The sequence below is a fragment of the Triticum aestivum genome, chromosome 3B, assembly GCF_018294505.1.
Source record: "Triticum aestivum cultivar Chinese Spring chromosome 3B, IWGSC CS RefSeq v2.1, whole genome shotgun sequence".
NCBI lineage: Eukaryota > Viridiplantae > Streptophyta > Magnoliopsida > Poales > Poaceae > Triticum > Triticum aestivum.
Window position 1 is genome coordinate 479,702,271 of NC_057801.1, and position 70,465 is coordinate 479,772,735.

The 70,465-nt window shown below is 46.8% G+C and overlaps 3 protein-coding genes and 2 long non-coding RNA genes across 8 annotated transcripts; 2 read left to right on the top strand and 3 right to left on the bottom strand.

The window, feature by feature from the left end:
- Positions 1 to 15,639: 15,639 nt before the first annotated feature.
- On the top strand, positions 15,640 to 22,022 carry LOC123065559 (ABC transporter B family member 4-like). 2 transcript variants are annotated; one of them, XM_044488815.1, is made up of 12 exons: positions 15,640 to 15,961; positions 16,055 to 16,109; positions 16,899 to 17,074; positions 17,264 to 17,485; positions 17,581 to 17,819; positions 18,527 to 19,052; positions 19,127 to 19,400; positions 19,502 to 20,120; positions 20,207 to 20,435; positions 20,515 to 20,781; positions 20,888 to 21,151; positions 21,378 to 22,022. In XM_044488815.1, exons 1-12 carry the CDS (start codon positions 15,725 to 15,727, stop codon positions 22,020 to 22,022), a joined length of 3,753 nt encoding a protein of 1,250 aa, XP_044344750.1. In that variant the 5' UTR covers positions 15,640 to 15,724. The 2 variants fall into 2 exon arrangements, with proteins under 2 accessions (XP_044344750.1, XP_044344751.1); XM_044488816.1 differs by having other exon boundaries at positions 16,923 to 17,074.
- LOC123065560 (uncharacterized) lies at positions 16,424 to 23,382 on the bottom strand. Its single transcript, XR_006431064.1, has 3 exons — positions 23,269 to 23,382; positions 16,882 to 17,827; positions 16,424 to 16,729 (listed from the first exon to the last, which is right to left on the bottom strand). It is a non-coding gene; the product is annotated as an uncharacterized lncRNA (long non-coding RNA).
- Positions 23,383 to 23,870: 488 nt separating this feature from the next.
- Positions 23,871 to 31,358, bottom strand: LOC123070476 (ABC transporter B family member 4). Of its 2 annotated transcripts, XM_044493711.1 has the most exons (12): positions 31,029 to 31,354; positions 30,044 to 30,098; positions 29,286 to 29,461; positions 28,963 to 29,184; positions 28,494 to 28,732; positions 27,585 to 28,110; positions 27,224 to 27,497; positions 26,512 to 27,136; positions 26,195 to 26,423; positions 25,708 to 25,974; positions 25,373 to 25,636; positions 23,871 to 24,668 (listed from the first exon to the last, which is right to left on the bottom strand). In XM_044493711.1, exons 1-12 carry the CDS (start codon positions 31,281 to 31,283, stop codon positions 24,024 to 24,026), a joined length of 3,777 nt encoding a protein of 1,258 aa, XP_044349646.1. In that variant the 5' UTR covers positions 31,284 to 31,354; the 3' UTR covers positions 23,871 to 24,023. The 2 variants fall into 2 exon arrangements, with proteins under 2 accessions (XP_044349646.1, XP_044349645.1); XM_044493710.1 differs by having other exon boundaries at positions 26,512 to 27,497; positions 31,029 to 31,358.
- Positions 24,664 to 29,855, top strand: LOC123070477 (uncharacterized). Its single transcript, XR_006433743.1, has 2 exons — positions 24,664 to 25,283; positions 29,298 to 29,855. It is a non-coding gene; the product is annotated as an uncharacterized lncRNA (long non-coding RNA).
- Positions 31,359 to 35,300: 3,942 nt separating the features above from the next.
- On the bottom strand, positions 35,301 to 42,850 carry LOC123070475 (ABC transporter B family member 4). Of its 2 annotated transcripts, XM_044493708.1 has the most exons (12): positions 42,539 to 42,844; positions 41,209 to 41,263; positions 40,542 to 40,717; positions 40,219 to 40,440; positions 39,898 to 40,136; positions 38,890 to 39,415; positions 38,531 to 38,804; positions 37,807 to 38,434; positions 37,496 to 37,724; positions 37,005 to 37,271; positions 36,669 to 36,932; positions 35,301 to 36,217 (listed from the first exon to the last, which is right to left on the bottom strand). In XM_044493708.1, the coding sequence occupies exons 1-12, from the start codon at positions 42,800 to 42,802 to the stop codon at positions 35,567 to 35,569; spliced, it is 3,795 nt and encodes a 1,264-aa protein (XP_044349643.1). In that variant the 5' UTR covers positions 42,803 to 42,844; the 3' UTR covers positions 35,301 to 35,566. The 2 variants fall into 2 exon arrangements, with proteins under 2 accessions (XP_044349643.1, XP_044349642.1); XM_044493707.1 differs by having other exon boundaries at positions 36,669 to 37,271; positions 42,539 to 42,850.
- Between the last annotated feature and the right edge of the window lie 27,615 nt (positions 42,851 to 70,465).

Here is a 70,465-nt window from a genome sequence, read left to right on the forward strand (position 1 = left end):
TCCTCCTCCGACAGCCATATTCCCTGTACCAGTCGGTCATCGCGTCGTCGTCTCACTCCGCTCGCCGCCGCCGCAAGCGGTCTGGGCGTTCACGGCTCCAGTGGTGGGTGAGACACACGATGGCTCGTCAGGCCTTCACCCCCCAGGTCGCGGCGATCGAGCCCGACCTGTTCTCTCGTGGATCAGTCGACCCGTCAACTGATTTTGCAGATACCTTTTCCGAGAGCGGGAGTTGTCACCCCGTGGCGGAGGTCCTCATGGTTGACTCCCATCGCGGTCCGCCTGGCTTTCATCGCAGTGGCGACGGTGGCAGAAGCGCTGGCCCGTCACTCGACCATGAAGAGTACCATCCCCAACCTCTTAGCTCACAGCAGAGGGAGGAGTTGCATCGCTGCAACATGGAGGCTCTCCAGACCCCCATCATAGGGGAAACCGCTGAGGCCCGGGCCTTGGAGGAGGTGCGCCTGGCCACTCTGGCTGAGCGCACTCGTCTGGAGAATCTCCAACATTCTCTCGACGAGCGTGCCCGTTGACTGATCCCCGAGTCCAGTCGATGTCCACGACAATTGTTTCCACCGGAAACTCAAGTATTCCGTTCACCAATTTAGAATTTGGCAGCCGCTGCACGTATTGCAGAGTCCATTCAGTCGTCCCGTTCGGAGGCTGGAAGAGGCTTGGAACAGATCAGAACGCTGCTTCGAGCAGCGGGAGACCAGATCTCCGCTGTGTCCCAGTCGCGGAACAGAATCTGCAGCAGATTAGTGAGAGCAGATACCGTTTAGTCAGCTCACAGTCCTAGGTCCCCTTTGCGCCATGGAGGTTGTGATCACCGCCGGGATTGGTACCTGGGAAAAGCTAATGGAGAATATGATCGTGAATACGCCCGTGACAACTACCGTGGAGTGCCTTTGCCCCTTTCGAGTGACGGGTCGTACGTGCCCCAGCGCAATGTCGACAGGCGTCGTATGGGAACGACTGCAGAGTTCCAGTCGACCCTAGAGAACCCGGCTTTGATGCAAGGTCCATCCTTGTGCAGGGTTTGGTCGACCGGAACAGAGCATAAAGAGAAGGGCTGGATCAGGACAGACCCAATGGAGGTAGAGTCCACATTTCCAGCCCAGAGTGTTTTGGAAGAGCCATCAGAGCCGCTGAGATTCCCCATAACTTCAGACTGGCGACTAGCGTCAGTAAGTTCACAGGCGAGTCGAAGCCCGATACTTGGCTCGAAGACTACCGAGTGGCAGTGCACATTGGTGGCGTCAGCAATGAGGTGGCCATGAAGCACCTCCCTCTGATGCTTGAAGGTTCTGCCAGAGCTTGGCTGAATCAGTTGGCCCCTGGGAGTATTTTGAGTTGGGATGAGTTAGCCCGAGTGTTCACCGGAATGTTTGAGGGCACTTGCAAGAGACCTGCTGGTCTACGGAAGCTGCAGCATTGCGTGCAGAAACTGAATGAAACCCTAAGAGACTATATCCTGAGATGGATCACTCTGCACCACACAGTGGAGAATGTGTCAGATCACCAAGCAGTTTGTGCCTTCAAGGAAATCGTTCGCTACAGAGAGCTCAATCTGAAGTTCGATCGGACTGGAGATATGTCTTTGACTCGGATGATGGAGATTGCCACAAAATACGCTAACGACAAAGAGGAAGACCGACTCAGGAGTGGCAAGCAAAAAACAGTCGCCCAGGACACCGGAGGAGGAAATTCTAGTCGGAAGCAGGAGCGAAAGGCTGAGGCAGCAGGTCCTGCCGAGGCAGCAGTGTTGAATCAAGGAAAGTTCAAAGGGAAACCTAAAGGGCCCTGGACCCCCAAGAAGGTGAAGGACCAGGAAGGAAATGATGTGATGGATTTGCCGTGTCACATTCACACCAAGAAAGATGAGGAGGGGAACCTGATTCTCCCCAAGCATACCACTCGACGATGTTGACTCCTAATCCAAAGCTTCCGAGAAAGTAAACCCAGTAATAAGGACAAAGAGCCTGAGAGGGAAGAAGAGGAGAAGGATGATGACGACGGTTACCCCAATGTCAATGCCACCTTGGTGATTTTTGCAGATACTGAGAGCAAAAGTCGACTGAAGGTCATTAACAGAGAGGTGAACATGGTTGCTCCGGCAACACCAAGGTATCTGAAGTGGTCAAAAAAACCAATACATTCGACCAGTCTAACCACCCGGCACGCGTAGCTACCCCTGGGCGGCAGGCACTAGTGGTCGACCCAGTCATGGGGGGCACCTGACTGACTAAGGTCCTGATGGATGGTGGCAGTGGCCTGAATATTCTGTATGTTGAGGCCCTCAAAGGAATGGGCATTCCGATGTCCAAACTCGGCAAGAGCAACATGCGGTTCCATGGAATCATCCCAGGAAAGAAAGCCGAATCACTTGACCAGATCACTCTCGATGTGGTTTTCGGCGATGAGAAGAATTTCCGCAAGGAGAAGTTGACGTTTGAGGTAGTGGATTTCCAAAGTGCATATCATGTCATTCTGGGTAGACCTGCTTATGCTAGCTTTATGGCTCGACCGTGCTATGTTTATCTCAAGATGAAGATGCCTGGCCCCAGAGGCGTAATAACGGTTTCTAGTAACCGTCAGAGAGCAGAAGATTGTCTACAATATGGGGCAAAGATAGCAGATGAGCAGATGGCAGCAATAGAGTTTCAAGAATACAAGAAGATTGCGGATCCGAGTGATTTTCTACGTGCTAAGAGGCCTGCCTCGGAGTCCGCATTTCAGTCGACTGGCGAGACCAAGCCAGTCCATGTTCACCCGACCGATCCCAATGCCGCTCCGACCCATATCTCGATGACACTCAACAACAAATAGGAAGAAGCGCTCATCCAGTTCCTCTATGAGAACTGGGACATCTTTGCATGGAAACCATCTGACATGCCAGGTGTACCCAGGGAGCTGGCTGAGCACCGTTGGCGAGTCGATCCAAAAGTAAAACCCATCAAAGAGCACCTCCGTTGGTCTGCCACAGAGAAGAGAAAAGCCATTGGCCAGGAAGTGGCTTGGCTCCTGGCTGCTGAGTTCATCCGCGAGATATACCACTCCAAGTGGCTCTCCAATGTTGTTATGGTTCCCAAGAAAGACAAATCACTTCGAATGTGTATTGACTTCAAGCACATCAACCGGGCCTGCCCGAAAGATCATTTTCCTTTCCCCTGCATCGACTAGATTGTTGACTCAACTGCGGGATGTGAGCGACTGTCCTTCCTGGACGCTTATTTTGGGTACCATCAGATCCGACTGTATGGACCCGATGAGATAAAAACGGCTTTCATCACCCCGTTTAGGTGTTTTTGCAATGTTACTATGCCCTTCGGCCTCAAGAATGCTGGTGCCACATTCATGTGCATGATTCAGAAGTGCCTGCTCACTCAAATTAGTCGGAATGTGGAAGCATACATGGATGACATAGTGGTTAAGTCACGCAAAGGTTCCAACCTGCTGACTGACCTTGCTGAAAGCTTTGCCAACCTGAGAAGGTATGATATCAAGCTTAATCCATCAAAGTGCACATTTGGAGTCCCAGGCGGAAAGTTACTCGGTTTCTCATTTCCAAACGAGGGATCGACGCAAACTCAGCGAAGATTGGCACAATCCTCCGAATGAAATGCCCAGTGCATGTGCATGATGTTCAGAAGCTTACTGGTTGTTTGGCTTCTTTGAGCAGATTCATCTTACGAAACGGTGAAAAGGCACTGCCTCTTTACCGACTGATGAAGAAATCTGACAAGTTCGAGTGGAATGACGAAGCTGAAGCAGCGTTTGAGGAGCACAAAGCCCTGCTTTCCATCCAGCCGGTGCTTGCTACTCCGGTTAGCAAGGAGCCTCTACTGCTTTACATCGCAGCCACAGGACAAGTTGTTAGCACAGTGCTCATGGTCGAGCGGGAAGAAGGCAAGGCCTTCAAAGTTCAGCGCCCCGTGTATTACATTTCAGAAGTCTTAACCCCATCCAAGCAGAGATATCCTCACTATCAGAAGCTTGTTTATGGGATTTACCTGACCACGAAGAAGGTTGCACATTATTTCTCTGATCACTCAATTTTAGTCGTCAGCAACGCTCCATTGTCAGAGATTCTGAATAACAGAGATGCAACTGGTCACGTGGCAAAGTGGGCGATTGAACTTCTTCCTTTGGATATCAAGTTTGAGGCAAAGAAGGCCATTAAGTCTCAAGTAATTGCAGATTTCCTCACAGAGTGGACAGAATAGCAACAACCGATTCAAATTCAGTCGGAACATTGGACCATGTTCTTTGATGGATCCAAGATGTTAAATGGCTATGGTGCAGGAGTGGTCTTAGTGTCCCCACGAGGAGACAGGCTCAGTTATGTCCTCCAGATTCACTTTGATTCTTCAAATAATGAAGCTCAGTATGAGGCACTTTTGTATGGGTTGTGTATGGCCATTTCACTCGGCGTCCGGCGCTTGATGGTTTATGGCGACTCGGACTTAGTGGTTAACCAGGTAATGAAGGAATGGGACGTCAGGAGTCCCGCAATGACAGGCTATTGTAATGCAGTGAGAAAGCTAGAAAAGAAGTTTGAGGGGTTAGAACTCCACCACATCCCACGAATCAAGAATCAAGCTGCTGATGATCTAGCGAAGATAGGTTCCACTCGGAAGCCTATTCCCAACAATGTGTTCTTAGAGCATCCCCATACCCTGTCAGTACAAGAAGATCCCTTCAAGGAAGAGCCCCCGCAGCCAATAAGTTCAACCAACCAGACTGAGATCGAGGTTCTAGTCATGGTTGACCTGATCATGGAAGTCTTGGTGGTCACAGACGATTGGACAGTATCGTACATCGCGTACATTCTCAGAAAAGAGCTCCCAGAGGATGAATAGGAGGCTCGCCAGATAGTCCGTCGATCGAAGGCTTTCATAGTGATGAAAGGACAGCTTTACAGAGAAAGTGTCACAGGAGTGGCCCAACGCTGCATCACCCCGGAAGAAGGTCAAATGATCCTAAACGATATCCACTTGGGGACCTGTGGTCACCATGCATCCTCTCGGACCATCATGGCCAAAGCATACCGAGCGGGATTCTATTGGCCTCGAGCAAATGAGATGGCGAAAGATATAGTCGACAAGTGCGCAGGTTGCCAATTCTACTCCAACATGTCTCACAAGCATGCATCTGCCCTGAAGACTATTCCACTCGTCTGGCCGTTTGCAGTCTGGGGATTGGATATGGTTGGACCCTTCAAGACCAGCGCGAGTGGTTTCACCCATTTACTCGTGGCAGTCGACAAGTTCACCAAGTGGATTGAACCCAAGCCCATCAAAAACCTTGGAGCAAGCACTGCCGTCAGTTTCATCAGAGAGCTGATATCCACATATGGAGTTCCTCACAGCATCATCACAGGTAACGGCTCCAACTTTGATTCTGATGAGTTCAAGGAATTCTACGCTTCCCAGGGTACTCGGGTCAATTATGCGTCCGTCGCACACCCGCAGTCGAATGGACAGGCAGAAAGGGCAAATGATTTGGTCCTTCAAGGGTTAAAGCCTCGACTGATGCACGATCTTAAACATGCTGCTGGAGCTTGGGTGACTGAATTGTCGTCGGTCCTATGGGGGCTGAGAACAACGCCCAACCGGTCGACTGATCGAACCCCTTTCTTCCTGGTGTACGGTGCTGAAGCTGTGCTTCCGAGTGACTTGCTGGACAATGCTCCCCGAGTGGAACTGTTCTCAGAAGTTGAAGCAGAGCAAGCACGCGAAGACGCGGTCGATCTCCTGGAGGAAGAGCGTGAGATGGCTTTGGTTCGGTCGACCATCTATCAGCAAGATCTGCGTCGATTCCATGCTCGCAACGTCAGAGGTCGAGCATTTCAGGAAGGAGACCATGTGCTCCGAGTGGTTCAGAAGCGACCTCACAAACTCGCTCTAGCCTGGGAAGGTCCCTTCATCATCACCAAGGTGCTTCAAAATGGAGTGTATCACATTTACAACGTTGCCAAGAAGATGGACGAGCCACGCGCATGGAACGCAGAGCTGCTTCGTCCTTTCTATACCTAAAATCACTCGACCCGATGAACTGTAATAAGAGCACTTTCGTTTGTTTTCCAAAGACAAGATTTTTTTACAGTATCTTAATGATTGGTTTCTCATAATCACTTGTGTCCAAATCCCCCAGTGGGTGGCTTAGCCGCGAACCTGATTCGCCTAAGTTAAAAAACACTCCGAGTGGAGAGCAATCCTCCCACTCGGGGCCTTAGCTGCGACCCTGTAATCGCCTAAGTTAAAAACGCTCCGAGTGGAGAGCAATCCTCCCACTCAGGGGCTTAGCTGCAACCCTGTAATCGCCTAAGTTAAAACATTCCGAGTGGAGAGCAATCCTCCCACTGGGGGGCTTAGCTGCGACCCCGTAATTGCCTAAGTTAAAAACATTCCGAGTGGAGAGCAATCCTCCCACTCAGGGGCTTAGCTGCAACCCTGTAATCGCCTAAGTTAAAACATTCCGAGTGGAGAGCGATCCTCCCACTCAGGGGCTTAGCTGCGACCCCGTACTCGCCTAGGTCACAAATATCCTCTGAGCTACGCCACAAATACAATGTATGCTCCATCCTTATCCGCAAGGACGATGAGGTGTCGATTGAACACCGCGTCTGAGCTACGTCACAAGTACAATGTACCATCCCTATCCACAAGGACGACAAGGTGTCGATTGAACACCACATCTGAGCTGCGCCACAAGTACAATGTACTATTCGGATCCGCAAGGACGATGAGTCGACTGAACATGGTGTTTGAACTCCGTCACAAGTACAATGTACTTTTCATTAGATAAAAGGTGAGAAGATCAAGTCCACTCGAAACCGAAAGACAGTCAGAAATAGTTCAGAAATAGAACAAAAGCCATGACATTCAAAGGAATTCAAGTTTAGATAAACCCTGCAAAAGTTCAGAACTACAATAGGCAGAAGTACTCAGGCATCAAGCCTGAAAGAGTTTAACAATTACATAATCACTCGGCATTCCGAGGCAAATAAAGGTGGGGCATAATGTTTTTGATCACTTGTCAGGAGAAGGACTTGCTGGATTGCAGGAACTGTCAAGGTCAATGTTGTCTGCGATGCGAGTGGCGGCATCAAGGAAAGTGTCCATGAAGGACTGGAAAGTGTGCTTTTTGGTGTTCACAACCTTGAGTTCCGCCAGGTTGTCTTCTCTGACGTCCTTGCAGTGCACTCGGACTAATGACATGGCGACGTCAGCGCTGCAGCAAGCGGATGATTTCTTCCATTCTTGCACCCGGTCAGGTATCTGATTCAGTCAAGCCATCAGAGACTCAAGGTCTTGTGAGAGTTCTGCCTGAGGCCAGAGTTCAGCATCAACCCGAGTCATTGCCACCTTCAGTTGGGCAAGATAAGCAACAACGATGTCCATGCGTGATTCCAACCGCAGCACGTTCATCGCAACATCGTCTTTGGCGGGAAAATTGATGGGGTCGAGACCCGTCTTGACCTGCCCAGTTTCTGCTTCAAAGTCTTGACAAAGTTCAGCACAATTGGAGAAAATAGTGAATCGACGGTTTAACAAAGCATGTCAGTCGACATCAGTAAATCAGTCGAACAAGAATACCTTCGAGCTTCAAGACCAGTTTTGCGGCAAGTTGTCCCAGATAAGACTCTAGCTCGCCCTTCTTGGCCTTGAGGTTGACAACTTGATCGGTCAGGCTGTCCTTGTCTTTCTTCAGTTGCTCGACCTCCCGATTGGCCTCAGAGACGACAGTCTTCAGCTTAGAGTTCTCCTCCTCTAACTTGCTGACTGAAGCCAGCTTCTTGTCCGCAAGCGTTGTTTTCTCTCGCGCCTCCTTCTGGGCAGCAGCAAGATCCTAATCCTTCTTCTCTAGAGACTGCTTCATTTTCTCTAAAGAAATAATATTCTTCAGACGAGCTTGAAGTTGACGGTTTTCACTACGCACATCTGTTCGAGTGAAATCACTCGGTTCAAAGAGACTAAAAGGAAAAACACAGAGAAGTGCGAGTCACAAGGTGGACAATCGACGATTGGTTACCTCCCATGATAGCTGCTTTGTCCTGAGCAGTCTTGAGGTTCTTCTTGGCCAGTTCCAGGTCAAGGCTGAGGCTGATTTGCTTCTTGTTCAGTTCAGAAAGTTGAGCCCCAAGATCACAAGACCTCTATAGTCAGCAAATATGATATATCAGTCAACAGAAACAAAAGACAATCACAGTGAAAGTTGCTCTAAGACTACTGCCGAATCAAACATTCAACAGTAGTCTCAGGGACTACACCTAGTGGGTGCACTTAGCGTGCCCCCACTGGTTTGGTTTAACACTCGGCATGGTCTGCCCAACATGAGTTAAAAAAAAGGAGATTCTCAAACCCCAGCCGACTGCCAATAGTCGATCGTGGTCTCGGGGACTACACCCAGTGGGTGCACTCTGTGTGCCCCCACTGATTCGAAAAAAACACTCGATTCAACCTAAGTAGACTCAAGTGGAAGACCTATACAACTTTAAGACAGACACATCCCAGTGGGTGATTGGATGTGAAACACAGACCCATGATAGTAGATGCACATAACAGGTTCCAAAGTGCTCATCTAAGAGCACCATATGGGCAGCGAAGCAACAGTGGCAGTTATCATTATTCAAAAGATCAGTCGGGAATAAACTAACCTTGACGTTGGTTTGCAGAGTAGTGCTGGCATTATAAGCCACCTGACTGGCCTCGTGCACCACCTTCATCTATTCCGTCACAAGATTTACCTGGAGAAGAGCCTCCCTGGCAGCACTCGGCGAGTCGTCTGGAGTTTGGTACACAGTGAAGAGCAATGATGGCAAGGCAGTCGAAGCAAACACTGGGTCAGATGCATGTAGTTGTACTAGAGCAGCAGAGGTCTGAGCAGTCGACCCTGATGGGCGATCAGTCGACAGCGGGTTGGCGAAAGTGACGTTGGTCCGAGCCGGATCTCCGGATCGCTCGACCACCGTCTCAACCACCAGTGTCGGCCGAGGGACCTGAACCTCGGTCACTTTCCCGCTTGATCCCTTGCCCTTCCTCCTCCTCTCCCTCAGAAGCACTTCTTCTTCATCATCATCTGGAAGCACGACAACGTCTCATGGAGCTGCAATGAAAAGAAACCTCAGAAATTCAACCGACTAACAATTCAATCAACAGAATAAATTCGAGTCGAGTGGACTTACTAGCTCTGGAGGTGGCCGCGTCATCGGCTCCATCGTCACCTGGGGCCTTGTCAACGTCCATGTCAGTCGCGGCGGAGGCTGGACTGGAAAAGTTTACAATCCATTCGGTCAGAACAGAAGAGTCAGTCGGTAGAAGAAAACACAGAAAGAAAGAACACTCACCCGGAGGCAACAGGAACATCCATCTTAATCTTGGGCAAAGTCTTCCGAGCTTTTGAGGGGACGACCTTGGGCTTCTTGGCGACTTTCTACGTCGGCTCCGGAGTCAAAGTCCGAGTACGCTTCTGCGTTTGGGTGCTCGAGGCCACGGTCTTGCCGCGCCCACCCGCTGGGTCATGGAGTAGCTTGGATCGACGTTCCAAACGAGGCGGTGAGTCTACCATCTCCTCGTCGTCCGACTCATCGCTCTCCTCTTCGTCCTCGTCGTCTGGAGATTGCCAATTGCCACTTTCCTCCGCGCTATCCTATCCCTCCTGGTCTTGCTCCAGAGCTTGTTCGCCGTTGGGCATCGAGTACATCTCAGTATAAACCTACAAGACAAGAAGTCGAGTAACATTCAGTCGGATTCAAAGACAGTTGCAAGACGTACCCAAATACAGTCGGTGGCAGAAACCGAACCTTGTCTAGCTGGTTGCTGTCGCTGAAGGGGTCAACTCTCCTGGCGCCTCTGGGGTTGTCCTTATTTCCTATGATACTCCTCAACCACTGGGCCACTGTCTTGGTCGATACTTTCTCTGGGTGAACCCGAGCGGTGTCGTTGGCTCCAGAATACATCCACATCGAGTGGTCACGAGCCTGGAGCGTCTGGATGCATCGACTGAGGAATACCTCCAACAAATCCATGCCAATGACACCCTGATTGATCAACTAGACCACCCTCTCAACCAGCATGTTTGTTTCCACCCTCTCCGCAGTGGTCACTTTCAGCGAGGAAGGGGTCTGGACACGATCTAAAGTAAAAGGGGGAAGTCCAGTCGACTGGCCTGGAGTTGCAATGTCCTGGCAGTAGAACCAGATTGCCAGCCCCTGACCGACTTAGGAAGGGTCATGGAAGGGAAAGAGCTCCTCTTCCTCTTCTGGATACCCAAAACCCCACACATCTGGATAACGTGTGTTTTCTCGTCACTCGTGTTTTGCTTTCTTCACCGACTGAGAGCGGATAGTGAAAATGTGCTTGAAAAGACCCCAATGCGGTCGAAAACCCAGAAAATTCTCGCACATAGACACGAACGTGACAAGGTATGTGATGGTGTTGGGAGAAAAGTGATGGAGTTGGGCTCCGAAGAAGTTCAAGAAACCCCGAAAAAAGGGTGCAGAGGAAGCGAGGAACCGTGGTCGACATGGGTGGCGAGCAGAATGCACTCACCCGATCGAGGCTGTGGCTCCGTCTCCCCCTCCGGCAACCGCGCAGCCCCATTGGCAATCAGTCCGGACTCAGTCAGCTCCTCCAAATCTTCCTGCTAGAGCGAGGATCGGATCCAGTCGCCCAAGATCCAACTCGGCGGCAACGCCGACCGCGACGACGACCCCTGATTCGTCTTCTTGCCTTTCGCCGCCCCCGTCGCCTTCTTCGCGTGTTCCAGCGCTGCCGTCTTGTCCTTCACCATGGTGGCGGAGCGGCGGCGTCGAGAGAGGAGGATCCGGATGCGATGGAGAAGCAGAGGAGAAGGAGGGAGAATGGACGCGCACAGTGCAGGCACCTCGGCCCCGTCGCCTTTTAAGGACCCACTTCTGAGTGGCTGACGCGTGGGCCAGGGCGATCCTGTCAAATCCCGCAACAGTCGCGTGTTGGGTACGTGGCGAAAAAGGTGGCGTGGGGAAGGCGCTCCTATCTATCCATCCCGCTTACCACGGCACGCTCCGCCCCACGCGCTTCCCCGAAATTTCGAATCCCGTGAAATCTGGGATACGCCGTAACCAATCACGCCAAAGATTATGCGTCAAAAAAAATACTCAACGGATGACGTTGTAAATTCACTCGGCAACTTCTAAATCGATCAAGGCGACTGAAAAGAAGCCGAAGTTCCAACATGAGCCTCCCGTTTAACATGAGTACTTGTGAAGCACAAGGGTCGAAACAAGATCAACTTCAACCTTCTTTTCACTCGGACCTCAATCCATTCGGGGGGCTAATGATGGTGATATAGACCTGGGGTAGGGTCATGGGCCTAACCTATACGCCCTACCCAAGGTCACTACCCTAGAAGCAAATAAGCTCAAGAGACAACAGGGAGTGCCCAATAAAGGCGTCGAGTGCAATCTACTCGACCAATCAACCACTCGGGTACCCCTCCTTCCTGAAGTCACACGACCAATCAATCACTCGACCATACAAGAAACCACTCAACCCACTGAAGACCAGGAGTCACACAGAATAGCAACGGCCAAGCATTCACTCTGTAGTCTTTAAGGTCATTTAAGGCACTTAAGGCTGGCATTATCAGTAACGCCCCATCTTTATGTACATTGAACTCTTTGTAACGGGGGATGGCTGGGGTCCTGGCGCACTCTATATAAGCCACCCCCTCCTTTGGCACAAGGGTTTGCACCCCCTGTCATACACACTCCTATAATCCAGTCGACCGCCTCCGGGCACCGAGACGTAGGGCTATTACCTCCTTCGAGAGGGGCCTGAACTCGTAAATACTTGCGTACAATCTCGCCGTAGCTAGGACCTTGCCTCCTCATTCGTACCCCCTATACTTACTATCAGACTTAGTACCACGACAGTTCCTGGATCTAATAGCAAGAGAATGGGCTAAAGATTCAGGAGGGAGATCGAATGTTGAGAGATGGCAGGATAAGATTAGGCATTTAAGGCAGTTCTTATGGGGTTGGTCAAACACCTGAGTGGGACATATAAGGCTGACAAGGAAAGGCTCCTCTTACTTATTCAATACCTAGATTTAAAAGCCGAGTCCTCCATTTTAGATACCGGAGAGCTGGAAACTAAAGTGGAGGCGGAATTAAGACTTGAAGAACTGCTTCGTGAGGAGGAATTGAAGTGGGCACTGCGAACTAAAGTTTGCAAAATTTTCCAAGGGGGTGATAACACACAATTCTTCCACATGATTGCGAATGGCAAGCATCGAAAGAAGAGAATCTTTCAGCTTGAGCAAGATGAGGGGACGATTTTAGGACAGGAGAACCTAAAAGTTTATATCACCAATTATTATAAGCAGCTGTTTGGGCCTCCCGAGGATAATTTCATATCCTTGGATGAGTCGAGGGTTCAGGATGTTCCTCAACTAACTGCGGATGAGAACGATATTTTGACAACCCCATTTTCGGAGAAAGAGGTGTTTGAAGCAATTTCATAAATGAAAAATAATAAAGCTCCAGGCCCGGATGGTTTTTCGACGGAGTTTTATAAGAAGTGCTGGCACATCATTAAGGGGGACCTACTCCCGATGTTCCAGGATCTTTTCTCGGGGCAGTTGCAGTTGTTTCACTTGAACTTCGAAACGATTACTTTGCTTCCTAAGAAAACAGAGGCCGTGAGGATTGAGCAATTTAGGCCGATCTGTCTTCTTAATGTTAGCTTTAATATCTTCACCAAAGTTGGGACTAATAGGCTTACGCAAATTGCGCATTTTGTGGTGCAGCTGTCTCAAACTGCTTTCATGCCGAACAGAAACATCCTAGAAGGGGTTGTGGTCTTACATGAAACGCTCCATGAAATCCACACGAAAAAACTAGATGGGGTGGTTTTCAAAGTGGATTTTGAGAAAGAGCACGACAAGGTAAAATGGCCATTCCTTCAGCACGCCTTGCGTATGAAAGGTTTCGACCAGGCCTGGAGGGACCAGGTAGACTCTTTCACGCAAAAAGGGAGTGTGGGAATCAGGGTAAATGATGATATAGGTCATTATTTCCAGACACAAGGTTCTGAGACAAGGAGATCCGATGTCACCGATTCTGTTCAACATAGTCGTTGACATGTTGAAAATCCTAATAGGAAGGGCTAAGGATGATGGCCAGGTAGGTGGCCTCATTCCGCATTTAGTGGACGCAGGAGTGTCTATCCTACAATACGCTGATGATACTATCATCTTCATGGCGCATGATTTGGCTAAAGCTAGAAACATGAAGCTGGTGTTGTTCGAACAATTATCGGAGTTAAAGATTAACTTTCATAAAAGTGAATTGTTCTACTTTGGAAGAGCTAAAGATGAACAACAAGCTTACAAGGAATTGTTCGGGTGCGAATTGGGGTCTTTACCCTTCACGTATTTGGGTATACCAATCCACCATCGCAAGCTTTCCAACAAGGAGTGGAAGTGCATTGAAGATCGATTTAAAAAAAACTGAGTTGCTGGAAGGGCAAGCTTATGTCATACGGAGAACGATTGATTCTGATCAATTCGGTCCTCACAAGTATGCCTATGTTTCTCTTGTCCTTTTTTGAAGTACCAGTTGGAGTACGGAAAAGGCTAGATTTCTATCGATCGCGCTTCTTCTGGCAGAGTGATGAACTAAAACGAAAGTACAGACTCGCTAAGTGGGATATCATTTGTAGGCCGAAAGATCAAGGGGGTCTTGGCAAGTAAAATTTAGAGGTGAAGAACAGACGTCTTCTTGGCAAGTGGCTGTATAAGTTATCAGTAGAGACGGATGCCACATGGGCCCAGATTCTTCGTAATAAGTACCTTCAGTCCAAAACCTTGTCCCAGGTGACGGTAAGACCAACTGATTCGCCTTTTTGGAAGGGACTGATGATAGTGAAATCAATATTTTTTAACAGGGCAAAATTTGTGGTTGGAAATGGTACTTCCACAAGATTCTGGGAGGATACATGGCTAGGGGAGACACCCCTTGCAATCCAATATCCTTCTCTCTATAATATTGTTCAGCGAAAGGACACTTACGTTGCAACAATATTACAGTCCAATCCTCTGAATATTCAATTCAGGAGGACCCTAGCGGGAAACCGTTCAGAAGCATGGCTCCATCTTGTGAGAAGATTGATGGATGCCCACCTTTCTCAACAGCCCGATCAGTTGCGCTGGAAATTAACTAAGAGTGATGAGTTTTCGGTTAAATCCATGTATTTGGATATTATCAACACTAGCGTTCTTCTTAATTTGAGACATGTTTGGAAAGTCAAAGTGCCTTTAAAAATCAAAGTGTTCATGTGGTTTGTCCACAAACAAGTTATCCTAACTAAGGACAATTTGGTGTAGCGCAACTGGACTGGATCTAGACGATGTAGTTTTTGTGATGGTGATGAATCAATCAAACACCTCTTTCTTGACTGCTCATTGGCAAAAAATTTGTGGAGGTCGGTCCACATAGCTTTTAATATTACTCCTCCGAATTCCATCAACACGTTATTTGGGACATGGCTAGATGGGATTGATGCACAAACAGCGAGACACATCCGTGTAGGAGTTTGTGCTTTATTATTGGCAGCTTGGAACTGCAGAAACGACTTGGTTTTTAACAGAACAACAAATATTCATGTCTTGCAGGTTATTTTTAGGGCCACTACACTCATCCGTATGTGGTCGCTACTCACTCCGACGGAGGCCAGGGAGCATTTGGTTACTGGATCTATCCGATGGGAGACGGTAGCACGGGATATCTTCAACTGGTTCGGATGGCGGTCATGTAATAGGGTAGGTGTTTAGTTTCCTATCTTTTATTTTGCCTGCCGGTTATGGCTATCCTGTTTTTGCTTTCAGGCTCTTAGTGAGCATTTTTCAATTCTGTTTGAGACTTCGAGACTTATGTTGGACCTTTTGATTATCAATAATATAGCTGTATGCATCGTTCTGATGCAGAGGCCGGGACAAACCCCCTTTTTGAAAAAAAATCAAGCACGGGAACATGATCAACAACCTCCTCAGGACCAATACGGATGATGGTCTCTGACTCCCCAGTGTCTGAATAGTCAGGCATTGGCGAACCGAGCGACTCACTTGAGCCTATGGCATGCTTGCTGGTAGCCAGCCCATAGGAGAAGATCTGTTGCATATGCGAGTAGTTTTGGGTGGGAGTGTTGAGAAACTCTACGTCCTTGGGGTGATCCTAAAGAAAGAAACACGGCGTGGTTAGTTGTGATTGGCATGTTAGAAAAGCTTAAACAAGTGGTTTGTAAGCTAGCCGTGGTGTGGTCTTGTAGTGCTTTGATTTCAATAGAATTGTATAGACGTCCTGATTTCATTGTGTGCTGTTAAGATCTTTGAGTTTGGACACTTGGCTGGCTCTTCTCTTTGTGATATGGTTGTACAACTGGGTTGAGATGACCTGTGTAGAAAGGAACAGGACGCCTCGTGTGCATTAACCGTGCAACGGCGCAAGGCGTCCGGTTGTGTCGTCGGGACGTTGTGCCCAAGTTAGATGCATGTGCGTGCCCTCTGACGTCTGCCCATCTCCGTCCACCCCTCCACGGACGATGCAAAGGAACTAGTATAGTAATCTACATTCCATAGTCCTATCAGCTTGCTATATCTGTCCACACCTCCTATTTTTCCAAGAACAGTTATCGGTGAACAATAGAGAAGCACATCAGCGAAGCTTAGCAGCCAGGAAATGGACGCCACAGCAGAAGCTAGCGGTGGAGGAAAAGATGACCGGCCGGAGAAGAAGGTGCCGTTGTCGGGCATGTTCAGGTATGCCGACCGCCTCGACGTGCTGCTCATGGCGGTTGGCTCGCTGGGGGCGGTGGCCAACGGCGTGTCGGAGCCCCTCATATCGGTGCTCTTTGGAGACGTCATCAACTCCTTCGGCCAGAGCACGAGCAGCACCGTCCTCCGCGCCGTCACCAAGGTGTAGTACTGCCACGGCCTACGGTGACCACTCACTTAACTTGAAGAGTGGCAAGACGATTTAACAAAGAATTAATGTTCTTTCGATCTCCAGGTTTGTCTCAACTTCATATATTTGGGCGTTGGGGCAGCAGTGGCTTCCTTCCTTCGTAAGTGGAATTTCCATCCTATTCTTGGAGTGCATGTTTCCTGTCAGTCAAACCTTAGACGTCAAGCAAATACTACACATGAAAAGATAGTTATGCATTCAGTGTATATCATTTTCAAATAAGCTAAATTGCAGAGGCTAGTAACCAAGTTACCTATTATCATCATCGAAACGAGCTTCTCCATGAGGAGAGCTGATAAGCTTGTAACAATATAATGTATCAAACTCAACCGTATCTCCAAGGTGTATTAAACTGACAAGCAGTGGTCAGTGAAACCAAGAGAGATGCGCAACAAAATAGCGCCACCACACTCATAAGTCATAAGCAGTTATCTCGATATTAATTTCACATGTTCCTTTGGTAAATTCCAAAGTTTCACGTACCACTTCAAGTCGAAAATTTTCACAACTGAATAGAGTGGAACTAGGACACGTGGCCCCTCGGCCGTATCTTGCTCTTTGTTTTCTGTTGGCTAGTGTAGGTTGGCCTGCCTTTTTCCATTCTTCTTTGTTGTTTTAGTTTTGTTTGTTTGTAGTTAGCTGTCGGGTGAGTTCTGTTGTTTCTGCCTCCTCCTCGTTGTCTTCGTCTTGACCGAGATAGGACACACAAGTTTGCTCTCGCTTGAGTGATGAATATGCAGATACAATGATCAGAACAGAGCAAGCATCATCAGTAATCATACATTCATTCCATGAAAAGTACCAATTGCATTCCTAATATGGAATATGTGTAGCTAAATTACATGCTAATGGCAGAAATGCTACTTACTCACCCTTTATTTATTTTCAGAGGTGTCATGCTGGACGATGGCAGGAGAAAGGCACTCGTCCCGCATCCGTTCCTTGTACCTGAAATCAGTTCTGAGGCAAGACATTGCATTCTTCGATACACAAATGACAACAGGCGAAGCAGTTTCTAGAATGTCTAGCGATACGGTCATGATTCAAGATGCTCTTGGTGAGAAGGTAATATTTTTGTTGTGGTACTAAATCAAGAAACATAATATTTTTCAACACATTGAAAGGTGCGCAAAAGTCAACTGCAAGCATCAGTATTTTTATCGCTACTACAGAAATTTTTGTTCTACTTACCTGAGTGTATTTCATACATTCTATGCAGCCCAACTGCTGACATTCATTCATTCTGATTTACAGGCAGGGAAGCTTGTACAACACACATCCGCCTTCTTTGGGGGTTTTATCATAGCATTCACAAAAGGCTGGCTCCTTACCCTTGCCATGCTAACATCACTACCACTAATTGCTATCGCTGGTTCAGTATCTGCACAACTTCTAACCCGGGTTTCTAGCAAGCGACTAACATCGTATAGTGATGCTGCAGACACAGTTGAACTTACAATTGGATCTATACGCACAGTGAGTTCAAATTATATCAGTTATTGGAAACTGTATCATTTATCTCAGTTAATTCAAATTGTAGCAGCCATTAATCTAGCAACTCATGTTAACAGGTTGTGTCCTTCAATGGCGAGAAAAAGGCTATAGAAATGTACAATAAATTCATAAAAAATGCATACATAACTGTTGTTGAGGAAGGCCTTGTCAGTGGTTTTGGCATGGGCTCTGTCTTCTGCATCATATTTAGCAGCTATGGCCTAGCCTTCTGGTATGGTGGAAAGCTAATCATTGACAAAGGTTATACCGGAGGGAAGATCATCACTGTTTTGTTCGCGGTATTGACTGGCGCAACGTGAGTTCCTGAAATCATTACGCTGATCAGTACTAATATTTGCCGTATATAACCCTCAATTTATTGAAGAGCAACTTGAATGAATGAAAATATAAAAAATTACATAATAAAACTTTAAAATCTAGATAACCTTTTTTTTTTACGCATGCCTTGTGAATACATAATTTTCTGTAAATTCTATAAGAAACTTTACATGGCAATTGATGTACCTTTCAAGGCGTGTTCAGATATTACGTTTAGATAGTTCATATTTGATTACTTATTTATTATTTTTAGTGGTAAATAATGTCTATTGGTAATGCTTGAGCTCAAGGATAATAATTATTTTATATAAATACAAATAGCCCACAAGATTCAAGGTGCCTCCTTCTTGAGGGTAGAAGAAATCCAACAATAATCCTAAAATATCTACCATAAATTCTAAAGAAAAATAGTCTGATCTACATTTGTACTTTTGGGGATCAAATTATATAAAAAAAACTCTTGCTAGACAGATCAACCAAATCGACCACAGGAAGCACAATTTTTAACCAGGTGTAAATTATTCTATTTTCATTTTATGTTTCCTCAGCAAAGCATACATATGTGAAGGGTTAGCGGTTATTTTAAAATTGTACATCAGGCCAAGAAATAAAAAAGTGACTACTGCATATGGTACTCGTATGTTAATGTCCTAAACAGGGCACTCTCCAATTTTTTTGCAACAGTTCATTAGGTAATGCAACACCATCAATTTCTGCAATTGTGGGAGGTCAATCTGCAGCATACAGACTGTTCGAAACGATTGAGAGGAAACCCGAGATAGATTCAGATGATACCAGCGGCATAGTCTTGGAAAATATCAAGGGTGATGTTGAGATAAAGGATGTATACTTTAGCTACCCTGCAAGACCCGAGCAGTTAGTATTAGATGGACTGTCATTACAAGTAGCTTGTGGAACAACAATGGCCATAGTTGGAGAGAGTGGAAGTGGCAAGTCAACTGTTATCAGCCTAGTTGAAAGATTCTATGATCCACAGGCTGGCGAAGTTTTGATAGATGGAGTCAACATCAAGAATCTGAATCTTGATTGGATAAGAGGGAAGATCGGCCTTGTTAGCCAAGAACCATCGCTGTTTATGACCTCCATTAAAGATAACATAATCTATGGTAAAGAAGATGCAACTCTTGAAGAAATCAAGAGAGCAGCCGAGCTCGCAAATGCAGCAAGCTTCATCGACAAGTTACCAAATGTATGTGAATAAAGATTGAGTGCTTCAAATAACTTCTTGAAATTTAAGCTAACAAGATTCTAATTTCATACCAGGGATACAATACATTGGTTGGCCAACATGGCACTCTGCTTTCTGGAGGACAAAAACAAAGAATTGCAATTGCAAGAGCCATCCTTAAAGATCGAAAAATTCTTTTGCTAGATGAAGCAACAAGTGCACTGGATGTGGAATCTGAGAGGATAGTTCAGGAGGCACTCAATAGGATAATGGTAGAAAGAACCACACTTATCGTTGCTCATCGTTTGAGCACTGTAAGGAATGTAGACTGCATCACAGTTGTTCATCAAGGGAAAATAGTTGAACAAGGTTAGAATCTCTTGAATATACATTACTTTTCCCATGGTAGAAAATTTCTATTGTCAGCCTATGATGATTCACTCACCCCATTACGTATCCTGTATGTACAGGTCCTCATCAAGCATTGGTGAAGGATCCCAGTGGAGCTTACTCCCAGCTTATTAGGCTACAAGAAACCCATGGTAATGAAAGACGTAAAATACAGGATCATGGAGTGCCCAATTCCTTATCAAAAAGCACTACTTTGTCAATTAGACAGTCAGTGACTAAAGATTCCTTTGGCAATAGCAACAGATACTCTTTCAGATCTGATGAGTTGCATGAGGATGAAATCACAGGAAAACAGAACAAAGAGGACCTTCCTGATGGGAAGACCCTTCAGAAAGCACCAATCGGACGCCTTTTTTATCTTAACAAGCCAGAGGTGCCATTTCTTCTGCTCGGTGTTATAGCAGCATCGGTGCATGGAATCATTTTCCCATTGTTTGGCATACTAATGTCTGGCATTATAAAATCATTCTACGAGCCACCAGATAAGCTGCGAAAAGATTCTAGCTTTTGGGCATTGATAGCTGTTGTTCTGGGGGTTGCAGCTTTCATTGCAATCCCTGCAGAATATCTTTTGTTTGGAATTGCTGGTGGCAAGCTTATAGAGCGTGTTCGTACTCTGTCATTTCAAAATATTGTGCATCAGGAAATTGCTTGGTTTGATAATCCCTCAAATTCCAGGTATCATATTTCAAATGATCTCAATTATTTTATCTTCTCGTACATAGATCTACACAGATACTAAGATTATGCTTTATCACTTACAGTGGTGCACTTGGTACACGGCTCTCAGTCGATGCATTAAATGTTCGGCGCTTAGTTGGAGATAACCTGGGCATTATAGTGCAGTCTACAGCCGCAATAATCACTGGCTTTGTCATAGCATTTACGGCGGACTGGAGGCTTGCACTCATTATCACTTGTGTCATTCCTTTAGTGGGTGCACAAGGTTATGCTCAAGTGAAGTTCTTCAAGGGGTTCAGTGAAGAAGCTAAGGTGACGGATAACAACTCTATAATTTATTTACTGTTTGATGCAGGATGAGCAATAATGTGATCTTATAATTATTTTGCAGGAGATGTATGAAGATGCAAGTCAAGTTGCAACAGATGCTGTCAGTAGTATCAGAACTATAGCATCTTTCTGTGCAGAGAAAAGAGTGGTTACAACATATAACAAGAAATGTGAAGCTTTAAGGAAACAAGGGGTTCGAACTGGAATTGTTGGAGGGCTTGGTTTTGGTTTCTCACTCTTGGTGTTGTATCTGACATATGCTCTATGTTTCTATGTTGGTGCAAAGTTTGTACGTCAGGGAAAAACTACTTTTGCGGATGTTTTCAAAGTGAGAATTGCTGAACCATTTGAAGTAACAATTTGTATATAGATATTATGGGACGGAGGGAGTAAGTTTTAATAAACATTCACCAATTCATAGGATTTTTTTCCAGGTTTTCTTTGCCTTAGTTTTGGCGGCTGTTGGGGTTTCGCAGGCAAGTGCATTGGCATCTAATGCGACAAAGGCAAGACATTCAGCTATTTCTGTTTTCAGTATTCTAGATCGCAAGTCAAAAATTGATACAAGCAGTGATGAGGGCCTCATGTTGGAAAATGTCACTGGCGATATTGATTTTAGTAATGTCAGTTTCAAGTACCCATCACGCCCTGATGTCCAAATATTCAGTGACTTTACATTGCATATTCCTTCCAGAAAGGTATGATTTGCAACCTTGTGTACTCTTGTTTATTATTGTTGCACCTGATTGTTTTGCCACTCAGATAACTAACTTTATGTCACCTCTTGGCATAAAACCAAGAATACAACTTAAAAACAAGTGATGCATCTATTTAGTGTTACCATATATAAGAAGCTTTCAGTAGATTTATTTCACATATCATCATTCACAACCACAAAAACTGCTATGCTGTAACCTTTTTCAGACCATGGCACTAGTTGGAGAAAGTGGTAGTGGCAAGTCCACGATAATTGCTTTACTGGAGCGTTTCTATGATCCTGATTCTGGTAGAATCTCAGTAGATGGAGTCCAAATTAAGAGCTTGAGGATTAGCTGGTTAAGAGATCAGATGGGGCTGGTAGGCCAGGAGCCAGTGCTTTTCAACGACACAATCCATGCAAACATAACATATGGGAAACATGGAAAGGCGACAGAGGAACAAGTCACGGTTGCGTCCAAGGCAGCAAATGCTCATGAGTTCATATCAAGCTTGCCACAGGGATACGACACTCCGGTTGGCGAGAAAGGAGTGCAACTATCTGGTGGGCAGAAACAGCGGGTAGCTATTGCAAGGGCCATTATAAAGGACCCGAAGATACTACTACTTGATGAGGCAACCAGTGCCCTGGATGCGGAATCGGAGAGCATCGTTCAAGATGCATTGGATCGAGTCATGGTGAGCAGGACCACAATAGTGGTGGCTCACCGCCTCTCCACGATCAAAGGGGCTGATATGATTGCAGTCATCAAGGAAGGTAAAGTTGCTGAGAAGGGCAAGCATGAGGCCCTGATGCGAATCAAGGATGGAGTCTATGCATCGCTAGTAGAACTTCGTTCAAATTCTGAGTAGAATATGTGTATATTTGACCCCCCCAAAAAAATCATTTTTGCTTACAACATTTGTTTGTTCCTAGTACAATCATTTGGCCATGCAATACAATGATTTGTGATTTGGGAAGTGAATGTAAGAGGCTAGCAGTTTGTTGCGTGGAAGGCATATGAGCATGGTATAGGTAATGAGAGTAAGTCAACTCTGTGTACCAATTGATTATCAGTAATGTTAACTGGCCCATATAAGACAATAATCCCTGGTTAATCTCTAAACCAAATTTAGGTGCATGGCAAGTGGTAGGAAGTTTAGTACCATACTACTATAGTAGTGAGAGTGAGACCCCTTTATAAGGGCTGCTCTACCACATGCCATTGGGAGCTTGGGAAGAGGAATTGTACACGCGCTCCTCCTCCTCCGCCATCCGCCTCGCCACGCCTTGCCTCGCCTCAGTATACTCACTCCCTCCCTCCCGCACAACCCTAGCTGTCATTTAGTGTTCCTCTCTTTGTGTTGCTTCCGGCGATCCCATCACAACGATCGCGTGCACGGTTGGTCGGGAGAACAGGTGCCTCCAGAACCCCTGTCATTCTAGATCCTGCCCGGGAGAACGGCAACAAGGGTTTTGGGGAGCATCTCGACACGATAGCTTCCGACCAACCGGAGGGTATGATTTGTTCATCCCTCGTTTACTCGTTCATGTGCTAGCTGTATATGCTATTTTCATAAAATGTTTCGTTTCTATATACTGTACGTGCTCACATGCTTAGGAATCGGTATGAGTTGCATATCGTATTTGCCATGCTTACTATTTATTTGTGGATTAGTCTAATCGAAAAGGTGCTGATTTTTCCAACACGTTAGGGGTGAGATCCCAGCAAACGCCCCACAAATACACCATCCAGATCCAAAGGATGGCGGTTATTAACGAAAATTGCACTAAAAATAAAGAACTATCATGCTTTTTCAGAAAACTGCCACCACCCCTAACACTAAAAATGTCGTCCCGCGCATTCGCAAATGCCATGCGTGGCAGCAAAATCGAGCTCTTAATTCAAAAGTACTGCAGGTTCGACGCAAACCGCTCGCACGCAGTACTACATATATTCGTCTCGCGTACTCAATCAAATACCAAATAGTACAAACTCAAACAAAGTTTCTGGGAAATGGCGACATCGGCTAAACTGCTAAGCGCGGCTACCAGATGCGCGGGGTCTGAAGGGAAAAAATACATCAAAATCCATGGAAAATTCAGAGCATCGCATACCTCTGGGCCGGCGACCTCTTCCTCACAGACGGCGCTGCCGCCGCGCCGTCTTCCCCGGCGAGGTCCTTTTGTTTCGAGGTCATCTCTCTTTTGTTACTGGGCTGGGCTGGCCTGGCCGGCCGAATGTACACGGTCCACACCCCAGCCCGATTCCCTATAAAGAAAATAAAAAACCACAGCCAGATGACTGGCAGTGGCAGATGGCGAACGGTGGATTAGGTGGGGGGAAAAGTTCACGCGCTCGCAGTTTCTACGGTACGGGACGGGCGGTGGCGGCGAACCCGTCTCCGGCGGCCGGAGGCGGCACCATGAGGCCTGGAACGACAGGAGCGCTCGCGGAGTTGGCGCGGCCGCGGCTCAGCTTGGCGTCCGCTGTTCCAGAACGACAGGTTACGCCGTTCTACTATTCACATTACCCTATAAATCGTTAATTTTTGGCTAGTGGAATTGTCGATTGTTCATGTTCACCACTTCTTTGGTAGATGGATGTTGAATGACTGGAATAATGTGTTTCTTTTTTGTACTATATAATGCATAGATCTCTGGTACCCCACAACAACTGAAAGTCCGAAACACATGCTGGGGCAATCTCGCCTCTGATGTCATAGGCCTAAAATAAAACTAGAATTTAGGAGAATGCCCTTGAAATTTATGTGCAATTTACATTGCACGAATTGTAATACAAACTGACACATGCATTTTGCATCTCATAGTTCGGAAAACAAGAAAGGAACAATAAATATCTGCACATCCCCTTATGCCGCCTTCGAGTGTAGTTCGACCAGTGATGCGTAGACTCCACCCTTGATGCCCATGAGAGATTCATGCTTCCCCTTCTCGGCAACTGAACCATCTTTGATAACTGCGATCATATCTGCTCCTTTGATCGTCGACAGGCGGTGTGCTACGACAATGGTGGTCCTGCTGACCATCACTTGGTCCAGTGTATCTTGAACAATATGCTCTGATTCAGCGTCCAGGGCGCTTGTTGCTTCGTCGAGCAGAAGTATTCTGGGGTCCTTCAAGATCGCCCTGGCAATAGCTACCCGTTGCTTTTGCCCACCAGATAGTTGTGTTCCTCTCTCACCAACGTTAGTGTTGTATCCCTGTGGCAAGCCCGATATGAACTCATGAGCGTTGGCTGCCTTGGCCATGGTGATTATCTCTTCTTCAGTTGCTTCTCCTCGCTTTCCATATGCTATGTTGGCACGAATTGTGTCATTGAAGAGTATTGGTTCTTGGCTTACTAGTCCCATTTGGTCTCTTAACCAACTCAGTGTTAACTTTCTAAGTTCTGTTCCGTCTAGTGAGATTGTGCCAGAGTCCGGATCATAGAATCGCTCCAGCAAAGCAATTACTGTGGACTTGCCACTTCCACTCTCTCCGACAAGTGCAGTAGTCTGCACATAATAATCAGTTTTAACACGTTCAGTACAACCATAGGCAGAAATATAAGTGCAAAGAAACAACTGAAAAAAGGGTGTGCCCAGTGCTGAAAGCTCCCACACAAGTTGGGGGTCTGGGGAAGGGAATTTCTAGACAGCCTTACCCTTGCATAATATTTCTGCAAGGAGGCTGGCTCGAACCCAGGACCTCCAGGTCACACAATATTCTACCATTGTGCCAGGCCAGCCCTTCCAAGGGGCGAAATAACTGACAAAGAAAAATCTTAATGCATAGCAACTTTATCTCCTTTCTTGACTTTCCTGTTTTCTAACTTCATCTCATTGCTTATTTTACTTTTTCTTGTGAACATGGTGCTTAAACTTGAACATTTGTACAGTGCTACATGAAATTGGTGTCACCTCTCTAGAATTATGTGAAACTCATAGGTGGACATTCTAACACATGGAGTACACTAACAAAGTTTTTGCAGCACTTGATGTTCTTCATGTCATTGATGTTAAAATAAAGCAGTTCAAGGTTGCTACAACCCTTTTGCGAAACACATAGCAGGATAATACGTGGATGTGTGCTGCTGCATGGTCTAGTCTTCATGCCAGACAGTAAACTAGGTACATGACTTCTCACCCCAGTTTGCAGTGAATGAGTAGTAAACTTTTAATTCTACAAGACATCAGGAAAAGTGTCAAGTTGGGTGTACCTTTCCGGAAGCAATACGCAAAGTGAAGTCGCTGAATATTTGGACATCTGGTCGGGATGGGTACTTGAACCTTACATGGTTGAACTCTATGGTGCCATCAACTTTTTCTAGCTTTATACCTTCATCACTGGTTGAGTCAATTTTGGGCTTCCTGTCTATGAATGATAGTATGGATGTCGCAGATTCTCGACCTTTCGTTGAGTCTGATGCCATGTCACTTGTTTGGGAAATTCCAAAAGCGGTGAAAACCAAGGCAAAGTAAACCTGCCAGTACCAGATCGATTTATCAAGTCACTGAATCAAATGACCTCACATATCAACAGTGTATATCTTACTCTGAAAACATTTTGAAAGGTTGATTTGCCGTCATGTACAAACTGTGCACCAACATAGAAACAAAGAGCATATGTGAGATACAACATTAAATTTGAGAAACTGAAACCAACACCTCCGACCATTCCACTTCTAATTCCCTGTTTCATTGAAGCCTGGCATTTTTGGCTGTATAGGGTAATCACTCTCTTCTCTGCACCAAAAGATGCTACAGTTCGAATACTACCAATTGCTTCAGCCACAACTTGACTTGCATCTTCATACATCACCTGTAACAATCATTAGTTAGTAGAGATTATTTTATAACTCATACTTCTAACTACCACTTTCTGTTGATGTTAAGCTTCGAATATGTGACTAGTAATAGGAGATTTCATGTTGTTTGGAAAAGTGCACACCTTTATCTAATGTGAAAAGCATCAAGCATTGTTTCCTTTTCTTTAATAAATAAAACATTTATGTTCATTACGTGGTTTTATCTGATTTCACCTTAGCATCTTCACCGAACCCTTTCAGAAACCTCAATTGGATATAATTCTGCAAACCCAGAAAAGGAATGACACCTATGATACTCAGTGTAAGCTTCCAGTCTGAAGCAAATGCTATGCCAAAGCCACAAATAAGTGTTACTGTGCACTGCACTAGTACGGCCAAGTTATCTCCTACAAGGCGTCGGATGTTCAAAGCATCAATAAACAACCTTGCACCAAGTGCGCCACTGTAAAAGTTAGAAGCAAAACTTAATATCCCCGATGTTAGAGAAGAGAAGACGTAAACTTGCAAGGAGAAAAAGGAGAGTATGAAACCTGGAATTCGAAGGATCATCAAACCAAGCAACCTCTTGATGAATGATGCTTTGGAAAGACAAAGCACGCACACGTTCTATAAGTTTCCCACCGGCTACTCCAAATAAGTAAAATTCCAATTGGATTGAAACCAGGGAAATGATTGCCATCAGAAGGCACATCAATGCCCAAAATGTTGAATCTTTTCGAAGTTGGTGTGCTGGATAGTAGAATGTTCTTATACCACCAGACATCATAATACTGAATGATGGGAAAAGAAGTCCATGCAGAGTGGCAGCTATGATAGCTAACAGGAGAATTGGTGCTTCTGGCCTGCTAAGATTAAACAGGCGTCCAATTGGTGCTTTCTTTGGAGCCTCACTATCACCAATTTCTAGGTGTTCCTCTCTGCTAGCAACATGCCTGAACAAATCATCCGATCTAGACAGTCCAAGGGATTTACTGGAGTGTTGTCTTCTATTCCTGGGAGAATCCCTGATAGATTGTTCCAAAGATATACTTGTACTTTTGAATCTTGAACTTGCCACATATGGCATCTCAGGTGTTTCTTCAGTATGGGCTTGTTGTAGCCGAATAAGATGAGAGTAAGCTCCATCAGGATCCTTTATCAGGTCATCATGGACACCTGCATGAAATAAATTTGTGAAGGAAAAGAATTGACTAGGTTCCAAGAAGAAGAAAACCATATATTGGATGTGGAAGTATCCCTTACCTCGTTCAGCTACCTTTCCTTGATGAACCACTGCTATGCAATCTGCATTTCTGACTGTACTCAGCCGATGAGCAACAATGAGTGTAGTTATCCCTACCATGATCCGATTTAACGCTTCTTGAACTACTCGCTCAGACTCCACATCCAAAGCACTAGTAGCTTCATCCAGCAGAAGGACTCTTGGATTTTTAAGGATCGCTCTTGCAATGGCAATCCTTTGTTTCTGCCCTCCAGAAAGTTGAGCACCATTCTGACCAACCATTGTCTCATACGCCTGTATCATGTGGAAATCAGATAAGCATTAGTTACAGCAAACTTGATTAAGGTACTTTGTAACTCATTATTTTTTTTCTGTAAGTACATTAGGCAACTTTTCGATGAAATTTGTTGCATTTGCAAGCTCAGCTGCTCTCTTGATCTCTTCAAGCGTAGCATCCTCTTTACCATAGGTTATGTTGTCTTTGATGGAGGTCATAAAAAGCAATGGTTCTTGGCTAACAAGACTGATCATTCCTCTTATCCACTGGAGTTTCATACTCTTGATGTTGATTCCATCTATCAGCACATCGCCAGCTTGTGGGTCGTAGAATCTCTCCACCAAACTAATTATTGTTGATTTACCACTTCCACTCTCTCCAACTATAGCCATTGTAGTACCACTAGGTACATGTAGAGACAACCCATTAAGTATCAACTGCTCAGGCCTTGCAGGATATCTAAAGAACACATTGTTGAGTTCAACATCGCCCCTGATACCGTCCAATACTATTCCAGAAGTGTCGGTGATGTCAATCTTTGGTTCTTTGTTCATTATCTCAAACAACCTATATGCTGCAGATTGCCCTTCTGCAATAGCAGAAATTGAGGGTGATGCGGTACCTATAGCCCTGTTACAAATTAAGGCCTGTGTTAGAATTTATTATAGATTCAATCCTAGCATATACTATTGGTTATCCTCATTATTTTCATATTTTGAAGTATGATTCTAGTTGTGCACGTTATTTGACGAACAAAAGTGTTAGGCCCATCATGTCGCTACCAGTAGTAATATTACATATGTAGTTAACTATATTGATAGCAGTGACGGGGTAATTTAGAAATAATTTCTAGTAAATTTTCCAGCTTTAGATTATTTTATTGCTTTTAATAAATAAATGTAGCATTCTTTTTTTAGGTTAAGAAGAGTTTTGAGTTTTATTTATGCAAGACTAAGTGCTACTTTACTCTGACATCTCATATTATCATTTACAATACTATATGGAAAACTCACATTGAACCAGTTAACATTGCAAATACGACATTGACGACTTGCCCTCCAGTATAACCTTTGTTGATGATTAACTTAGCACCATACCAAAAGGCTAGAGAGTAACCGCAGAAGAAAACAGAAAAGATACCGCCTGTTCCTAGACCAGTGGCAATCCCTTCCAAGACCGTAGCCTTATATGCCCTTTTTGTAAGAGTGTTGTACAATGCGATTGCTTTCTTCTCACCATTGAAGGAGATAACCTGCTTTGAAATGTTATCAATGTTTTCCAGTAAACTCTGACCAAACAGGGACTTGCCCTGGTATCATTTTTGAAATTAGAAGAAACCTGAGCACCCACCCTGCAGAGGTTGCACCTCGAAAATGGGTGGGCCTATGAGCACACCTGCTCAAGCTAGACACCTGAGCAGATGCTCGGCCTCACAACTGACCATAAAATAGCTATACATAATTCAAAACTTTTAGAACCCACCGTTCTTATAGCTCCAATGGTCTGTTCGACGACATTGCCCGCATCAGTGTACGATGCCTGCCTCCTGGCTGATATTTGAGCACGTAACCGAGACATGATTGCAAAAGACAGAATATTTGGAGGTATGCATGCGAGCATAACAAGAGCTAACATCCAGCCTCTTACGAATCCGATGATAAAACATCCAACAAAGGTTGTCAAAAGCTGTGCATACTTGCCTACCTGAACACGAGGAATCCATATTTACTTGAAATCAACTGATGCATTTACAGAACATAGATTTATTAAGGTATTTTATCTATGTTGTCTAATGCATTTGTTACCTTCTCTCCAAGGGCATCTTGGACCAGTACAGTGTCCGCAGACATTCTGGAAATTGCTTCCCCAGTTGTCATCTCCACATCAAAGAATGAAACATCCTGTTTTAGAACAGCTTCAAGGTATAGAGATCGGATGCGTATTGACTGCCTTTCTCCAGTCATTGTCCAGCATGACACCTCTGCCACAGGTAGCAAGCAGGTTAATGTTTAAGGCTGTCAGCCACTCCATGGAAATTCTGTTGCGTGTGAATGCAATCCAACTAAAAGCAGAGATTATGCAACTCATTCGTACTGCTCGGTATTTTGGTTCAAGTTAAATTGGAAAACTACTGCTAGTTGTAAGTTTTAAATTTCAATTGTGGTAGATTTCATGCATTATTTGTTCATTTATTTATTGTTGAGAATCAGTATTATTTCATGAGGTTCCAGATCTGCCTGGTAAGTCATGCTATTGTTGGGGTACTTGGATATGAACAGGTCTGTCAATGCTTGGAAACATCAAAGTTGTGAGACACTGACACCAATGTACAATACATGAATATTACTGGTTTAATAGCAACTAGTATTCAATCATTTGTAGCCAATTTATATTCTCAGTGTGTGGATTACAATAGTGAATGTTGATATTTTATTTGTTGATTTTTTTGAGTGCTCGACTGTTTATCACGTGCCATGTTGACCTTTCAGTTCAGAACAGAATAGGATTGAGTTTCGACTATCAATTCTAGAAACATTTAGTCCACAAGTGGAAGTGTACTTACGGAGAAATGAAGCTACCGCTGTCCCAATTCCCAAATAGATGTAGTACATAACAACCTGGAGAAAGCAAATGTCAAAAATAAATTAGTATGTGAACTACTAGGGCGTTCTTTGGTTATCATAGGAAGTAGGACTGAGGGTTTGAGATTAATGTGTGTCATTATTTGTTTTTTCATGTAAGCATATTTTGTCTTCTTTTCTTTATCGGAAAGTTGTTGCCTAGGCCGAGCTCCATGGCACCCCTTATCTAGACGCCTATTCTCTGCATCACGGCCCGTGCAAGCGCTTTTGTCTTTTTCTTTTAGTCCAAATAAAACAGCATATGAACTTCAAACTTTGCAGGACAACAAAACATTCTAACTATAATGTAGGGAAACTTTAGAATTTTTTCATGCATCATAAATAATTATAATAACTTTTTACTGAAAAATAATAATCTCATTTTGTATATTTATGTTGGACCAAAAAATCTGAAAGTTTTTTCACGCATTGAAGTTTTAAAGTTTGGAGTCCATATGTTGTTTCATTTGAGAGAAACAAAAAAGAGAGACTTTCATGTAGTAAGTTAGTTGGTTAGCATAGATCTCAAAGCAATGTTGGAGGGTAAGAATAATGGGGTGCCATGGAGCTCGGCCTACAAAAAGCTATGTTCTATCTGCTAGGTCGATAATAGTAGGATAAAATTGAAGGTGGCCTGTTCCCAATTGAGCATCAGGGATATCTACTTATCTCCGGTTGATTATATCTTATTTTTTGTCGGAAACCAGTTGATTCTGCCATGTGGCGTACATGCACGTTTCATCCTTGCTAGTTTCTTTGTAAACAGATGTAGGACATTTTTTGCAGTTTTACAGAGGGAGTACTTGCTAGCACACGAGGCACCAATCTATTGCATACCCTGTAATTTGCTTGCGGTGACATCTGTTCTCAAGGGAGTTTCATGATGAACTGAACTAGAGATACTCTCAAAAAGGTATACGTCGATACCTTGCTGACCCGCTGGAGGACGTTGTCGCCGGCGCCGAAACACTCGATGACCGCGGCGAAGACGACGGTCATGAGCGGGTCGCCCATGCCGTTAACCATGGCCGCCACAGTGCCGACGGCCATCAGCGCCATGTCGGCACGGCTGGCGTACCTGAACATGCTGAAGAAGGGCACCTTCCTAGCCCCCTCGGTCTTCCTCTCCCTCTCGCCCTTCTCTGCATCCTCCCCTCTGTCTCTCATGGCTTCGTCATCCATTAATGCTATGTTGATTGATGTTTCTCCTACTCCTAGCAGCTGCTAGCTAGCTACTTGTGCTTAGCTTATCTCCCTCTTGGCATGCCTGTGGTGATGAGAGTTGGGCGCTAATATGTGTTAGGCATGTGAGACTGACAGGACGTCGCTTATGTTGTCTGGATGCGTGCGTGGTTGCTAAATAAATGGATGGCCTCCTGATTATTCCTGTAACAGTGGCGGGACCCCCTGGTTTCAAAGTTGTGTGTTCAAAGTTTTTGAGTATTGTAGAGTACAGTGTAGCATAATTTAGAGAAAAAAATCGGAATGGTCCACAACATTTTACCGAAAAAGGCTTTCACCCCGCTTTATAAATAAAGCAATGACCAACAACATCCAGGTACAGACGCACACCACCACAACACACGCACACACCCAAGTCAGGATACATAGGCGCTGAGCGCAGCAACACGACCCCTAGCACTACTCGAGCACCCGGGACTCCAGTGAACACGCCACCACGAAGAGATGTAGCCGCATACGACGAACCGTGGGCTCCAAGACGGTGCCTTCAGGAAGGGTACGACAAGGGAGCGTCGCCACCGCTTGATCCGAGGATCAAGGTTTCCCCCGGAGCCACACGGCAGACAATGAGAGCCGCGACGACGCCTTCAAGAAGGCAACGAGCTACGCCGCCGTCGGTCTGTCCGAAGAAAGAGCAGGTTTTCACCCCGGCCAATACTCACTGCCATCGAACGCCGCACCCCGACAACCACGCCGCCCACACGGCCATGACCACCGGGCAGCACCAAGCGACGGGCTCTGCCCATGAGCACCGCGCAACCACCACCAGGGTCGCCGCCCTGGAATCCAAGACCTAGGAACCACCACAACCGACACCCGCTGCTACCCCAACGGAAGAGACGATCGGATCCCGGGGCACACAAGTCCATCGATTCGTCCTCCAGCTCCGGGCGCGAGACTAGCTTGGTCCTGCTGCCGGGCGCGAGACGAACTCGGTCCTGCTGCCGGGCGCGAGACGGGCTCGGTCCTGCTGCCGGGCGCGAGACGAGGAGGTCCTGCTACCGGGCGCGAGACAAGCACAGTCCTGCTGCCCGAGCACGGGACTAGCGATGGGTCGCAGCAGGGAGAGGGCCATCCCACCGACGAAGATTGCGCCCGGGCATCGAGAAGAGGGGTCGAAGCTCTTCACAGGCCGCTCACCAACGGGCCGACGCCGAAGAAGTCCGGCCGCCGCCGTGAGACGATCCTGACCACCGCCATGAGCCACCACCACGCCGTGGTAGCCCACATCCCCGCCGAGCACAGCCCGTGGCACCTGCCATCACCGGATCGGCCGGGGGCCGGCAGGTCCACCACCACCAGGGAACGCTGCAGCAGGGGCAGCCACCGGAGCAGGCCACCACCTGCGGCGAGCCGGGGCCCCGCCACCACAAGGGCCCAGAGCACCTGAGCTGCAGCCGCGACGGATCTGGGCCGCGCCCACACACCGCCGCCGCCGGGACCAGGGCCCGTCCCCAGCCCGTCCCAGCCACCCGCGCCGCCACCAGCGAGCCGCGCCCCCGTCGCGGGCCGCCATCGCCGCGCCGCCGTGCCCTGGGCCAGCGCCGCGCCGCCGCCCAACAAGGATGGCCCACGCCATCCAGCGCCGCGCGGGGGAGGAAGAGGCCCCGCCGCCGCCCGATCTGGCCGGGCTTTGCCCGCCAGCACGCTGGGGCGGCGGCGAGGGGAGGGAGAGACGAGAAGGGGGCCGCGCCCCGCGGGCTAGGGTTTTCCCCCCGGCGGCGCTCGCGGGAGCGGCCAGGGAGGGGAGGGGAGGGAGGGGGGATCACCACTGGAACTGCTCGTCCACAACATTTTACAATTGCAATACGATTATTCATGCCTTTTTTTGGCGTGAGATCTGCGAAGAACTCTCGCCGAACCAAGGTTCCATCATTAATGGTCTAGTCTGCTTCTAAGCTCATTTATTTGTTGGAAAAGTAATTTTTTTTGTTACTTCTGGTGTTCTCTGTACTGCCATGGCGGATGATGAATGAACTGAAAGCTTCTTTCATAAAAAAAGCCCGAATAAGTTAGTATTCATGTGTTAGTTTACATCCAAGGTTTCATCTTATCTTTTTCAATCAATGTAGAGGCCGGATGTATGACCACCTGTTGTATATGAGCCCAGCAGAAGTTTGTTGTGTTCAGAAGTGTGGAGGGCTTCTGTGCTTCTCGGTATTCATTGTTTGGGTTGGGAGTGCGTTTCTATGTGGTCTCAGTTTCCTTGTCAGCTGGTGGAGATTTTATTCTCTTCATATCTGGGTTTCACATTATTTTTCTTAATTAAATGGACAGTTCGCAGCAGCTCCCCTGCTCTTTTGAGGTATCGATAAATATACGCGAGTCATGAGAGTAACTTTATGCAAATCACAAAAGTAACTTTGTTGGAAGGAAAATATTAATTATATGAACTCTCCGTGATGGAATGTGTAAAGTGAAATTTTTTAGTCTTACGCTAGGTAGTGGGCATATAGCACAAGACAAAATATATAGGCTGCTTATGATGGAGCTTGACGGCGTTGCATGTGAGTCAAAGAGAGAACAAATTAAAGGACAGTCTCGCCACCTTTATTCTCAACAAAGAACGAGATTTCTAGTGTACAGTGGTGGTTCCAATGATGGTGGCTAAAAATATTCCTAGCAAAACTGAATGCCTAGTTCCCTTTTAAGTGACTTTATATCTGTCTGGTCATGCATTAACCATACTGTGTCCCGCAGGTCGTTCTCTTTTTTCTGTTGTTGTTTCTCCTCTGTCTTCATTGTTCTCTACCTTCTTAATCCATTGATATTTCTTTTATGAAGAAAGGTCCAAATTTATTATAAAGTTCATGGGGAGTAAAAAATATTCAACATAATAAAAATTATATCGAGGTCCCTGTAACACCGAACAACCACACGCGCCCCTAAGGACCAACACGTTGGAGCCGCAATCATTGTCGTTGAACACTTGAATCGATCTGAAGCACCCTTACCTCGCTGCCCCCAAGGCCCTAAGGAAAGGAATTTTTTTTCCGTGTTTTTTATATTTATTTATTGTTTTTCCTTTCGTTTTTTTATAAATTTCAAAAAACATTCAAAAGTTTAAACATTGTTTGTTTGTTTATCAACTGTTCACATTTTTTAAAATATATTTGAAATATTCTTGTCTTCACTTTTTGTTTAGAATTCAAATTTGTTCATATTTTCATATTTTAAAAGATTTCATTTTTTCCATAAAATATTCTTGTCTTCACATTTTAAAAGATCACATTTTAAAAAATGATTGGAATTTCAAAAAGATTTCATATTTTCCATAAAATATTCTTGTCTTCACTTTTTGTTTAGAATTCATGACAATTTTGAATTTGCAAACATTTCATCAAATTCATTAACATTTTTTGGATTCCTGATTTTTTTAAAATTAATGGTTTTTTTAATTCATGAAGTTTTCGGAATTCTCGAACATTATTTTATTTCACGAACATTATTTTGAATTCATGAACATTTTTTAATTTTATGAACATTTTCTTTGAATTCATGAATATTTTTTAATTCGCGAACATTTTCTAATTCATTAAAAAATGTATTCTTGATACGAAAACAAAAAAACAGACGTTCGCTCTCTCGCTGGGCCAGCTCCCATTGTCCGCGAGCGACGGGAGTGAGCTCAAGCAACCGAGGCCCTTGATCCAGCTTTTCAGACGGCGCGGACTACAAGGGCGGAAAATAAGGCGCTAGCAGTTCCGTCGTCGTCGTCGTCGGCGGCGGCGAACCCATCTCCGGCGGCCGGAGGCAACTCCCTGAGGGCGGAATGACAGGTTCACCGGCAGAGTCGGTGCGCCGCGGCTAGCTTGGCGTTGGATGTTCCAGAAAGACACTCGCAGTATCGAAGGTTACTCCGTTCTACTCTTCACATACCCCACGTCGTCAATTTCTAGTAGTGGAAATTAGATAGCTGATGTTCACCATTTCCTAGGCTATCCCTGTTCATACATGTTGATGCACTGGAGTGATATGCTTTTTCTTTCTATTAATGCATACATCGGCAATCTGCAGTAGCTAGAACAACTAAAACAGATGCTATGCTGAGGCAATCTTACCTCTGATGTCTTAGGCCAAGCCAAAACAAGAATTACAGGCGATTGGCTTAAAATTTCCGTACATTTACATCACACGACTTCTAATACAAAATACACAATGCAGTCTTTATCTTCTACTAGTTGTGAAAAAGATCTGAACGATATAAATCTGCACACACCCTTTTATGACGCTGACGCCTTTGAGTGTAGCTCGACCAGCGATGCATAGACTCCACCCTTGATGCCCATGAGCGATTCATGCTTCCCCTTCTCGGCAACTGAACCATCTTTGATCACTGCGATTGTATCCGCCCCTTTGATTGTCGAGAGACGGTGTGCTACAACAATGGTGGTCCTGCTCACCATCACCTTGTCCAATGCATCTTGAACACTGCGCTCTGATTCAGCGTCCAGGGCACTTGTTGCCTCATCGAGCAGAAGTACCCGAGGGTCCTTCAAGATTGCCCTTGCAATAGCTACCCGTTGTTTTTGCCCACCAGATAGTTGTGTTCCTCTCTCACCAACGTTGGTGTTGTATCCCTGAGGCAAGCTCGATATGAACTCATGAGCGTTCGCCGCCTTGGCCACGGTGATAATCTCTTCTTCAGTTGCTTCTCCGCGCTTTCCATATGCTATGTTGGCACGAATCGTGTCATTGAAAAGTACTGGTTCTTGGCTTACCAGCCCCATCTGGTCTCTTAACCAACTCAGTGTTAAGTTTTTGAGTTCTGTTCCATCTAGTGAGATTGTGCCAGAGTCTGGGTCATAGAATCGCTCTAGCAAAGCAATTACTGTGGACTTGCCACTGCCACTCTCTCCAACAAGTGCAGTAGTCTGCAAATGACAAACAGTTGCAAACCTGTCACTACAACTGTGGAGAAAATAATAAACTCGACGGAATTTCGTTACATACAAATTAGTTTCACATATCTAATATTCTCGTGAAACTTTTTCTATGGGTTGAGCATTCTAACACTTGGGGTATGCAAAAATCTGTATATACATTCTGTAGCACTTCATGTTCCTCCTGTCAGTCATGCTGAAACAAAGCAGTTCAAGATTGCTACAACACTCTTGTGAAACATTTAGCACAGTAATTATATTATTAAAACAAGGCAAAAGGAGTCACTACGGTTATCCACTTGTACTAAATTATCTCAGTCGTTGATTACGTGGTGGAGTGTGATCACTAATCTCCATATCAGGCAGTAAACAAGGTTCAGTTAGACTTTTCTTCCTTTTTGGCGATGAATTAAAAAAATTGCAAGTATCAAGTTAACTGTACCTTTCCGGAGGGAATGCCCAGAGTAAAGTCACTGAATACTTGGACATCTGGGCGGGATGGGTACTTGAAGCTCACATGGTTGAAATCTATGTTGCCATCAACTTTCTCTAGCTTTATGCCTTCATCACTAGTTGGGTCAATTTTGGACCTCCTGTCTATGACAGCTAGTATGGATGTTGTGGACTCTTGAGCTTTTGTTGAATCTGATGCCATTGCACTTGTTTGGGAAATTCCAAAAGCTGTGAAAACCAAAGCAAAATAAACCTGCAAACAACCAGGCCGATTTGTCAAGTCACTGAATAAAAAAACCTCACATGTCAAATGCGTGCATCTTACTCTGAAAACATCTTTAAAGGTTGATTTGCCGTCATGTACAAACTGTGCACCAACATAGAAACAAAGAGCATATGTGAGATACAACATTAAGTTTGAGAAACTGAATCCGAGGCCTCCAACCATTCCACTTCTAATTCCCTGTTTCATTGTAGCTTGGCATTTTTTGCTGTACATCGTAATTACTCTCTTCTCTGCGCAGAAAGATGCTACAGTTCGAATACTGCCGACTGCTTCGGCTACAACTTGACTTGCATCTTCATACATCACCTGTAGCAATCATTTGTTCTAGGAGAGATTATTCATATACCTCATTTAGGAAGAACCACATTATGTTTGATGATAAGCTTCGAATATGTGACTAGTAAAATTAAAATTGCATGGTCTCTTAAGAAGTGCACATCTTCATCTTCACAGTGTGAAAAATATCAAGAATTATTTGTTTCTTCTCTAATAAAAAACAGTTGTTCAAAACAGGTTTACTCTAATCTCACCTTAGCATCTTCACTGAAACTATTCAAGAACTTTACTTGAATATAATTCTGTAAACCCAGAAAAGGAATGACACATATGACGATCAGTGTAAGCTTCCAGTCAGAAGCAAATGCTATGGCGAAGCCAGAAATAAGTGTTATTGTGCACTGCACTAGTATGGCCAAGTTATCTCCTACAAGGCGTCGGATGTTCAAAGCATCAATAAACAGCCTTGCACCAAGTGCACCACTGTAAAAGTTAGAAGGAAAACATGATGGTTACACTGTCACAGATAAAGACAGAGTTGCAAAGTGAAAAATAAGTAACAAACCTGGAATTAGAAGGATCATCGAACCAAGCAACCTCTTGATGCATGATGCTCTGGAAAGACAAAGCACGGACACGTTCTACAAGTTTCCCACCAGCCATTCCGAATAAGAAAAATTCCAATTGGATTGCAATCAGAGAAATGATTGCCAACAGAAGGCATAGCAATGCCCAAAACCTTGAATCTTTTCGAAGTTGGTGCGCTGGATAGTAGAATGTCCTTATACCACCAGACATCATAATACTGAATAAAGGGAAAAGAAGTCCATGCACAAAAGCAGCTATAACAGCTAATAGGAGAATTGGTGCTTCTGGCTTATTAAGGTTAAAAAGGCGTCCAATTGGTGCTTTCTGAGGAGCCTCACTATCACCAAATTCCTTGTGCTCTTGACTGCTGGTATTAGCAGGCCCCTGCAAATCATCAGATCCAGAGAGTCCTAGGGGTTTTACAGAGTGTTGTCTTCTATTCCTGGGTGAATCTCTCATAGATTGTTCCAAAGATAAACTTCTACTTTTAAGTCTTGAATCTGACGCATATGGCACCTCATGCATTCCTTCGGTATGGACCTGTTGTAACTTAATAAGCTGACAGTAAGCTCCATCAGGATCCTTGATCAACTGATCATGGGCACCTGTATAAAATGGATTTATGAAAGAAAATAATTTAATAACCTACAGTTCACTCTGGTTAATTGGTTCAAAGAAGATAGACATGAAGTATCTCTTACCTTGTTCAACTACCTTTCCTTGATGAACCACTGTTATGCAATCTGCATTCCTGACTGTACTCAGACGGTGAGCAACAATGAGCGTAGTTATCCCTACCATGATCCTATTTAGTGCTTCTTGAACTACTCGCTCAGACTCTACATCCAAAGCACTAGTAGCTTCATCCAACAGAAGGACTTTTGGATTTTTAAGGATTGCTCTTGCAATGGCGATCCTTTGCTTCTGCCCTCCAGAAAGCTGAGCACCACTCTGACCAACCATTGTCTCATATGCCTGTATTATGTGGAAGTAAGATAAGCATTAATTGCAGGATACTTGAGTAAGATACTTCTGTAAATAAGTAGTTTTTCTTAAGTACATTAGGCAGTTTTTCGATGAAGTTTGCTGCATTTGCCAGCTCAGCTGCTCTCTTGATCTCCTCAAGCGTAGCATCCTCTTTACCATAGGTTATGTTATCTTTGATGGAGGTCATAAAAAGCAATGGTTCCTGGCTAACAAGACTGATCTTCCCCCTTATCCACTGGAGTTTCAAATTCTTGATGTTGATTCCATCTATCAGCACTTCACCAGCCTGTGGGTCGTAGAATCTCTCTACCAGACTAATTAATGTTGATTTTCCACTTCCACTCTCTCCAACTATAGCCATGGTAGTACCACTAGGCACTTGTAGAGACAACCCATTAAGTATCAACTGCTCAGGCCTTGCTGGGTATCTAAAGAACACATTATTGAGTTCGACATCACCCTTGATATCATCTAATACTATTCCAGAAGTGTCGCTGATGTCAATCTTTGGTTTTCTGTTAATTATTTCAAACAACCTGTGTGCTGCAGATTGGCCTTCTGCAATAGCAGAAATTGAGGGTGATGCATTACCTATAGCCCTGTTGTAAATAATAAATACCTTAGTGTCCAAATTTACTATTATTCCAATGGTAAACAATACATTATTTGATTATCCACATTTTTTTATTCAATTTTGAAGCATGATTTTAGCAGTACATTTAATTTGATTGACAAAGGTAATGCGCACTCGTCTGTTTGAGCTTGGCAAGCTTTATAAGGTCTTTCTACCATAAGTAATAATAATAACCAATTAACTATAATTATTGCAGTAATATGGTTACTTAGAAATATGAACTAGTAACATCTCCAGCTCTAGGTATTTCTATATGGTTTAGATAGATGGAAGAAATATCTTATTTTTAGGTTAAGAAAGATTTTTGACTTTGTGCGTGAAACACTTAAGCGCTAGTTTACTACTACCCTCCATTCCATAATTCTTGTCGACAAGAATTATGGAACGGAGGGAGTAACATCTTATTTTATTATTTACAGTACTATAGTCAAAATTTGGAAAGCTCACATTGATCCGGTAAGAATTGCAAATACAACATTGATGACCTGCCCTCCAGTATATCCTTTGCTGATGATTAACTTCGCGCCATACCAAAAGGCTAGAGAGTAACTGCAGAAGACAACACAAAAGATACAGCCTATTCCAAGACCGGTGACAAGCCCTTCCAATACAGTAGCCTTGTACGCCTTTTTTATGAGAGCATTATACAATGCTACTGCTTTCTTCTCACCATTGAAGGAGACAACCTGCTTTGAAATGTCACCAGTATTATACAATCACAACGAACCATCAAGTAATTACTTATAAATTAAAACCATTAAAACCGACCGTTCTTATAGCTCTGATGCTCTGCTCGACAACATTGCCTGCGTCGTCGTATGATGCTTGCCTCCTGGCAGATATTTGAGCACGTAGTCGAGAGACGGTTGCAAAAGAGAGGATACTTGGAGGTATGCATGCCAGCATAACCAGAGCTAACGTCCAGCCTCTTACGAATCCGATGACAAAACCTCCAACAAAGGTTGTCAAAAGCTGTGCATACTTTCCTACCTGAACATGAAGTAGCCCTATTTATTTCAAACGAAATGATGCATTTACAGAAAATAGTTTTTTCTATCCTCTCTATGTTATCTAATAAATGCATTTGATACCTTCTCTCCAAGAGCATCTTGTACCAGTACAGTATCTGCAGACATTCTAGAAATTGCTTCCCCGGTTGTCATCTCCACATCAAAGAATGAAACATCCTGCTTGAGAACAGCTTCGAGGTAGAGAGATCGGAGTCGTGCTGACTGCCTTTCTCCAGCCATTGTCCAGCATGACACCTCTGGCACAGGTAACATGTTAACGTTAATGGCATTCAATCACTCATTTGAAATTCTGCTATGTGTGATATGCATGTTGCCAACTCCATTTCATACTGCTCGGTACTTCATTTTCTAAGTTAAAACTTGTGAACTTGTTCTATTAGGTTTTACATTTTTACCGTGTTAACTGTCATGCAATATTTATTTCTTTGTTGAGAATCAGTACTACAAATCGATGACCTTGTGAAGTTCCAGATCTGCCTGGTACCTGCTGAGAATTGTCGGGGGTACTTGGATATTAACTTGTGTTGTACTTGGAAACATGAAAGTTTGTGAAGAGCTGGCACTAATGTGAAATATAGGAATATTACTAGATTAGTAGCAACTATTGGTATCCACTCATTTGTACAAACTAAACTCTCCATGCATGGATTACAGTTCAGAACAAATAGGGTTGAGTTTTGGCTATCAATTCTAGAAACATTTAGTGCACGAGTGGAAGCATACTTACGGAGAAATGAAGCTAGTGCCGTCCCAATTCCCAAATAGATGTAGTACATAACAACCTGGAGAAAGCAAGTGTGAGTGTGAGATGAAATAGTACTGAAGTTGGGCATTCCTGTGTTATGCATGGGAAAGCAGGACTGGGTTTGAGAGCAAACTGTCATTTCTTATTGCTGTTTTCAGGGTTTTCCCTTCTTTTTTCTTGTTTGTGTTATGAGGTTAATAATAGCAGGATGTACATTCCCAAGTGAGCACCAGGGTCCATATACTCCCTCCGTCCGGAAATACTTGTCATCAAAATAGATGAAAATGGATGTATCTACAACTAAAATACATCTAGATACATCCATTTCAATGACAAGTATTTCCGGACGGAGGGAGTACGTACTTCAAATAGTTGCCCAAGCGTCAAATCAGCGGTCCACGTGTGTTTTTTCACACGTGTGCTTGCAGTGGCCACAGACTAGAACGGCAAATCCTTAAATCCGTTGATGAGGATAATTTCAGCCTTTCAGGACCACGGCAACGGCCTCCACCACAATCGCCAGTACCATTGTCTAGTACTGTACTCATCCGGCAGAGATGCTCCTTGTTTTTCTCATCTTTTTTCCGGATGATGTTCTCGTTCTTTTCCAAGAACACGCATAGCATAGCATGGAGTATCATCTCAAGAAATCATCAGGCATATTCACTGACCAGGTAAAACTCGGTCTAGCGTGTGTTTTCTGCAAAGAAAAAAATGTCCACATGCTTTGCTTTCACCCGGTCTCAGTTGTGGTGAAAACTTAAAAAGGTACTACTAAGTACTACTCCCTCCCAAAATGTTTTTAAGATCATTTTTGTTCCTAATATAAGACATTTTCGCAGTTCAAATGGCAAAACGTCTTATGTTTAGAAACATAGGGAGTATTAGCTAGATTGCCTGAAAGGCAGTTGCTGTCTGTGTTGCGTGGGTTTCGGTGTTGTGTTGTAGGATATGTAAGGGTTTTCATTAATTTAAAGCTGGGCAATAACCTTTTCTCAAACAAACAAACAAACAAAGAGCAGCCTAGCAAGTAGCACCCGACTTGCTAGCAAACATGCTTTTTGGAGGAACCATAGTGCAGTGACGTCTCAACGCCACGCACACCCATCGTCCGGCCGTGCCTACGTTACGTTGCGTACGTGCGTGTATCCTCCACCACACCTCGACTGCCGTATATCCAACTGCATGCATGGTGCGGCACTACACGCCTGTACGCGCGCGATCACCGGCCACCATGCGCGCGGCGAGCCGTGCCGGCGTGCATATCTGCAGCGAATCGGTGGCGTGCAGAGAATCTAGGCACTCGTCCTACCTTGCTGACCCGGTGGAGGACGGCGCTGTTGTCGCTGCCGCCGAAGGACTCGATGACCGCGGCAAAGACCACCGTCATGAGCGGCTCCGACATGCCGTTCACCATTGCCGCCACCGTGCCCACGCCCATCAGCGCAAGGTCGGCGCGCGTGGCGTACCTGAACATGCCGAAGAAGGCCACCTTCTTCGTCGCGCCCGCATCCTTCCTCTTCGTCGCGCCCGTCTCCTCCTCCTCTCCTCTGTCTCTCATCGCCTCGTCACCCATTGCTCTCTCTCTCTCTCTCTCTCTCTTCTTCCTCCTCCTTTAGTACAGTAGCAGCAGCTGCTGCTTATCTCTCTGAACGCACGTTTGTGGTGGCGAGAGATATGTAATGGAGCCGGGCGCCTGATTATAGTAGGTGAGGAGAACTGACACCGACGTGATGTCGCTTGTTGTCTGCACAGGCAGGCTATGGTGCCATGTTGAAGTTTACTTCTTTTTGGTTCGCATGTCTTTGGTTCACATGAGAATTCATGGGCACGTATACAGGGGGGTGATGCCTTTATCTGGTGTTAATTTACCATCAGGCAGGACCGACAGCATCAAGTTGTTGGTAAGGCAGGGCTATAGAAATGTTTTTTTTTCTAGAATACGGGCTATAGAAATGGTTGGCCTCGTGATTATTATTCATGTCCGTACTACAATGGAGCAAAGGTTAATCATTTTCTCTGTTGTGTGAAGGAACAGGTTACGTGAGTCACAGAAACACGGAGGTGGCTAGTGTGTGTTCCAAGAGTTATGTGCGAAGGTATTAAAGTGTCTAATTTTGGCTGATAATGGAAGCAAAACCCACTAGAAAATACTACCTCCGATTATTTTTTGTGTGCATATAAATTTTGTTCGAAGTCAAAGCATCTCTACTTTGACCAAACTTATAAAAAAAAATAGGGTCACGCTAACTGCCACACGTGTGGCATGAAGGAAGACGCACCACACGTCTCTAATGTAAACAGATTGCCACGTCATCGCATGCATGCATGCAGAAATCTTTTTGGATTTTCAGTTTTTAAAATATTTTATCTCTTAAACGAAAAATCCGATTGAAAATCCGTTTTCATCATTAAATCTCTCGCGATGAGATCTTCGAAACTAGATCCCATGTTGATATGTTTTGATGGAAAAAAATTTATATTAAAAGTTGCCATGTCTATTGCATATGAATTGCCATGATGTTTACACTGAAGTTGTCATGATATGTTTCAGCTATTTTCTTTTACATTTAAAAGTAAATTTTGACATTTATAAAACGGGGAATTAAAAAACTAGACTTGCCATGAACCATAAACTAAAATTGCCATGATACATGCACGTAAAATTGCCATGGTTCATACAAAAAATGATTTTCATGGTCAAAGTACTGGAGTTGCCATCATCAAAATACTAAAGTTGTCATGATCTACAAACTAAAATTGCCACATGGCAACTTTAGTTTAAGCCCTATGGCAACTGCAGTGTAAACATCGTGGCAACTTCTGGCAAAAAAAAAAATTCGTCGAAACATATTAACATGGGGTCTAGTTTTGAAGATCTCGTCGAGACAGATTTAATGGTGAAAACGGATTTTTAGTTCGCTTTTTTATTTAGGAGATACAACATTTTTAAGCCGAAAACCCAAAAAAAATCTGCTGATGTCATCTATTCATACGTGGCAAAATGAGTGGTGATGGAGGCGTGTGGGCGATGTGCAAACGCCCACACGTGTGGGCGTTAACATTTCCGATAAAATATCAATATTCATAGTTACAAATTAATATTGTTGTTAAAGTGCAAGCTAAATTCCCCCAACCCCCCGAGTCGCTCCCCAGGCGACTCCGGGGGCGCAACCGCGCCGCCGCCTAGAAGCCCCCCCTCCGGTGCTCCCTCCCCGCCGCTGCCGCCGGCATCTGCGCCGCGGTGGCGGCGGCCCCCCGCTGCTAAACGGCGTCGGGGGCGGCTCCTTCTCGTGGTGGCGCTGGCGGCCGCCGGACTCGGCTGGGGGCGGTGATGGCGGCTGGCCAGCGCGGGCATGCCGGGGTGGCGGCCCCGGGGATGCGGAGGCAGGGAAGTGCGGTGGCCGGCGGTTCCGGGCATGGGGGCTACGGGATGGCCTCGTTTCGGGGGTCCGTGCTCTTCCAGATCTGGCCAGGACAGCGGCTTCCATGGCGGGCCTCCGCGCATGGTGGGCGGGCCGGGGCGTGGCTGCTTCGGCTGGCGTCTGCAGATCCGTGGTGGTGGCAGTGTGCCACGGATCGACGGGGGCGGCGCGACAGCTCCTGGATGGCGGCGCCGCCGCGTAGGTGGATGTGCTGCGGCGGTCGTGGGATGCGTCCAGGGCGCGGATCCGGGCGAGGCTGCCCCGGATCTGGTGCGTGGTGGTCAGCCTCGAGTTCGGCGGGTTGCGGGCGGCGCTGCGGCGCGTTGGCTACGGCAGCGAGGAGGGAGGATGGCGGCACAGCGCCGCCGCTCTTGGCGGTGGGTGCGGGGCTGCCATGACGGCGCGTGGTGCCGTGGTGGTTTTGCTTGCCGTGTTGGAGGCGGTTGGCGGTGGTGTTCGGTGTAGAATGCTCGGCCGCCGCTGGTGGTGATTGGCTGTGGTGATCATGGGTTTGGTGAGCTCCGGGTGAAAGCCTAGCTCGACCTCGGTCGATGCCGGCGTCGACGACGTCCTAGGATGTCGTTCCCTTGTTGGAGGCGGCGTCGTGGAGCCCCTTCACCTCCCTCGTCATCTTAGTCACGGGCTCTTCGGGTGAAAACCCAAACTTCGGCCTTGGCCGAAGTGGGCGTCGGCGGCGTTCCTCGTCGCTTCCCTCTTGGGGGCGACGCCTTTGGAGGTCTGGTCCTTCATCTGCTGGCGGTGGCTCTGTGGCTTTGCAACTTCGTCGTCGGCTAGGCGTGTGCGCGGCCTCGGGGTCGGCGTGGATGTCGGAGCGGCGGCTTCCGGGTATCTCCTTCGTGCGGTGGTTGCCTTTGGTCGCGAGGGAGACATGGTCTTCGACTAGGTGGGTTCGCGGCCTTGGGGCCGGAGTGGATGCCTGTGCGGCGGCGTCGGAGATCTCGTGTGCGTTGGGTGTTGGCTTTGGCCTCTAGGGCGGCAGAGCCATCGACTAGGCTGGTGCGTGGCCTCGGGGCCGGTGTGGATGTCGGAGCGGCGGCTCCGGAGCCCAGTGTTCTGTTGTAGGGTGTCGTCTCTGGTCACTTGGGTGACAGTGTCGTCGACTCGAGTGGTGCGCAGCCTCGGGGCTGGCGTGTGCGTGTATCGCAGATGTATCGGTTTTTGGCCAGTTTTCCTTATAAACTGGTCATTTCTCTTCTTCTTAATGAAAAGGCAGAGCTCGTGCCGGTTGCTCGAAAAAAAAGAAAAAAATTAATATTGTTAGATTCATTACAAAATATAGTTTCATAGAATATAGACTGTGATAACTGGCGACCGTGTGCCAGATTGCAAAAACCACCACACCCCCTCGTGTCGTACGAAACCCATCACTTCTTCTCTCGATTTTCTGGGCCATCCCGACCCCCCGCACGAACCCGTCCCTTCTCCCGATTTTCCGGGCTACTCGGATCCCCCAGCTGGGGCGGGCCCGTCGCGATTCTGCACACACACGCTTGCAATTTGAAAAGGCGAAAAAAACTGCGATAGGAGGGGAATTGAACCCACAACCTCTCATAATTAATTTAGCAACAACAACCAACTGGGCTACACAACATCATGTGATTTCTTTGAACTTGCACACTACTTGTACCTTCCTGAGATGAGATCGAATGAAACTGAAAATTCGTACGTTATGGTGTTATTTTCACATAAGTTATTGGGGTATGTTTTCCAACAACTTTTCCTCTTTGCTCAAAAGTTATCGCGGTGTTTGTACATAAGTTGTCGGGTATGCTATTTGTATATTACCATGTTGTTTTGATATAAATTACCGGGTTATGTTTTTTCAACAACTTTTTTTCACTTTAGTCAAAGTTACCATGGTTTCTGTACGTAAGTTATTGGGTATGCGGTTGATATATTACCATGGTATTTTCACATGTTATCGGGGGATGCTTTTCAACCCCCTAGTCAAGTTACCACGGTATTTGTACATAAGCTATGGGGTATTTTGTTTGTATATTACCGTCACATAAGTTATCGGGGGTATATGTTTGAACAAAGTTTTTCTCTCCTTGGTAAAAGTTACCGTGGTGCTTGTATGTAAGTTATCGAGTATGTGGTTCATATATTATTGAGCTATTTTCACATGAATTATCGAATGTGGGGGAGGGAGGAGATGTTTTTTAGCAACTTTTTAACCTCGTTGCCCAAAGTTATCATTTGTATGCAAATTATCGAGTATGCGGTTCGTTTATTACTGTGCTATGTTCACATAAGTGACCGGGGGTATATTTTCAACAACTTTTTTCCCTCCTTGGCCTATGTTACCGCGATGTTTGTACTTAAGTTATCGGGTATGCGGTGCTTAAAACTATTTACACAAAAGTTACGGGGTATGTTTCATCAACCTTTTTTCCATGGGTTAAAAAGTTACCATGGTGTTTGGACATAAATTATCAGCTATGTGGTGCGTATATTACCATGCTATGTACACATCAGTTACCAGTGGTATGTTTTAGCAATTTTTTTGCTCGTGTCCAAATTACCACGATGTTTTCACCTAAGTTATCGGGTCTGTGATGCAGATGTTATCATACTATTTACACAGAAGTTATCAAGGATACCTTTTCAACAATTTTTTTAACATGGTCAAAGTTACCGTGGTGTTTATACCCAAGTTATCAGGTCTGCGGTGTGTATATTACCACGCTATTTACTTAGAAATCAACGGGGGTTCTTTTCAATAATGTTCTTCCCAGTTGTCAAAGTCACCATGGTGTTTTCACTTAAGTTATCAGATTTGTGGTGCATATATTACCATGCTACTTACATAAAATTTACCGTGTGTATGCTTTTAGCAACCTTTTCCTCGGGTCCAAAATACCATGGTATTTGCATCTAAGTTATCATGTCCGTGGGGCATATATTACCGTGTTATTTTCACAGAAGCCACAGGAGGTATGTTTTTAACATTTTTTTCCTCCTACTCAAAGTTACAGCAAATGTTCAACTATTACCTAGAAGAAGTACATCCATGGATTCAGTCATCAAAAGACACATACAAATTTGTTGCTACTAACCACTAGAGAAATTATCTTTTTTCTTTCGACAAAGGGTGAATTTTATTGGCTCAAAAGAAGCATCAAGAGGATACAATATAATGAGCATACACCGGGCCTCTGCATAACTAGGATACACACAGCCAACCCAACACACATGCGCTAAAACACACCAACGACTAGAAAAGTCATAAGACCAAAAGCTATGCGTAGGTGTGAAAAAGGAAAAAAGAAATAAAAAAGGCCCAAAGAGATCAGATCAGCGAACGACAAACTAGAACTGCGACCATATCCGCACCAACTATTGACACCACATTGACGACGAGGGTCTTCAACAACAACGCCTTCAAAAAGGAAGCGACACTCAAGCGCCGCCGTCGCCGGATCCAACCACAAAGGCTAGAATCAAAGTTTTCACCCTGAAGAAATAGTCCGAACGTATCCGAGCAATGCCTCCAACAAGGTCACGATGTAAAAAAAACATCGCCATTGCCAGTGATGACCACTCGGGTCAGACCTAGGCTTTTGCCCCGGAGCTCGAGACCGGGTGCTCACAGCACCACCATCAAAGTCACACATGTGTTGTCGCCGCCGCTTTTCCACAATCCAAGTAGCTACAATTTAACCGCCGCCACTCCAACAACATTCCTCTGCGTCAAGTCATCCTCCATAATTTGTAACTCACCACCGAAAGTCATTCACCGGATCAAGAGATAAAAACTCCCGAATTCACTTTGATGACCCCCAATGTCGTGGATCCATAGAAAATCGTTGCAGAACTATCTACAGTCACCACCATCTGGCCAATCAAATCTAGACCACCACCAACAACAAAGACCGCAGTGGCCGGAGCAGTGACAGCAAACTCCCTGCGCCACACCCGGACACGATCTTTCGGGGATGGAGGAGCGCGCCACACCCGAAGGGTCACGCAAAGGGGAAGGGCCAGGACGGTCGCAGCCAGCCCCGCGACGGCCACCGCCGGCAGCAAGGACGCCGGAGCAGCAGACCGAATCTTCACGGGAAGGGCGGAAGTGTGCAACCGGAGGGTGACACAGACCCAAGCCAACAACCTCCAGACACTGGGGCGCCCGGATCTGGCGCGCCGACCTTGAGATCCGCAGGAAGCGGCTGGAGATGGCGGACGACAATGGAGCCCGGGACAAGGGGAGGAGCGGGAGAGGAGGAGGCTGAGGAGGCACGCCCCGCCGCCGCCGTCCTTGGAGGCCGAGAAGGCTTCGCTGCCGGTTCCCTCTAGCGACGGCGAGGAGAATGGATCAGAAGGGAGGGCTGCCGGTCGCGAGATTAGGGCGCCGCATGAGTCGCCCCTACCAACGTGTGCCATCACTAGAGAAATTATCGAGTGTGTTTTTTAGCAAATGTTTTTTTCCAGGTCAAGGTTACTGCGGTGTTTGTAACTAAATTATCAGAAAACACCGTCGAGAGGCAGCATGCTGTGACGTAGATGCGTACTCTACAAAAATATCATTCATTTTTAAACTTTATTTTTCTGAACAGAGATGCATTCTCTTTCAGCAGTTTTATAGTACCACCAAGAAAATTTGACATCATAGATCTACAACTGAACTTATTAGGAGAGGTTTTTTAGGAGTACTTTGGACGGAGGCTATTGGAGTCTGAAGGTTCATGAGTAGTGGCGATACTTAGGCTAAGGATACTGCTGATTCATCAAGGAAGGTTTCAGTAGGAGAATGCTTCTCTGCTTGAGGGTTAGGAACACTGAAGTACTCAACAAAAGTGCCACTGACGACGCAGCTGGTTCTCAAGTTTCTACTAGCTGTGTTGCTGCTTGTCAAGTTCCTCTTGTTTGTTCTGCTGCTCCGCCTCATGCATAACCTTCAGCACCTTCTCCAAGAACCTCAGCTAGAAATAACATGACATCACCTCTGCACATTCTTCCTTGAATCATATAGGTACATAAAGGACCAGTACTATGCTTGTGCTATGAGTTCTGCACTACCGTTGTCCACTATAAAGTCAAGATTCATGAACAAGTGCAAGTTCTGCACTACTGCTGTCCATTATGAAGTCAAGATTCATTGAACATAAAAGGAACCAGTACTAGTAGGCAACAACGTCCAACACTTGCACTTGTACTGGTCGTTGGACGTGGACATCATATGGCATAATTTGGGAATTGGGAAGGAGTTGACGGATATGTACAGGGGAGGAATTTGGGAAGGAGTGGGTGTGGCCGTGCACAGGTGAAGGTCGAACCTAGCTGGGCTAAAACCAAAATGTCTGCCTGGTGATGGCGACCTGGCGTGAACGTGAGTGTGGGAGCAATTGGCTGCGACGGCGACGGTGGCGGCGGCGGAAGCAGGGTTTGGAGCGGGCGGTCATGGCGTTCTTGCTCCCGCCGGCGAAGAGGGAGCGGAACAAGATCCTCGACGGCGGCTGCACGGCGGCCTGGCGTGCAGAGCGGCTCTAGCTTGATGGGGGCGGGTTGCTGCTTCCCCTTGCGGCGCACCCCCGCCACCACGGCTTTTTTTTTGAGGGAAACCTGCCACCACTTCTCGGGATGAAGAAGGTGAAGACGACCCTGATCTTGGCGAACCATTGCGGGCTGCGGGCGTGGGCGACGGTTGCGGGAGACGAGGTTGGAGGTGACAGGAGATCTCGATCGGGTGGCTGTTGATGCGTACGGTACTTTTGCAAAAAAAAATACCGTGTGCCATATACATATTTCGTAGAATATATATTGATGTTGCAGATATTCTTTCTAATATATAGCTTCATGAAGACACTGAATCAACAATATAAGATCTCGCGACATTAGATGAGAGGCGACACGAGCGGCGACTCGTGCGGCGACGCGGAGGTGAGATGGCAGGTCTCCTTCGCCGCCGATCTCGCGACGCGCATGCTTACGTTCCACGACGGCGAGCTCCTTCTGCATCACGATGCTCTCCGCCTGGTTCTCAAGGATTCGCGAGGGGTCACGGTGGACGCGTGGTACCTGCGCGCGGCAGAGGAGATCGACATCGATGGTGTCGTAGCCTTCTCGTGCCACTTTGCTAGAGTGTGCGATCGGCTACCGGCGGCAAGCCGACTGGTGAGATTCACCGCAGCCCCTGAAGTGGTTCAGACCGAAAAAAACCAGGCCGAGGGAGCGGTTCGGTCCGAGATGGGCCCGAGGGTTCCTAACCGCCTGCCAATGGCGGATGCGCGACACGTGGGGAGACATCCAACCCTCCACTCCCCTGCACAGCCACACAGCGGAGGTATAAATCCAGCACCCCGACCCGTGCTTGGCCTAGAAACTTCATTCTCCCATTTCTGGGCGGCGGAGAGAAACCCTAGATCTAGGCCAGCAGAGTCGTTTGGGTGGTGGAGAGGCAAGGTGGGGGGAGACTCGAGATCCTTTGTTGCGGTGGCCGCCTCCTCTCCCATGGCGACGAAGGGAGGATGCGGCTATCATGGAGATCGACGCGAGGCGACTGGAAGGGGAAGAGCTGGTCGAGGAATGGGTCAGGTCCCCGGGCGCAGCAACGGCCGCGAGGGTGAGAGGAGCAAGTTCTCATGGCGGCGCGACGACGATGGGGGCCACACCAACTCCAACTCCAACTCGTCCAAGGCCGCATCGGCGTCGGATGACACATCCAGGTGGGAGGAGGCTGCGGGGAGACGCCGCGAGATCCACGACGGAGGGATCTGGGTGCAGAAGGCAGAGGCGTCGTCGGGCTCGGGCATCGTCAGTGCGGATCAACACGCCCCTCCACTGCAGTAGCGCCCTCATGGGAAGCAAAATCAGGTGCACCCTACCAAGAATCATGATCTCTGTCCCATTTGCAAGTCTCATGAGCATCCTCTTGTCCGATGCCCGCAAGCTTTCTGTGAGCGCTGCAACAAATTAGGCCATCTTGCATCTGTTTGTGTCGAATTCCTTCCTTGGGAGTGCATTGCCCCTATGTGTGCTTTCCAATCAAGAGGACAAGGCTTTTACTACATTCATGATTCTTGTACTGCTAGTTAGGTGAAAGAGAGGGCCAATAGTATTGTTGTTACTATCATAGAAGGGGAAACATCGACTCGCCAAATGGAGCTCGACCTTAGTGATTACTTGGCTACGGGCTGGCGATGTTCGGCTGATGCTATTGGCCCTGGAGTCTTTGTTGTGAGGTTCCCTAATCCCAGATCAGTGGCGCAAATCTGTTATGTGGGAAAAGTCACTCTTAAAAAAAGTGGGGCAGTGATTCATGCCACACAGTGGTCATCTGCTGTGGGGGCCAAGGGGTCATGGAGGTAGCCTGGGTGAGAGTCAGTAACGTTCCTGTGGATAAGAGAAGCGAAAGAAACATGTCTTATGTTACATCTTTGGTAGGTGTTCCCCTTGAAATTGATGGTGCAACTCTGCATCGTCCTAGCTCCGTTCGTGTTAAAATGGGGTGCAGAAACATTGATGAAATCCCTGTTGTTGCCGAGGCAGTACTAGGAGGGCACTTTTATGATTTTTTCTATGAAGTGGAGCAAGTTTTGACTAGAGATCCTAACAGAGAGAAAAAACAGTGGAGATATCTCAAGATCCTAATCAGAATGAGGAACAAGAGGGGACTAAGCATGCGGCTCCTGGAGCTAAGATGAACAGTTTCTCTCCTGGACTTGGCATGCCCCTTCCATGTCCAAGGGAGAGAAACAAGACATCATTCGGGAGTCGCAGGAAAGTGTTGAATCCGATGACTCCTTGCACACTACTCTGTTGATTGACACTATGGCTCAAGAACATAACCTGAGAGAGGAGAGTGTAAGAATCCTTAACAATGGCAGAAAATCTGTTACTCATTTACCTAAGAATGGGCTAAAGTCCTACTCTGATGTTGTGAGGTCATCCACACAGGTAAATGAGATGGCTGAATACAAACAAGACAAGCTGGGTGGGGGCAACAATTACAGAGTGGAAATACCTGATGATGCGATGGAAGATGAGGTGATTCCTACTCCTCCTCTTGTCAACGAAGAGAACCTTCGCTTCAGTTCGCGTAATGTGCAGAACAAAATGGAGAGGGTGGAGGAAAAAGTTGTGGTAGCAATGAAGAAGAGAAATATGAAGGTACTCATAATAGCCCAAACTCTTTTGAAGCTCTTTCTAATCCTGATTTGATTCTTAGGGCGGTTAAAATGGGTGTTGACATTCCTGATACTGATTTTACTTGCATTGATGTTTTAAGAGAACTTGAAAAATGTCGTAATAGAGAACCTCAGGATGGAAAGAAAGAGGATAATAATAATGTGGAGATCCCTATGATCTTAACTAATGCTAAAGGGGATAAAACTCCATTGAGTTTGAGGTGGGGTGATGAAAATGATATAGAGGAAGAGAATTTTACTGTTGTTAAATCCAGAAAGAAGAGGGATAGGAAAAATAATGTGGTGATATCCAAATTTGTGACCAGGAGTCAGAAAAATGGTGCTTCCTTAATGAAAAAAGAGGGTAATCCTACTCTGCCTCCTAGTAGGATTACCAGAAGGGGGAAAAACAGTGTTATTAAATGAATGGGATGTTTTGGAATTGCAGAGGAGCGGGAAAGAAAGGAATGACTACCTGATTCTTTGATTTAATTAGAGATCATTCCCTAGACTTTATAGGCCTGCAAGAAACTATGAAGAAAAAATTCTCTCCTAAATTCTTAAGGAAGGTGGACCCCTTGGATAGATATACCTGGAACTGGACTCCCTCTATTGGCAAGTCAGGTGGCATCCTATGTGGTGTCAAGAAAGAAAACCTTGAAATTATATCCTGGGTACTTGGTAGCTTCCTTCTTCAAGCTAACATATATGATGTTAAAAACAAATGCGTCTGGGCCCTTGTAGTGGTCTATGGGGCAGCTCAGGATGATAGGAAGGATGAGTTCCTAAATGAGCTAGATTCTACTTGTTCCCAGATCCATGTCCCCTATATAGTGGGTGGTGATTTCTATATCTTACGAAACTGTGAGGAGAAAAAAAAACGTGACCCATTCCCACTACACAGACAAGTTTAATTCTGTCATTCAATCCCTGAATTTAAGGGAGATTTATATGGGAGGGGGGAAGTACACATGGTCCCATAAGCAAAAGCATCCTACTTTGGAGAAATTAGACAGAATCCTTGTGAATTTTGAGTGGGAGGACTTATTCCTTTTGGTGTCTGTTCGTAAGCTGGTGAGAGATACCTCATATCACAACCCATTGCTTTTGACCACGGAACCTGTGAAAACAAGCCCTTCCCATAATCGGGAGTTCAGATTTGAGTTGAGCTGGCTCAAGAATGAAGAGTTTTATATCAAAGCTAAGAATATGTGGGAGCAACCTGTGAATTCTGAGGATCCCATTGATATCTTGAATATCAAGCTCAAGCGTATCAAGAAATACTTCAAGGGATGGGGGGCTCACTCCTTTGGACATGCTAGAAAAAGGAAAAAGCATATTAAAGAAGAATTAGAGAGGATTGAGAGGTTGGAAGAAAGCGGTCCCCTTGATCCAGAAGTTTATGAAGAAAGGACCTCCTTGTGTGCGGAGTTGAATGACCTTCTAGTTATGGAAGAACCGTTCTAGTTACAACACTCCAACAAGCGATGGCTGCTTAAAGGAGACCATAACACAGCTTTCTATCATAGAATTGCAATTGGTAGGAAGGGAAAAAAATACTATTCACTCGTTCACAGCGGGGGAGGTGACCATTGAGGGCACGCAAAACCTACTAGAACATGCAACCTCTTACTACAAGGAACTGTTTGCCCCGGCCAAGGGCAACATGTTCCACTTATCCCCTGAAACCTGGTCTGAAGAAGAAAAGCTCAATGATGAGGATAATGTACTACTCACGAGTGAATTCACAGAAGAAGAGGTGAGAAAGGCGTTGTTTGGGATGGGTTGTAATCGTGCACCAGGGCCGGATAACATTCCAGCAGAGTTTTATATGCACTGTTGCGACTTTGTCAAGAGTGACATCATGCGCCTGTTCGAAGATTTTCATTCGAGCAAACTTGACATAGCCCGCCTGAATTATGGGGTAATTACACTTATTCCAAAGATGAAAGGGGCAAAGAAAATACAATAGTACCGCCCCATCTATCTCCTAAGATGTCCTTATAAGCTTATCACCAAGGTTTTGGATAACCGGGTGGCGATTTTTGCTGATAAATTGATTAGCAAACATCAAAATGCTTTCATTAAGCACAGGAACATCATGGATGGTATCCTTACATTGCATGAAGTTCTACATCATACGCACCAGAAAAAAAGAGTTGGGGTGGTGCTAAAATTAGACTTTGAAAAAGCCTATGACAAAATTGATTGGGAATTCCTACTAGAATGTCATCGAGATCGAGGTTTCGGTACAACATGGTGTGGCTGGATAAAAAATATTCTTCACAATGGCATTGTCAGTGTCAAACTGAATAATGAAAAAGGCCCCTATTTCCAGAGCCACAAGGGGGTGCGTCAAGGCGACCCCACTCCCCTTTTCTCTTCAACCTGGCAGTTGAGACATTGTCAAAAATGATCTGCAATGCACAGAAAGAAAAGCTTCTTACTGGATTGGCTTCAGATCTTATCAAAGATGGGGTAGCCATCCTCCAATATGCAGATGACACTGTCATTTGCCTGGAGCATGATAAGAAAGTTGTTGTTAACCTGAAGCTGTTGATTTATATCTTTGAACTCATGTCAGGGCTTAAAATTAATTTCCTAAAAAGCGAAATCCTTTGTGTTGGAGGGGATGATGATACTCTAGCCTTCTATGCAGACCTGTTTAATTGTCAGATTGGTCATTTCCCAATGAAATATTTGGATGTGCCAGTCAGCTATTTGACCCTTCGTAGCCTGCATTGGAACTTTGCCGATGAAAGATTTCTGCACTGCTGCGAGTCTTGGATAGGCAATGCGGCCTCCTCGGGAGGGAGACTTATCCTTCTTAATTCCTCCCTTACTAGCATCATCTATTTTTATATGTCCATGTTTCTTCTGCCTAAGATGATCATTGAAAAACTGGACAAACACCGTAAACGCTTCTTTTGGAAAGAACATGAGGGTCGCAAGAGATATCACCTGGTTAAATGGACCAGAATCTGTAGATCTAAAAGCAAAGGAGGACTGGGGGTGAAAGACCTCCGAAAGCAAAACATCAGTCTACTCACCAAGTGGTGGTGGAAACTGGAAACACAGCATGGGTTGTGGCAAGAGGTGATCCGGGCGAAATACTTGAAAAAAGATATGGTAACATCAGTCAAAAGCACATTTAGTGACTCCCCTATTTGGAAGGCTATTTTGAAAGTAAAAGAATATTATTTGGCCGGTCGTAAATTGGTTATGAATTCGGGCAATCTTGCCAGGGTGTGGAAGGATTCCTTACATGATGAGCCCCCTATGGACCAGAAATACCCTGTGCTGTATAGCATTTGCAATAAGCAGGAGATCACGATGGAAAAGTTTAGAAATGGTGTGGGGGATGACTTCTTCCGGAGACAACTTCATACATCACCGTTAGATCAATGGAATGAGCTTAATACCACTGTTAACTCCTGGGTGTTGTCGGAGGAACCTGATCAAGTGGTTTGGAACCTGGGCAAGAAGAATTTTTTTACAACCAGATCAGTTTATGACTATCTGGAGAGAAACATAGCAGAATGTAACTATAGGTGGATTTGGCAGGCAAAAATCCCTCTGAAAATTCAAATTTTCCTGTGGCAAACCTTCCAGGATGTTATCTTGACTAGAGATGTCATGAGTAGAAGACGATGGGCTGGCACCTAAATGTTTCTTCTGTTGGAACAGAGAGACTTCAAAACACCTGCTCTTCACGTGTCCTATGGCCAGGGTGGTTTGGAGGACGGTGGGTTGTGTTCTGGGTACGGACACTTGTCCGAACAATATATGGCAATATTTCTCATGGTGCTATGTTTTCCTTCCTGATGGGGAAAAGTTTTACACGTTTGTGCTAGCAGTCATATGTTGGGCTATATGGACTTGTTGCAACCAAGCTACCTTTGAGCAGAAAAAATTAAAGACACCTTTTGCTGTGATTTATTCTGCATGTGGCTTTATCTCTTATTGGGCAGGGATGATGACTAGAGCGGATCGGGAGGTGATGGAGAGAGGATCCAAAATGCTAAGGACCAGCGCATCAAACATGATGAGGATCTGCGCGGCATCAGGCGAAATGGCGCAGGACTGAAGGAGGGAAACTTTGCTTGCGCTGGGTCATATTAACTTCGTTTTGGATCCTTCGCCTTGGTCTTAGTATTTGATCATACTGCTCATGTGTGAGCACTTCATGTTGCTCCTGCGTGAGCCCTTTTGATGTCATAAACCTTGCTGGATGCTCCCATTTAGGACTAGTTCGTGTTTGGGTGTCCTTGGGTTTTCGCCCCACGTAAGCTGCTCGATGACGAGTGCTTGTAGTGGGGTTCCCAACGATGCGTTGAACTCGCTTTCCCCTTTCTCGGTTCCTTAGTGACTGTAGTGTGGAAAACTTTGTATTTCCGTTATGTCAAAGTAATGGAAAGGGGTTATGCCCGGTTCAAAAAAATATAGCTTCATAAAATTTGACTTGAGGAGTAAGATAAGAGCACATATGACCCTCATGGAGACGCCCGTAGGCTCTGGCGACGCCCCCGGCGGCTCCACCGCCGCCCCAGCCCCCGTCCCCTACCTCACCCGCAGCCTGCCCGCCGGTGCCCACCTCGCCCGCCCTGCCGTCGACTCCCCCCGCTGGCACGACGCGCGTCGTCTGGGCGGACCTCACCGAGGCCGACGACGTCGCCGCGGGGCGCCCCGTCGTTTGCCGGGATCGCATCCCCCCCTCCCAAAGCTCCGGTCCAGCTGCCTCGGCTCGACTCTGCTGGTGGCCTTACTCCCAGGGGTGGGAGTTCGGCCGCCCGCGGGGTCGATCGGCGCCGCCGACGGCCGTCGGGCGCGTCGTTGCCGATGGGGACGAAAGGTGCCCCCTTGGGGTCTCGGGCTCCCCCCGGAGTCGCCGCACCGGCGGCTGGGGTGTCGCTGGCCGCGCCGACCGTGGCTCCGCGTGCTCTTCCTGGAAGCCCGCTATGCTGGCATCGTCCTCCTCCGCCCGGCCGGCTCAGCGCCGGCGCCCGCATCGGAGATTTCGGTCGTCCTCTTCCGGCGCTCTCCATTTCGCCCATTCATCTCCTCCTTCGGCGTCGCTGCTTCCCTCTCCCCTGCTGGCCGGCGTGCCCCGTCCTGCCCCGGCGGCGGCCACCGTGGCGGCGCTCGGGGAAACCCTTGTGCCCCGCCTGGTTGCCCCGGGCTGGTCGTATCGGGCCGCGCTGGTCCTAGGACGCCTCGTGGCCCACTCCGTTGGGCCCACCCCGAAGTCTTCGGCCGCCGAGTGGGGTTTGGGCCGTTGGCTGCTTCATGGGTCGGCCTCCTGGGCTGGTTTCGCCCGGCTCGGCCCAGCCTCGCCCTACGGTGGAATCTGGCCCGACTCGGCGCTCCATATGGCCCCCGATAGGGTTTCCTCGCCATCCCTCCTCCCGACTCGCACCTCCAGCTCCCCTCCCCGACGTGCCCCCAGCCGCCCCTCTCGCCGGCGCCACCGGCCACCTCGCGCCCTGATACGTCTCCAACGTATCTATAATTTTTGATTGTTCCATGCTATTATATTATCTGTTTTGGATGTTTATGGGCTTTATTTTATACATTATTATCATTTTTTGGGACTAACCTACTAACCGGAGGCCCAGCCCATATTGCTGTTTTTTTGCCTATTTCAGTATTTCGAAGAAAAAGAATATCAAATGGAGTCCAAACGGAATGAAACCTTCGGGAACGTGATTTTTGGAACGAACAAGATCCGGAGAGCTTGGAGTGCAAGTCAAGAAACAACCGAAGCCTCCACGAGATAGGAGGGCGCCCCCCTGTAGGGCGCGCCCCCTGTCTCGTGGGCCCCTCGGGCGTCCACCAACGTACTTCTTCCTCCTATATATACCTACGGACCACAAAAACATCCAGGGGCACCACGAAACACAATTTCCACCACCGTAACCTTCTGTATCCGCGAGATCCCATCTTGGAGCGTTCGCCGGCACTCTGCCGGAGGGGGAATCAACCATGGAGGGCCTCTACATCAACATCCTTGTCCCTCCTATGAGTTTTGAGTAGTTTACCACAGACCTACGGGTCCATAGTTATTAGCTAGATGGCTTCTTCTCTCTTTTTGGATCTCAATACAATGTTCTTCCCCTCTCTTGTGAAGAACTATTCGATGTAATCTCTTTTTGCGGTGTGTTTATCGAGATCCGATGAATTGTGGGTTTATGATCAGATTTATCTATGGATAATAATTGAATCTTCTCCGAATTCTTTTATGTATGATTAAGTTATCTTTGCAAGTCTCTTCGAATTATCGGTTTGGTTTGGCCTACTAGATTGATCTTTCTTGCCATGGGAGAAGTGCTTAGCTTTGGATTCAATCTTGCGGTGTTCTTACCCAGTGACAGAAAGGGTTGCAAGACACGTATTGTATTGTTGCCATCGAGGATAACTAGATGGGGTTTATATCATATTGCATGAGTTTATCCCTCTACATCATGTCATCTTGCTTAATGCGTTACTCTGTTCTTATGAACTTAATACTCTAGATGCATGCTGGATAGCGATCGATGTGTGGAGTAATAGTAATAGATGCAGGCAGGAGTTGGTCTACTTGTTATGGACGTGATGCCTATATACATGATCATGCCTAGATAATCTCATAACTATGCGCTTTTCTATCAATTGCTCGACAGTAATTTGTTCACCCACCGTAATACTTATGCTCTTGAGAGAAGCCTCTAGTGAAACCTATGGCCCCCGGGTCTATCTCTTATCATATTTGCTTTCAATCTACTTTTATTTGCATCTTTACTTTTTGCATCTATATTATAAAATACCAAAAATATATTTATCTTATCATACTATCTCTATCAGATCTCACTTTTGCAAGTGGCCGTGAAGGGATTGACAACCCCTTTATTGCGTTGATTGCGAGTTCTCAGTTTGTTTGTGTAGGCGCGTGGGACTTTTGAGGAGCCTCCTACTGGATTGATACCTTGGTTCTCAAAAACTGAGGGAAATACTTACGCTACACTTGCTGCATCACCCTCTCCTCTTCGGGGAAAACCAACGCTAGCTCAAGATGTAGCAAGAAGGATTTCTGACACTGTTACCGGGGAGGTCTTCGCTCAAGTCAAGACATACCAAGTACCTATCACAAACCCATCTCCCTCACATTTACATTATTTGCCATTTGCCTCTCGTTTTCCTCTCCCCCACTTCACCCTTACCGTTTTATTTGCCCTCTCTTTCCCAATCTCCTCCTCTCTTTTTGCTTGCCATCTTTCTGCTTGCTTGTGTGCCTGTTTGTCCTTATGGCTTTGCCTAAAGGTCCTGACCACCTTCTCAGAAGGATGGATGAGATTGAATCAAATATTAGAAGCTTTATGAATTTGCAATTTGAGCATAATAATTTCTTTAGAAAAGAGCTTAAGGAACAAAAAAGTTTTTTGGGGTTTATGAACAAAGAGCTTGATGATATGAATAAATAATTCTATGGTGTTAACGCTCAAATTACCCGGCTTGAAAATGCTATAGCCAAAATTTCTAACAAGCAAGCCACCTTAGTCAATAAGATGGCCGCTAAACCAGAAAAATTACGTGAAAATAATGATAAGGATCTTAAAGTTATTGATGCGTCTCCTATTAGATCTATGTTTTGCAATATGAATTTTGATGATTATGGGACTGATGATGAATCAACTTTGCCTAGAAGGCATCCCAAGAATTCGGAATCTTTAGATCTTAATGCTAAATTTGGTAAAAGTGAGATTGGAGAATCCTCAACTTCTAATAATGTTGAAACTACTATCTCGGATTTCAAGGAATTTGACTATGATAATTGCTCTTTAAAAGGTTGTATTTCCTTGTTGCAATCCGTTGTTAATTCTCCTCATGCTTATAGTCAAAACAAAGCTTTTACCAAACATATTGTTGATGCCTTGATGCAATCTTATGATGAAAAACTTAATTTGGAAGTTTCTATACCTAGAAAACTTAATGATGAGTGGGAACCTAATATAAAGATTAAAATTAAAGATTATGAGTGTTTTGCTTTGTGTGATTTGGATGCTAGTATTTCCACGATTTCGAAAACCTTATGTGATATTCTAGGTTTCCATGATTTTGAAGATTGCTCTTTAAATTTGCACCTTACGGATTCCACCATTAAAAAGTCTATGGGAAGGATCAATGATGTTCTTATTGTTGCAAATAGAAATTTGGTGCCCGTAGATTTTATCATTCTTGATATAGATTGCAATCTTTCTTGCCCTATTATTCTTGGTAGACCTTTTCTTAGAATGATTGGTGCGATTATCGATATGAAAGAAGGGGACATTAGATTCCAATTTCCCTTAAAGAAAGGCATGGAGCACTTTCCAAGAAATAAAGTTAAATTACCTTATGAATCTATCATGCGTGCTACTTATGAGTCAAGTGCCAAAGATGGCACTCGTTAGATCTATCTTCACTTTTATGCCTAGCTAGGGGCGTTAAACGATAGCGCTAGTTGGGAAGCAACCCAATTTTCTTTATGTTCTTTGTTTTTTTCCTGTTTAGTGTTAAATTTTTGTTTCTACTTTCTGTTTAGATGTGTTTTTATCTTTTGTTTATTGTTTGTGCCAAGTAGAACCTATAGGATAAACTATGATGATGGTTGATTTGATTCTGCTGAAAAACAGAAACTTTGTGCTCATGAGAAAAAATTCAATAAATCACAGAAACGTTCCATAACAAGTAGATCAATAAACAAATTTTCCAGTACGTCCTATTTTGGTAGGATTTTTAGGGTTCCAGAAGTTTGCATTAGTTACAGATTTCTACAGACTGTTCTGTTTTTGACAAATTCTGTTTTCCGTGTGTTGTTTGCTTATTTCAATGCATCTATGGCTAATAAATTAGTTTATAAACCATAAGGAAGTTGTAATACAGTAGGTTTAACACTAAAATAAATAAATAATGAGTTCATTGCAGTACCTTATGTGGTGGTTTTGTTTTCTTTCACTAACGGAGCTTATAAGATTTCCTGTTGAGTTTTGTGTTGTGAAGTTTTCAAGTTTTGGGTAAAGCTTTTATGGACTATGGAATAAAGAGGGGCAAGAGCCTAAGCTTGGGGATGCCCAAGGCACCCCAAGATATTCAAGAATAGCCAAAAGCCTAAGCTTGGGGATGCCCCGGGAAGGCATCCCCTCTTTCGTCTTCGTTCATTGGTAACTTTACTTGGAGCTATATTTTTATTCGCCACATGATATGTGTTTTGCTTGGAGCATCGTGTATTATATTGGTATTTGCTTGTTAGTTTACCACAATCATCCTTGATTTACACACCTTTTGGGAGAAGCCTATTTGATTAGAATTTGTTAGAATACTCTATGTGCTTCACTTATATCTTTTGAGCTTGATAGTTTTTGCTCTAGTGCTTCACTTATATCTTTTAGAGCATGGTGGTGGATTAATTTTGAAAAAATTGCTAGTCTCTCATGCTTCACTTATATTATTTTGAGAGTCTCTTAGAACAGCATGGTATTTGCTTTGGTTATAATTTGGTCCTAGAATGATGAGCATCCAAGTTGGGTATAATAAAAACTATCATAGAAAGTGAATTGGATGCTATGATCAATTTGATGCTTGATAATTGTTTTGAGATATGGAGGTAGTGATATTAAAGTCATGCTAGTTGGGTGATTATGAATTTAAAGAATGCTTGTGTTGAAGTTTGTGATTCCCGTAGCATGCACGTATGGTGAACCGTTTTGTGATGAAGTTGGAGCACAATTTTATTTATTGAGTGTCTTCCTTATGAGTGGCGGTCGGGGACGAGCGTTGGTCTTTTCCTACCAATCTATCCCCCTAGGAGCATGCGCGTAGTGCTTTGGTTTTTGATGACTTCTAAATTTTTACAACAAGTATATGAGTTATTTTGACTAATGTTGAGTCCATGGATTATACGCACCCTTTCACCCTTCCATTATTGCTAGCCTCTCTTGTACCGTGCAACTTTCGCCGGTACCATACACCCACCATATACCTTCCTCAAAACAGCCACCATACCTACCTATTATGGCATTTCCATAGCCATTCCGAGATATATTGCCATGCAACTTTCCACTGTTTATTATGACACGTTTCATCATTGTCATATTCCTCTTTGCATGATCATGTAGTTGACATCGTATTTGTGGCAAAGCCACCATCATAATCTTCATACATGTCGCTCTTGATTCATTGCATATCCCGGTATACCGCCGGAGGCATTCACATAGAGTCATATCTTGTTCTAGCTTGGAGTTGTAATTTTTGAGTTGTAAGACACTATTGTATTGTTGCCATCGAGAAGATTGGGTTTATATCATATTGCATGAGTTTATGCCTCTACATCATGTCATCTTGCTTAATGCGTTACTCTGTTCTTATGAACTTAATACTCTAGATGCATGCTGGATCTCAATACAATGTTCTTCCCCTCTCTTGTGAAGAACTATTCGATGTAATCTCTTTTTGCGGTGTGTTTGTAGAGATCCAATGAATTGTGGGTTTATGATCAGATTTATCTGATAATAATTGAATCTTCTCTGAATTCTTTTATGTATGGTTAAGTTATCTTTGCAAGTCTCTTCGAATTATCGGTTTGGTTTGGCCTACTAGATTGATCTTTCTTGCAATGGGAGAAGTGCTTAGCTTTGGATTCAATCTTGCGGTGTTCTTACCCAGTGACAGAAAGGGTTGCAAGACACGTATTGTATTGTTGCCATCAAGGATAACAAGATGGGGTTTATATCATATTGCATGAGTTTATCCCTCTACATCATGCCATCTTGCTTAATGCGTTACTCTGTTCTTATGAACTTAATACTCTAGATGCATGCTGGATAGCGGTCGATGTGTGGAGTAATAGTAGTAGATGCAGGCAGGAGTCGGTCTACTTGTTATGGACGTGATGCCTATATACATGATCGTGCCTAGATAATCTCATAACTATGCGCTTTTCTATCAATTGCTCGACAGTAATTTGTTCACCCACCGTAATACTTATGCTCTTGAGAGAAGCCTCTAGTGAAACCTATGGCCCCCGGGTCTATCTCTTATCATATTTGCTTTCAATCTACTTTTATTTGCATCTTTACTTTTTGCATCTATATTATAAAATACCAAAAATATATTTATCTTATCATACTATCTCTATCAGATCTCACTTTCGCAAGTGGCCGTGAAGGGATTGACAACCCCTTTATTGCGTTGGTTGCCAGTTCTCAGTTTGTTTGTGTAGGCGCGTGGGACTTTTGAGGATCCTCCTACTGGATTGATACCTTGGTTCTCAAAAACTGAGGGAAATACTTACGCTACACTTGCTGCATCACCCTCTCCTCTTCGGGGAAAACCAACGCTAGCTCAAGACGTAGCACGCCCCCTCCTCCCCCGCCGGCCATGCCTCGGGATAGGGGCGACAATGAGGCCCGCCCCAAGCGCCGCGCGGAAGACCGCCGGGACCCGCCTCGCTCCTCCTCTGACGGCCTCTGGTGGGAGGCGGACCTCAGGCACCAACTCTCCTCCCGCCCGGCCCGACGCTCCCCTGCCCGAGACTCCCGCGACTCCCGTCGACCCTCCCCCCGCTAGTCCCGTCGGTCCCCGGCACGTGACGACCGCCGTTCCCGCTCGCCGGCGTGACATGCGTCCCCTCGGGCGGATTCGTGTGACCGCGGCCGCTCGCCGGCTGGGGAGGCCCGGCTGTCTTCCCGTCGGCGACCCCCCTTCCCGTCACATCGACAGGACAAATCTCGCTCCCCTTCGCGTCAACAACCCCCCGCCTCCGACTCCACCGCCACGGCTACGCGTCCTACCAGCCCCCGCGCGCCCAAGCCATGTTCCCGCCATCAAACGGTGGCAATGGGAACCGGGGGCGTCAGGGCGCTAAGAAGAAGAAGAAGAAGGGTCCTTCCCGCCCCCCGGTCGCCGCCACCTCCGTTGACGTGATGGTCCCTCCCTCGGGCGCCACCCCCGCTCCCGATGGTCTGTCGTGCTTCAACTGCGGCCTGACCGAACACTTCGAGGTGGCATGCCCCAACCCACCGACGTGCTACCTCTACAAGGAAGCCGGTCACCCCGTGATTCTGTGTCCGGATCGCCTGGTGACGGAGGAGATCATGATGTATGGACACGGCATCAAGGACATGGGCTTCTTTAACATCGAGGTGCCGGAGCTCCCGCCTCCCTCCCCCTCGCTCCTGGCTCTTGTGACTGTCGTGGGCGAGGGCGTCGCCACCCCGGAGCTGATCGAGGCCGAGCTCAACCACTTGTGCAGGTGCAAGTGGGATTGGCAGGTGACCTCCACCGCGGCCAACGCCTTCTTGGTGATCTTCCCCGACGCCATGAGCATGGAATTCTGCACCCGCAGTGACAAGATCACCTTGGCCCTCAACGGGATTGTGGTGAACATCTCTGAGCCGAGGTGGGATCCCAAGGCCATGGTAGTCCTGGATACTGCTTGGCTCCTCATCGCCGGCCTGCCAGATGTGGCCTGGTCTGAGCGTGTCATTCGCAGTATGTCCAAGATCCTGGGCAAGGTGGTCGTGGTTGACGAGCTTTCTCTGTGCAAGGAAGAGGGGGTCTGGGTCAAGGTGAAATGCCTGGACTCCTCCAAGCTCCGCACCATGCTTCGGGTCTTCTTCAATGACGACGAATACGACCTCGCAATCTGCCCCGAGCCTCCGAACCACATCGGCCGCCCCCGCCTCTCCGCCGACAGCCTCCAGGGGGCGGCCCTGCTGATGCCGATGACTCCCACCACAGGCGATCCTACCACTCCTGCCTCGACGACCATGAGGAGGACGAGGACCTCTCAGAGCACTCCTGCTCCCCGTCTCGCGAGCCCGCCAACCCACCCCCGGGTCGTGGTGGCTCCAGGGTGTGGCACGCCAGGGTGTCTACCGCTGACCTCGCTGTGGCTCTCCGTCTGGCAGCCCCCCCGGTGGCACCCTCTCCTCCACCTTCGAAGGCGGCCAGTGACGTCTCCAGTGTTGGTCTGCTCGTCGTCCCTCCTTCGTCGCCTTGCTCCCCGTCCGCCGACTCCACCCTACACCCCTCTCCATCAGGCCCGGACCCCCCGTCCCCACTAGTGTGACCTCCCCGGTCCCCACGGGTGACGATGATGGTGCGTCCCTCGGCGAGCCTTCTCCGGTCCTCCCACCCGCGGGGGGCGTGTCTGGCGACAACCTGGAGCTCGTCGTCCCACTTCCCCCATTGGTGATCCTCGATGCCCGCCTCGCCTCTCCTGCTTCTCCGGCGTCGGCGGTGGCCGTGGTCGTGACCACTCCGGTCTCCGTGCACTCTCCCTAGACGGTGGCGTACACCAGGCGGCCCTGCTTCTCCTTGACGCTGATGACTGCGTCTTGACGCAGCGCCCGCCTCGATGTGGCCTGCCCGGCAGACTCCTTGGTCCCGTCCATCGCCGAGCGTGCGGAGATCCGAGCGGCGGCCCGGAACCTCGAGTCAGGTGTGGATCCCACCCTCCCCAGTTCTTCCAGTTGTTCCTTTTCCGCGCTTGAGGCCATTCCTCTCGGCCACCTTGCCAAGGTGGCCACTGACTCAGCCATCATATTCAGGGGGGAAGTGGGTCCTCCCTTAGAGCAGATTGCGGCCATTAGGGCGCGCGAAATCCTAGATGGTAAACTGGTTGAAACTTGAGCTCGCCTGCTTCGACCTCCTGAGGAGTCGACTGCCACTCCACGGTTCAGGCTCCTCCGTGGTCGATGGGGTGATCCGTGGGCGCACATGTTCCCGCACAGCTGCGCTTCACGCTCAAAGCGCATCTCGCGTCCTGGGGTCAAGCAGCCCCTCGATGGGGGCTTATATGCGGGCCCTTTTTTGGAACATCCGTGGCTTCGGCCATGATGGCTGACGCCGCCAACTCGTCGAGTACGTGCGTGATGAACACATTGACATCATTGCCATCCAGGAAACCATGTGCACTGAGTTCTCCCTCCATGAGCTCGACTGCCTTAGTTCCCACCTCTTCGCCTGGCATTGGCTCCCTTCTAGTGGGACCACATGCCACTCTGGCGGCATCCTTTTAGGAGTAAAAGATGCCACCTTTGAGGTGGGTGGCATGGACCGGGGCGAATTATTCGTTAGTATGGAGATCTTTGAGCGTGCGCTTAACTTCAAATGGGAGGTTGTGATTGTGTATGGACCGGCGGACCACCATCGTTCCCCGACCTTCCTTGCGGAGCTTCACCAAAAGATCTCCAACTCCCTCCTCCCAGTAGTCGTGGGCGGAGATTTCAACCTCATCCATTCCCCGGATGAGAAGAATAATGATCGGATTAACCTCCCCCGAATGCAGTTGTTTAACGACTGGATCACGGAGCTCGAGCGGAGGGTGCCACGTTCACCTGGACAAACCGCCAAGCTGACCCGACGCAATCCATTTTGGATCGTGTCCTAGTTTCCCCGGAGTGGGAATTATGGTGTCCCCTGGCGTCTCTTCGGGCGATTACCCGGATTGGGTCTGACCACGTCCCTCTCCTCCTCTCCACCGCGGACGAGCGCCCCCCCCCCCCACCCCACCGCGGTTTCGGTTTGAGCTCTTCTAGCTTAACCAGGCGGGCTTCCGGGATGCGGTTTGCCCGATGGACTTCTGCTCGCGCTTCCCCTCATTGATCCATGTCCGCTGTTGATTCATGGCACTTCTTCGCCAAGCTCGCCCACCAATTCATGAAGGGCTGGGGTGCTAACCTTGGCCGTGACCTTCACGAGCGCAAAAGGACCCTCGTGCTGGCTATTCAAGCCCTGGACGCCCGGGCCGACACCTCCGAAATCTCCCAGGATGAGTGGATGCTGAGATATGATCTTGAGGATCAACTCTCAACCATCTACACGGATGAGGAGGCTTACTGGAGGTTGCGCGGTACCCAAAGATGGGTGCTCCGTGGCGACGCGAACACTGCGTATTTCCAGGCGGTTGCGAACGGCCGACGTCGGTGAAACTCCATTCTGCCTGTGGGAGGGAGATTCACCTCTTGTTCGCCCCTCGGCCATCCGGGCCCATGTTGACGGCTTTAACAAAGCTCTCTTTACCCCCCCACCCCTCGGGTGGGGCTAGTCTCGCCCCCGACATTTGGTCGGTGTGTAGTTGGTCTCCGATGAGGCCAATGCGGCATTAGTTTCCCCCTTCACGAGGACGAGGTCCTCGCGGATATTAAGGGGATGAACCCCTCCTCGGCCCCAGGGCCGGAAGGCCTGCCCGTTACGTTCTTCAAAACATTCTGGCAGACCATCAAGCCGAAGGTCATGGCCCTATTTGAGGAGTTCTACTCGGGCTCTATGGATCTTGGACGCCTGAACTACGGGATCGTTACCCTCATCCCCAAGGTTCCAGGCGCATCCGATATCCACCAGTTCCGTCCCATCACAGTGATTAATGTGATATTCGGGATCCTGGCCAAAGGGTACGCCAATAGGGTGACCCTGCTAGCTGACACGATTACTCACCCGAACCAATCTGCCTTCATTCAAGGCCGATTTATTCTGGATGGGGTGTTGGTGTTCCACGAAGTCCGGGTGAAACACCATCGAGCAGCCTTCTTGAAGCTTGACTTCCACAAAGCGTATGATACTGTCCACTGGCCCTTCTTGCGAGAAGTGCTGCTCCGTAAGGGCTTTGATGACCGTTGAGTGACTCGCGTTATGCAATTGGTCTCCTGTGGTCGGACCACGGTGAACATCAACGGTGACATTGGGCCATACTTCCCCACCCTCTGTGGGGTCCGTCAGGGTGACCCGTTCTCGCCGTTCCTGTTCAACATGGTGGTGGATGCCCTGGCCTCTATCCTCGACAAGGCCAAGGATGCCGGACATATTCACGACATTGTTCCCCACCTAGTCGGAGGGGGAGGGGTCTCCCTCCTTCAATATGTGGATGATACCATAATAATAATGGTTGAGGGGTCTGTTCAGGACATCGCTAACCTGAAGTTTCTCCTCCTGTGCTTCCAACAGATGTCGGGTCTAACCATAAACTTCGATAAGAGCGAAGTGATAGTTCTTGGTTACCCCCCGGAGGAAGCTCAGGCTATCGCGAACCGACTTAATTGTCGGTTGGGTTCTTTCCCCACGACCTACCTGGGGATCCCCATTAGTGATTCGCGCCTCATCGTGGCGGATCTTTGCCCCATGGTGACCCGTATGCAACACCGCGTTGAGCCCTGGAAAGGGCGCTGGTTGTCGAAGGCTGCACGCGTGATCCTCATCAACTCCTCGCTTGCCAGCCTTCTTTGGTTCCTCATGAGCTTCTATAGCCTTCATGAGACGCTCCATAAGGAAATTGCCAAGTATCAGTCCAGATTCTTCTGGGCTGGCGAGGATGATAATCAAAAGTACCACATGGTGAGTTGGCCAGACATCTACAAACCCAAGGACTAGGGTGGTCTTGGGATTTTGTCCTCCCGGTGCATGAACATTGCCATCCTAACCCGTTGGCTTTGGCGCATTGCTAATGGCGACGGAGGCCTTTGGCTCACCATCATCCGGAACAAGTACCTCTGTGGACAACCACTCGCATTCTGTCAGCGCTCGGGCGGCTCCCAGTTTTGGCAGACCGTCATCCAGCTGCTTCCTGTGCTTCGCATTGGCACATCCATCTCGGTTGGCACTGGGTCATCGACCCTGTTCTGGTTTGATCGGTGCATTGGCAACATCCCCCTGGCCACTCGATTCCCGAAGCTATTCACCATTGCTGTTGACCCTCGGGTGTTTGTCGAGTCTGCCCTTATTGACTTAGGGCGCCTCGCTTTTCGCCGCCCCTTTGGCCCGCCTGAAGTGGCCGCCTAGGATGCCCTCCTCCAGGACATCGCCCTTCTTCCGATGAACGTCACCGACACACCGGACGCCATCTCTTGGCGTTTGGAATCATCCGGCTGCTTCTCCACCAAATCCCTATACGCATCCATCGCCCCCTCGCCGGCACCCGAGCCCTTCAGTCTGATTTGGAACATCCGCTTGCCCCTGAAAATCAGGATCTTCCTGTGGCAATGGATCCGCGGCCGCCTCCCATCCGGCGTGGAGGTCCTCAAGCTTAATGGACCCGGAGATGGGCTTTGCCCCCTGTGCGGCACGGTGGAGGACGCTAATCACATCTTCTTCTCGTGCTCCACGACCCAGTTTCTCTGGTCCAGTTTCCACGAGACTGTTGGGGGCCAGTGGTGCAACTCCAACTTTCCTGACCTTCTTGCGGAGATCCATGCCTCCCCCCTCGCTACCGCCATATTAGATGGCTCTGCGTTGGGGTCCTTGCCTGGACGCTTTGGACCGTATGCAATAAGCTTGTCATTCAAAAGGTGCCTCTTCGACGCGCTACTGACGCTATTTTTAAAATGTGTGGGTACTTGCAGCTTTGGCGGCCGCTTAGTCGCCCTCAGGATCGGGACGTCATCAACACCCTCCTCGCCGACCTTCGATCGCTGGCCTTCCGCTTGGCGCCCCCGCTCCCACCGCCACCCCCGGAGCCCGACTAGATGCTCCATTGCACCCCGTGTGTGCGTGCTTTTTCTGTTTTCAGGGCTTGTTGAGTTGTGCCCTCAGCATTAACCCTATTGGCTACCGTTTGTACTAGATCTTTGTGTTTGTGTGCGTGTGTGAACCTATGGTGTATGTTGGCTTGGGCAGTTGCTTTATAATATAAAGCGGGGCGAAAGCCTTTTTCGGTAA

Coding starts and splice junctions, on each gene's coding strand:
- LOC123070475 (XM_044493707.1), bottom strand. CDS start 42,802: ATGGGTGACGAGGCGATGAGAGACAGAGGAGAGGAGGAGGAGACGGGC. Junction 40,441..40,541: donor AAGATGCTCTTGGAGAGAAG/GTATCAAATGCA, acceptor CTTCATGTTCAG/GTAGGAAAGTATGCACAGCT. Junction 39,416..39,897: donor GCAATTCTTACCGGATCAAT/GTGAGCTTTCCA, acceptor TATTTACAACAG/GGCTATAGGTAATGCATCAC.
- LOC123070476 (XM_044493710.1), bottom strand. CDS start 31,283: ATGGATGACGAAGCCATGAGAGACAGAGGGGAGGATGCAGAGAAGGGC. Junction 29,462..30,043: donor AGCGGTAGCTTCATTTCTCC/GTAAGTACACTT, acceptor TACCTGTGGCAG/AGGTGTCATGCTGGACAATG. Junction 27,498..27,584: donor TCATCGAAAAGTTGCCTAAT/GTACTTACAGAA, acceptor CACATGATACAG/GCGTATGAGACAATGGTTGG.
- LOC123065559 (XM_044488815.1), top strand. CDS start 15,725: ATGGACGCCACAGCAGAAGCTAGCGGTGGAGGAAAAGATGACCGGCCG. Junction 16,110..16,898: donor AGCAGTGGCTTCCTTCCTTC/GTAAGTGGAATT, acceptor ATTTATTTTCAG/AGGTGTCATGCTGGACGATG. Junction 17,486..17,580: donor CAATTGGATCTATACGCACA/GTGAGTTCAAAT, acceptor TCATGTTAACAG/GTTGTGTCCTTCAATGGCGA.